A 72,089-nucleotide genomic window follows, 5' to 3' on the forward strand; every position below is an offset into this window, starting at 1 on the left:
TAATCTTATGGGGTGAGGTATGTTTCTGGCTTTTAGGCAATTTCTTATCCTAGCCCCACAGAATTAGTTAAGGTGATAGTTAAGTTATACAGTTGTTGGGGAATCAATCCCATTTTCCAGTTGTTTAGATAATTATGTGCCCATGTGGTTATTATCCCCATATAATAATCAGCAGAAGATTATCTATATATGAGTTACTGTGGTAATTTCTCTTAAGTTTACCTCTAGTTGTCTAGCTTAGGTGAACAACAAGCATTTAAAGACAACCAAATCTAGAACTTAACATCCACAAAGGTGTGTTACTGAAACATAATTTTTCTTTCTAAAATAACCCTCATTTCCAGAGATAGCCAAATTAGGACTAATTTATTTGAAAAACAAGTCCAGTTTAAACAGATTTGGCCTAATTATTTACATAAGATCAGCAAGAACAGTGAGTGATCACACAGATCTTTTAGAATCTGCTTTGCTGGAACTTCTTTTTTTTTTTTTTTTTTTAAGATTTTATTTATTTATTTGAGATCGAGACAGTGAGAGAGAGCATGAGCGAAGAGAAGGTCAGAGGGAGAAGCAGACTCCCCATGGAGCTGGGAGCCCGATGTGGGACTCGATCCCGGGACCCCGGGATCATGACCTGAGCCGAAGCCAGTCGTCCAACCAACTGAGCCACCCAGGCGTCCCTTTGCTGGAACTTCTTATAAGGAATCTCGGTTGAACTTTCAGTAGCCTTTCCAGGACAGAAACCAAGCCAAGTACTTGCCATCAGACATGCCTGCAACACCTGTAGATTTGGGTAGATTCTTCTTCCTGAGGTCCCCAAAGTATCCTGAAGTTCCTGTACCTGCCAGGAAGTGACATTCTTTACTCACCTGGTGAGGCTGCTGGGAACTCTATAAGCAAGGTATCAGGCCAACAGTTCCAAGGGGCTTTAGGGCTCCAGGTTTCATAAAGTCAACCTTAGTTCCTTAAAGCTGTCTGGTCATATCTGAGTCTATGTATGTCTTTCTCAAATATGACATTCCAGTCAAAGCCTTAGTAAAATAACCAATGTTTCCAATAGTGTCCTGTTAACACGGAGAACAGATTCTTATTGAACTTATGCAAATGACTAATTGCCATGGAAGAAGGAATACTTACTGAGACCTTTTGAGTTTCAGAGGGTTCAGAAAGAGAGAAAAGTTGAATGCTTTGATTTGTTTACAAATGAATATTTTTACATTTCTGTAAATCACAGGTAACTTAAGTAAAATTTTTCGTAGTCTGGAAGGGCAAACATTAGAGAATGAACAATGTCTAAAATAAGAGGCATAACGCTATAATCTTTTTAGTTCATTTACTCCCATGTTACTAATTCTGGTTTAGTTTGAATGTAGCTTTAGTTAGTTCTGGAAGTTCTTTCCCATTTCAGTTTTAGGATTTCCAATATATTGGATATCTGTATTTATCCTGAAAATCCTTTATATGAAACTCCTTTAAGGTGAAACTCATTTTACAAGATAATTAAAACAATTGTAAATGACAAAAACTCAGAATAGGTATGGTTAAAGAGCTGATGAGAGTTTACAATTTAGCTGGTAAGGAAATCAGGTTATTTCTGTAACACGTAACACTTCAATAATTAAATATCAAGTGATGACTTATCAAAACATTGAAACTTTGGGAAATGTATAGAACCTCTAGAATCATTATAGCATTTACCCAAATGTAACCCAAGGTTGATCATTTGTTTAACAGTACTTCCTGAGTAACTTAGCATACCAAGGAAAAGCCTAATGAGTTAAAGAGATTTCATTTACAATTTAAATCTTGTCAACATTTTCTAAAATCTTAGAAAGTTTTAAAGCACATGCCTAAATATAATTAGGGATGTTAAACACCTGATAGGGGCAAAATGTGGAAAATGGTTTTTCTGGACAGGCAAAGAGGAAACAACTATTTACGTTTTCTTCCTGACAGCAGATCAATTATAATACCTAAGAAAAGTTTGTCCTTTTGAACAGAGAGAAAACCAGCTTTCTATACCAGTGTCTTTTTAAAAATTCATTTCAATCTTAGTCCATCGTGACCATACTTAAAATTATTTTTCTGAAGATTTCCCTTCACAAACCTTCTACAACTTTCCTTTGCATTTAGGTTTTTTCCCAAGCCTTTTTCCTTCCAAAAAATCATCTCATTCAGGATAAAATTACCTTCTTTTCCTTCAACAAAATGCATTCCCATTCCTTCTATCTTTCTTACATATCTCCTACTTTTCCACATAGAGTTGTTTCCCTTATTTCCATCAGTCATAGTTACAGTTAGCATAATTTTGTACTCTTAGAAACACCTTAATAGCTAGCAATGGCTAAGTATTAACCCTTTGTGAACTGTTACAACAGAATTCTTTAGATGGCAAATTTATGAATCAGTTAAGCACAAGACATGTTTACCAACAGATTTTTTTTGTTTTTTATTTTTTTTAAAGATTGTATTTATTTATTTGACACACAGAGAGAGAAAGAGATCACAAGTAGGCAGAAGAGGCAGGCAGAGGGGGAAGGGAAAGCAGGCTCCCCGCTGAGCAGAGAACCCTATGTTGGACTTGATCCCAGGACCCTGAGACCATGACCTGAGCCGAAGACAGAGGCTTAACCCACTGAGACACCCAGGAGCCCCTTACCAACAATTTTAAATATTCTTCGTTTCTTTGCAGTAAGTCAAAAGCACAAACCTATGTCCAGTAATTAAAAACTTAGCATTTTATCCTATTTGAAAGACCTAGATGTTCAACGAATTTCATTCCATTTGTCATTCAACCAAAACTTTCAAGTTTCAGGTTACCAAAGACTTCAAAAGCTGTATCAACAATTACCATGAAAACTTTGAGACAATTAACCATCAGTTTAGTCATTATTTTGGTAACACATTTCAACAGAGACAACGAGCTTATTTGACCTTCAGTAAACCTTGATAGAATAAAAATTTCACGTTTGCCACTGATAACTTAAAGGACACATCTGTCTGAACTAAACCAACAAGCTTAGTTTAAATGCTGAAATATGTTCCACCAGGATCTTCCCCATGGTCAATTTTCACCTGAGATGTGGGGAAATCTGGAGTGGGTGGTGTTAGTTCCTAGGGTTGCTCTTCTTGCTCCTTGACAGTGGTGCCTAAGGCACTAAGGATGGTCTAGAAGCCAGTAATGCAGGCCGCACCCAAGGTGGTGCAAAAACAGGAAAAAGAAAGATGGGGAGGCAGAAGAGACAAAGTGCTGCCACCAGAGGGCAGGGAAAAGGTTCCTGATTCAGGAGATCATCAGCTCCAGAGGAGCAGATGCCACGTTTTCACACCAACAAGGGCGGGGATAGACAATCCATATTAGGCCAGAGAAGACAGGGAATTCCCTAAAACAAAGGAGGTTTGGCAGCTGCTTGGAAATATTCTTAAAGTCCCTATCCTGAAGAACACCTGGGATCATGACCTGAGAGGAAGGCAGACGGTTTAACCCCCTGAGCCACCCAGGCGCCCCTCCCACTTTCTTTTAAAGGTAAATATGAGAGCTGTTATTTTTCATTCTGTTTCTGTCTGGATCAAGTTTCCTGTGGGCTATCGAGCTGCTAAATCGGGTATTTCCCCACACATGCCACTTACCAGAAGCAGGAGCACTGTCTTCCTGCAGCTCACCTTTAGGCCCCAGGTCAGTGGAGGACTGTGGTCCCCACACTTTCTGACGGGTTCATCCTTGTCCAGAGCTCATCGCCATTGTTGCTCCTGATGCCCACTGGCCAGGGCCTCCCTGATAGGCTTTGCTTCCTTACAGACTCTGGGCTCTTTTACTCGGGTTACAAATGTCCTACTTTGGTCTTTCCTATTAGCACAGAATCGGACCCATGGGGGCAGAGTTTGGGCTATCTGAAGCCAAGAATCAATATATGGGAATTGGCCAGGGTGTCTGGGAGTCCTGACCATAATTTTGTAAATGACCTGGACAGTGGGTAAGTCTTAGGGCCCCTCAGAGGGCCATTTGACCCCAAAGGTGGCGCATTCCAATTCACATAATGTGCCTAATTTCCTAGATGTTTTGATCCCATAGTCTCCTGAGAATCGCTTATAATTTTGAGCATACAGTCTAAGACCATAGGTTTTGAATCAGTCATCATGCTCACCATGATGAGCAGGGAGGCTCCCTTGGCCACCATGTGTGTTCCCTCCCTGTGTCATTGGCATGAAGACAAACGAAGGGTGGGTGTCCCTTCAAAGGACAGACCAGTCAGATGCCCACCTGTCCACCATCCCAGAGGACACCTGGGTGCCTCTTAGCCTTAGCGAGTCCATAATGAACCCCAGACTGGCACCCTAAAGGGGTTCACCTTAGACCCTATGAGGTCACCAGGGAAGCAGATTAGGGCCATTCGGACTCCATAGGCTTCTGGGGACCCTAAGGTTCCCCATCTGTGGATGGACCCACAGAATCCATATGCCTGACAAGCCAGGTCAAACTACACATTCACTGACACTTTCACAATAAGTTATTACAGTTCCTTCCCTCCAGAAGGCCCTGATCTGTGGAATTCCTTCTGGAAATTCCTTTCTGGGATTCCTGACCTGAAGGACCTCCCCGCAGGAAGGCCCTACCTGTGAGACTTCTAAGAGGTCTCTGGGAGGTGATCAGTCTCTGCTTCCACCCTCAGGGGTGGGCCTGACTGGGTCCTAGGGCCCCAGATCTTACCAGAATCCAAAGTCAGGACCAGGTCCTCAGCTGCCAAGTCTCCTTTGAGTCTGGGTGGGAACAGCAGGGCGGGCCAGCCTGAGGCAACCGGGCAGGAGACTGCCAAAAATCAGGCAGGGCATACCTTCTCCCTTAGGATCCCTCATTCCGGCACTGCCCCACCATTGCCCCAAACCAATGGGCCAGTGCAGTTGGGTTTCCTGGTCAGGGAACCAAATGTTGCAGAACCTGGACTGGATCCTGGTGAAAGAACCAAGCAGCAGTCGGAGACCTTGAAGCATCGGAGGTTTATTTAACACTGGCGAGCTCAGACGAGGTTGTTCTCCAAAGGTCTGAGACCCTAGCGCAAGCAGGGAGGGGCATTTATACCTTTCTACTTCCGCATACTTGGTATTTGGTGCACGTGGGAGATGGGGTAGGAAGGAAGAACCTGGAAAGGCTTTGAGACAGGAACTGGAATTCCCTTGCTGGTTTGGTCAGCCATCTTAGTGTATAGTTTTTCCCAATCAGTGTGTCCTAAGGTATCAGCAAATCCTAAGAGAGTTTGCTTTTTTGAGTCTGGGAGCCCTCAAAGGAATTTTCTATATACATCAATGGCAATTGCTCCTCCTCTTTATGGCTGTTTTGGCTCATGAAAGGTTTCATAGGAATGTTTGGCTTTTGGATAGTGGAGGTGAGGTGAGGGGAGGAGGGGGATCTGTGCTTCCCAGCGAGCTGATTTAACATGGTTATCACTGGAGTGGGCAGGATTGTCATCTTCACCGAAGTCAGTGATGACTTTGTGCATGTTGTTTTGCAATTTTTAAACATAACTACTTCTGTTAAGCAGGAAGCTAGGCATGAGCAGGACGATGGATGTCCTGCTGTCCTTAGATGGCCTGCTGGAGAGCCCCAGTCCAGGATTGCAGAGGGGACCACCACATTCCACCCATCTCACGGTCAGTTTGTGGTTACAGCATCTGGGCAGAGACAGTTAAATTTGTTGCATTTGTTACACTTGTGCAGAAAGCAGCTGCTTGGTTTTTACTATGTGACCTGTGTCCCTAGAATAGAAATAATGTTGCAATTTCCTACCCCATGCAGGTATTTTAAATACATTTTAGGAAAAGACAGGCAGAGTTGGCTAATTCTTAGGTAATTCAGGCAGGCCACTCAAATGTTGGGACCCTAGGACCCACCCACAAGAAAAAAACAAGCCCACACCTCAGAGTTCCCCAGACCTTTGTGTCTCTTGACTGGCCGGCTCCTCCCTTGGAGTGTACTTTATCTTTTTTTTTCTTTAAAGATTTTATTTATTTGAGAGAGAGAGAGCAAGAGAGAAAGAGAGAGAGAGTATGAACAGGGGCAGAGGGAGAGGGAGAAGCAAACTCACTGCTGAGGGGATCCCAGGACCCTGGGATCATGCCCTGAGGCAAAGGTGCCCTTTTGGAGTGTACTTTAATAAAACTTTCTTCTGCCTCCCTTTCGTTTCCTCTTCCTCTAATTCTTTACTGTGGCACCGAAAAGAACCGAAGCTTCTTTCCTTTTCCATCTCACTCTCTGTAACACTGATAAATCTAAATATTTCATCCACCTCAATACTGGAAGATATTTTGAGAGGCATACTAAGTCTTAATCTCAAAGCCAGAACTCTGTGAAAGAAACAATATCCCACAGCTGTGAGATGCAGAGGCAAAGCAAGAGAAAGGGCAGGTGAGCAGGACAGGTCCAGGTCATCAGGGAAGAGTAAAAATATTTTGAATTTTTAAAATAATGTAAAATGTTCAGGGCCTTTTTCTTTTCCTTCTGGGCGGCCCAATACTAATAAGATTAATAAACACAAAAGAAAAATGGTGAGAGGATAATAATGCCTAAAATAAAACACCATCTTTTTACTTGTTAACCTTAAAAATAAAACAGCCAGTTATTTTACCACAAAATGGGTTTGTTAGGACTATCAGAGAATTGTAGTTCAGGACTTGGAAGCTACAAACTCAGGACTTGGAAACCACAAACATGTCCAACAAACAAAGGAGAAAAATGTTAGTGTACGGAGAAGAAGGAGGAAATTGGGAGGGGCTGTTTTGAGTAAAAGTCAACTGGAGAAAAGTGAGGGTTCAGGGTGAAGACTATTCCCCATTGACTGACTTCCAGGGTATTCCATTTCTTGTAAAAGATGCAACTTACATCTCGTCCTGTTGAGGATTCTTCTGTTCTAGTCTGTAATTGACAATTCTTCCTGTAACTGACATTGAGTGGTAGGCCTCCCCCTGCAAGCCACCTGACTCTACCTCAGTGAGGTTTCCCTTTATTGATTTTCATACACTTATTGGGGTATTTATGTATTTCTCATAAATAAACTTTTAAAATTTTCAGGAGGCTTTGCCTATTTTTAAAAATTATTTATTCTTACTGTAGGGACATTGTCTTGCTCTCATATTTGTTCTGGTACACTGGTTTTTGGTAATATTCGTAGCTGTCTGGCTTTATGTGGGATGGACAGTCCTCAGAGGATAACACTAGTGAAAGGGAGCCCAGAGATCAGGAGCTCCTGAAGCAAGAGACTTACAAGTGACCCTTGGACAATTAAGACATCAGGGGCACCAACCCCCTGCATAGTCAAAAACCTGAGTGTACCTTTCAACTCCCCGGAAACTAATTAATAGCCTACTGCTGACCAGAAGCCTTGCCAATAACATAAACAATTGATTAACACATATTCTATATATTATATATTGTATTCTTAAAGTAAGCTAAAGAAAAGAAATTGTTATTAAGAAATAATAAGGGAGAGAAAATATATTTACAGTACCATATTGTAAAAATTCTGGGCATAAGTGGACCCACAGAGTTCTAACTTGTTTTGTTTAAGGGTCAACTGCATTTCTTTAGAGTCACTGATGCAGAAGGCAAAGCTGGTTTAAGTCCAGACAGTGTGGTTTATACAGAACACATTGTCTGACAGCATGAGACTCTTAGTCTAGGTGATCTAAGTTGCTTCATGCAGAAGTCTTCTTGTTATCTGTGGGGGGAACCTACTCCTGTATATCTTCTTGGCTACTCCAATAGCTGGCCTTGGAAAGTTCTATGGTCTTACACTTGGGACTCTCAGATCCTAACATGCTCTGTAGACTTCTTGGCCTTCTTCTTGATCCCTGTCCTAGAGATAGTGTATGCCTTCATCTCTGTGCCAACAGTAGGTTTTTTACTTGGCATACAACTTCCTGACTTTCGCTTAAGGGCACTGTGATCTAGACCACCAATTCTGGGATTCAGAATTCTTTTTGTTGTTGTTATATAAATTAACCCATTTCTTATAGGCTAGCAGTGTTTCAAATGGTGGAGCTTCTGCTGGTCTTTCAACTCTTTCAGTGTTCTTTTTTTTTTTTTTTAAAGATTTTATTTATTTATTTGGCAGAGATCACAAGTAGGCAGGGAGACAGGGAGAGAGAGAGAGAAGAGGAAGCAGGCACCCTGCTGAGCAGAGAGCCCGATGCGGGGCTCGATGCGGGGCTCGATGCGGGGCTCGATCCCAGGACCCTGAGATCATGACCTGAGCCGAAGGCAGAGGTTTAACCCACTGAGCCACCCAGGCGCCCCTCTTTCAGTGTTCTGATGGCAGACTTCATGGACAGCAAAAGTGGTATTGTAGGTCCAGCCACCACTGGCTACTATTTTCATGCAGGAACCATGATGCCAGATCCCCACAGCTCATCTTTTCATCTTGGTTTTGCCACAGAAGCAGCAAGTATACTTAACATGCTGGATTATTTAAATCTTCACCATTTTCCTGAAGGAGGCACCATAACCAGTCCCATAGTCACCAAGGATTCTGACCTTCTTGGTGTGTTTAGCCATGTTGCTAAAAACTAGGTCTGAACCCAGAGAGTGAAATTCAGAATTGTTAACTCTCAACGTTCATTCATATTTCTTTCAGAAAGTTTCCTCTAATTTGCATGTTATCTATGGAAGGCAATTTATATTCTAAAATATTTTTATTAAATTCTTTGTCCACTATTGGGTAGGGTATGTGCTATGGTGAGTGCTGTGAAGTGTGTAAACCTGGCGATTCACAGACCTGTACCCCTTGGGAAAAAAATATATTATATGTTTATAAAAAAAAAAAAAGTTTGTGGGGCACTTGCTGGCTCAGTTGGTGGAGCTTGTGACTCTCGATCTTGGGGTTGTGAGTTTGAGCCCCATGTTGGGTATAGAGATTACTTAAAAATAAAATCTTAAAAAAAAAAAGAAAAAAAATTCCTTGTCCACTTAGTGAGACCCCAAGACCCCCACAATCACACAATGTAAATTTAAGAACTGAAAAGGATGTCTCAGAAATAAAAAGCTTTTTAAAAAAACTTCTTTCCAGGAGGAGACAGTTTCCCAAGGCAGACTAGAGGAGAGACACTGGAGGCAGAAAGAATTAGGCACACATTCCAGCTCTGCTACTTAGAAAAGCTAAGAACTTGGACAAATTACTCAGGCTATAATCTCAGCATTCCTGTCTGGAATCACAAGGTAATGGCTGAGTTTTTTCTAGGTTTAAGAGAGATCGTCTATATAAAGACCTTAGCACACTGCTTGCCTGTTAGATGTTAGCTGTCATTGCAAAATGAATCCCAGGTATTATGGCCCTTATCTTGGATTCAGTAAAACCAGTCTCTCGAGGAGTACTTAAGACCCTGGCTCTGCTGGCGCTGTGAGAGTGGGAATCCAGGTTCGTCCACTTGTTGGCTTTATGCTCTCAGGAAAGATGCTTGACCTCTCTTTTCAGTGGACCACACAGACACACACGTACACACACACACACAGAGGACACTCAAAAATCTTCAGAGAATGCTTTAGAGAGATAAACATAATCCAACTCATAAGAGTGGTAGGGATTAGAAGTCAAATCTGTCCTTTGGTTAATTTGCCCCATGAATGCTCTACAAATGTGTTTGTCCCCTTCCAGTGTCCCCCAGAAAGCATTCATCTGAGATTTTCCCCTCATCCTTACCCTCTGTGGCCAGTGCTTTAAATTACTTCTCTCCAGTACATTCTCTGTTTCATCCTTGCTAACAGATGCTACTTTTTGTGGCAGAGAACAGATAAAGGCCTCACCCCAAGGAATGGTTCATGATTCATCTAATAATTGTGATAATGTTGCTCTTTGTTGCCTCCAGCTTCCTTAAAGCTAGAGTGTGGTCATATAACCCAGTTCTAGCCAAGAGTTCTGAAGAAGAGAATAAAAGCCAACACCTTAATCCTGGCAAAAAGGGCCTGGTGCTTCATTACTACGAACACTGGGAATAATGAACACAGATTTCTTTGCAGTTTTTTATTTGTTGTTGTTTCTTAGAGTATTTCCCACTAGGACTATATTTGTCAAATACTATGTTTTAAAATCAGATTATATGATTTTTCCCTGGGTCATTAAACCACCAATTTCATATACAGCTAGGGTCATTTGTTTATTTATGTTTTTAATTTTTAGGGATCCCACCCCCGATTTTTATTTCATTTTCTATTTACCTTTACACTGTTCCAAAGCCAAAAGCACAAAACCAGGGACAGTGTAAGCAACCCAAGTTCCACCTCTGATTCAATCAATTCTATCTCTCCAAACAAGGAACAATTTTTATTAGCTTTTAAGAATTGCATTTTGAAAAAAACACAAGCCAGAATGTATTCTATTTCTTAGATATAAAGAAACATACTACCCAGACTGTGGTGCAACTTGCCTTTTCATTTAGTAGTGCATATTGGAGATTACTCCATAGGACAGTCTTCCTCATTCCTTTGAGGACTAATACCTCATTTTGTGACTATTTGATAGCGTGATATCACGTGGATATACTATACCGTCTTCACCCAGTATTCTGAGGATGCATATTAAGATTGTCTCCAGTATTTTACAGATAATCTAACAAGAACAAGAAAAAACCACACACTAAATACATCTTTTCATATTTTTGTTCAGGTATCTTTTGCTTGTTTTTCTTGTTTCAAGTTTTTATTTAAATTTCATTTAGTTAAAATATTGTGCAATAGTTTTGGGAGTAGAATTTAGTGATTCATCACTTACATATAACACCCCAGGCTCATCACAACAAGTGCCCTCCTCAATACCAATCACCCATTTAATCCCACCTCCCCTCCAGAACCCTCAGTTCGTTCTTTATTAGTTAAGAGTCTGTGTTATGGTTTGCTCCTTTTTTCTCCCCCTATGTTCATCTGTTATATTTTTTTTTAAATTTCACATATAAGTGAAATCATATGGTATTTGTCTTTCTCTGACTGACATATTTTGCTTAGCATAATACACTTTATGTACCTATAATGACACTCTATCCATGTCATTGCAAATGACAAGGTTTCATTCTTTTTGATGGCTGAGTAATATATATGTGTGTCTACACACACACACACACACACACACCCCACATCTTCTTTGAGATATAATATGTATACATATATATATCTATATATGATATATATCACATATATATCATATATATAGATATCGCATATATATATATATATGATATATGATATAGATATATTATCACATCTTCTTTTTCCATTCATCTGTTGATGGGTATCTGGGCTCTTTCCATAGTTTGGCTATTATTGACAATGCTGCTTATAAACATCGGGGTGCATGTATCCCTTTAAATCTGTGTTTTTGTATACTTTGGTAAATACCTAGTAGTGCAATTGCTAGGTTGTAGGGTAGTTCTATTTTTAACTTTTTGAGGAACCTCCATACTGTTTTCCAGAGTGGCTGCACTAGTTTGCATTCCTATCAACACTGTAAGAGGGTTCCCCTTTCTCTGCATCCTCACCAACATCTGTCATTTCCTAACTTGTTAATTTTAGCCATTCTGACTGGTGTGAGGTGGTATCTCATTGTGGTTGTGATTTGTATTTCCCTGACGATGAGTGATTTTGAGCATTTTTTCATGCATCTGTTAGCCATCTGAATATTTTCTTTGGAAAATTGTCTATTTATGTCTTCTGCTCATTTCTTAACCAGATTATTTATTTTTAGGGTACTGAGTTTGAGAAGTTCTTTATAGATTTTGAATACTAACCCTTTATCAGATATGTCATTTGTAGATATCTTTCCCATTTCATAAGTTGCTTTCTAGTTTTGTTGATTGTTTCCTTCCCTGTGCAGAAGCTTTTCATCTTGATGAAGTCCTATATTTATTTTTGCTTTTGTTTCCCTTGCCTTGGGAGACATATCTAGGAAGAAGTTGCTATGGCTGATGTCGGTGAGGTTACTGTCTGTGTTCTTTTCTAGGATTTTGATGGTTTCCTATCTCACATTTAGGTTTTCCATACATTTTGAATTTATTTTTGTGTATGGTGTAAGACAGTGGCCTAGTTCCATTCTTTTACATGTTGCTGTCTGGTTTTCTCAAAACTGTTCATTGATGAGACTGTCTTTTTCCACTAATAATCTTTCCTGCTTTGTTGAAGAATAGTTGACCATAGAGTTGTGTGTTCATTTCTGGGTTTTCTAATCTGTTCCATTGATCTGTGTGTCTGTTTTTGTGACAGCATGATAACAACTTGAAGTCCATAATTGTGATGCCTTCTGCTTTGTTTTGCCTTTTCAAGATTTCTTTGGCTGTTTGGGGTCTTTTGTGGTTCCATACAAGTTTTAGGATTTTTTATTCCAGCTCTGTGAAAAAATGCTGGTAGTAGTTTGAAAGGGATTGTGTTAATGTGTAGATTGCTTTGGGTGATATAGACATTTTAACAATATTTGTTCTTCCAATCCATGAACATGGAATGTTTTTCCATTTCTGTGTCTTCCTCAGTTTCTTTCATGAGTGTTCTATAGTTTTCTGAGTACAGATCCTTTGCCTCTTTGGTTAGGTTTATTCCCAGGTATCTTATGGTTCTGGATGCAATTATAAATGGGATCAACTCCTTAACTTCTCTTTCTTCTGTCTCGTTAAGTGTATGGAAATGCAACTGATTTCCGTGCATAGGTTTTATATCCTGCCACATTGCTGAATTGCTGTATGAGTTCTAGCAATTTTGGGGTGGAATCTTTTGGGTTTTCAACATACAGTATCATGTCATCTGCGAAGAGAAGTTTGACTTCTTTGTTGATTTGAATGCCTTTTTTTCCTTTTTGTTGTCTGATTGTTGAGTCTAGGATTTCTAATACTACGTTGAATAGCAGTGGTGATAGTGGACATCCCTGCTGTGTTCCTGACCTTAGGAGAAAAGATCTCAGTTTTTCCCCATTGAGAATTATCACATGCTTTAATGTAATATGTTTTAGTATGAGAGTGTATTTTTCATGCTATGGAGTAATTTCTAGACATATGGCTAACTTCCTAATCACCTCTCATTCTCTTCAAGATTTCTTTTTTGGCTTTTATTGCTTGTTATAATCAACTTATCTTGCTTTAGAAAATATGAGAATATTTTTGTAGTGAATGCATTACATTTATAAATTAATTTAGAAAGAAATGACATATTTATAATTTGAGCCTTCCTGTCTCAAACAAGGATGTATCATTTCATTTGCTCAAGTCTATTTTTGTGTATTTCAGGATTCTTTAAGAATTTTCTTCATATAGCTATTAAACATGTACTGTTAAGTTATGCCTAGGTATTCTGTTATTACTATTATTATTTTTACTACTGTAAATGAAGTCTCTGCTTCCATTTTGTTGTTAGAAAATTATCATATGTATAAAGACTAATATTTTTCTATGTTCATTGAATTCTATTATTTTTGTAGTTTTTTAACATGATTTTTTTAGGTTTTCCATATATTTAATAACTTCATTTCTGTAAATACAGATGGTTATATCTCTTCCTTTCTAATTCTTATGCCTGTAACTACTTCATACTGACTAATTATGTTGATAAGGACCTTCAAAACAATTATAGAGAATAGTGGGGATCCTTTACTTCTTTTTTATTTCGGAGGGAACTCTCTTTATAGTTTACCATTAAGAAAGGTGGAACACAGCTATTGTTATTCTTAACTACACTAAAAGAGCACCCACCCTTCCCAGCCTAAAATGCTTAACAAGACCCTATTCTTATCTGAGCCTTGAGGGTGACTCATCTCCAGGTTTAGGAAGATGGGTGTGGAGAGAAGTGTCCACCTCACTATCTATACTGCTAGAGAGGTTGTAGCTGAGAATTGCAAACATGACTCTCAGCCACCATCACCTGCTGGGGAGAAATAGCACCGCCCCCTTCATTCTTTAGCAGAAACGCAAGCATTTAACTGTCCCTTTATGCCGGACCCTTCCCACATAGCTCTTCAGAAGCCAAATATTTCGAAAGAACAGGTTAGATGGATCTCTTCTAGTACTCTTCTGCTTCACTCTTCTTAAATTGAATTGGGCCTGGTCACACAAAAGATCAATGTCAAATTCTTAATGTTCCTCTCTCAATTCATTCTGTCTATCCTTTCAGTCTGACCAGAAAGCAAGGGACAGAGGAAACACACAAGGGAAAGCAATGAAAATAGGCCTCTGACCTCAGTTTCCCCGGGAACAGAAATACCTCAGTGGGAAGAAATCCCAAGTTTCAATGATGAGTAATACATAATTCGATTTCAATAGTAGCATGAAATTTAGAAGTAAATAAATATGCCTTAGGTGACTTCTTATTGAAGCTTGTTGCAGAGTTTTTAATTATCTAGCAGAAAGTTATTTTCTTCTTTGTTAAAAAGAGATTAGATTAGAAAGACGGTTCAGTAACCTAAATCAGAATAAATACCTAACACTTATGTCTGCGATACATGATTGACACTCTACAGATATTTGTTGATTGACCAAATGCCTGAGTACATATATGTATTTCCAAGTGAGGTGTTTAAAGTCAATGATGGCATTTCAAATAGCATTTTCACTTTTACGCCAGTTTTCAAACAATCCCTACAAGGTCTCTCAGCTATTAATTCCCTGATTTCCAATAGAATGCTTTTTCTACTATGTCAGCTTCCACCAAAGTATGTTTTGTGGTTTGGTTAGTTTGCTCTACTGTGAACTAAACTGAGAAGCTTTGGTGGGAATGTTTTATTCTGTTATTGCTTATTGTACTATGATTATTATTTTTAATGAAGGGAGAGTGCAGTTTAAGTCAGTGCTATTACAAAATTTAACCAGATAAGATTTTTTCATTGCATAAAATAAAGCATTAATGATGGTATAAAGGGCTGACTGGGTGGCTCAGTGGGTTAAAGCCTCCACCTTCAGCTCAGGTCATGATCCTAGGGTCCTGGGATCAAGCACCACATCGGGCTCTCTGCTTAGCAGGGAGCCTGCTTCCTCCTCTCTCTCTCTGCCTACCTCTCCACCTACTTGTGATCTCTGTCTGTCAAATAAATAAATAAAATCTTTAAAAAATGGTATAGAAACGTGTTTTTTGGAAATGAAAAAGAAACATAGGATCTATGTGTAGAAATTTGGACCAAAAAAAGAAATTAGTGCATTAGTTTGGAGGAATTTCATTTTACATGAAGTAGCAGCTTCCATCAGAGAAATACTTTTAGACTGAAGTTCGAAGAAAAGTACTCAGGATGGTCCCAGGCTGGCTCATGACCTGCCTGCCTTCTTAGTGGTGGGGAAGTCATTAAACTAGTCTATATTCCTTAGGTGACCTTAAATTACAAAAATTAGGACATTTTTCCTGATTTTTCAGAATCTTTGTTCATAAGCTGCTTGGACACCAGGGGAGATTTTTTTAAAAGTACTTGTGAGGAGAGGGACACCTGGGTGGCTCAGTTGGTTAAGCTGCCTTTGGCTGAGCCTTTGGCTCAGGTCATGATCCCAGGACCCTGGGATAGAGTCCCACATCAGGCTTCCTGCTCAGTGGGGTATCTGCTTCTCTCTCTCCTTCTGCCTGCTGCTCTGCCTACTTGTGCTCTCTATCTCTTTGTCAAATAAACAAATAAAATCTTTTTTAAAAAAGTGCTTTTGAGAAGCATATTGAGGTTTAACTACAGAAACATTTGTGCTGCCATTAGCATTAGTTGGACCTGCTTATGCATTATGGGAGCCCAGGCATGGCATGTCTGTGGCCATTACATTTCACCTACAGCAGCAACAACCTGGTTGGTGCAAAAAGTGTAGGAACTAGTGACCTAGGAGTTTACAGGTTGAGCTCAGATGGACATGAGATGAGAATAATGTAGTTTGAGGACATGTCTGAGGCAGCTATGAAAGAGGTAAAGGAACTTGGGTGCTCAAGTAGTTAACGCATTTGCATTCCATGGACTTTCACTTCCACTCTGGACTTTATTGGCCTTGAATGTATATCTTCAGTCTGCTTAATGACTGCTTCTAATTCCAAGAAAGGTTGTGAGGACTATGACAGCAGCCTTGAACTCACAGAGTGTGTGAGTTGGGGAGTCTGCAATTCCACGAAAATAAAGGTAATGAACACACAATGATTTGAAATGGTCCATCTGTTTGGCTAGGAATTTAAGACAGAATCATTTAAAACCCTTGTGCCAAATAATTGTACTATTACTCTATTGCATTAGAGCACCTTGTATTTATCTAAACAATTATATGGTAATATACCATTTGAGAGGCATGGAAACTTGGCAAAGCACTTAATCTCCCTATGTTAATATTTTTGCTTTGTAAAGTAAGACTACTACCCACATAGCACTTCTTGTGGGATTTAAATGACGAAATACACTTTAGAAGAGCCAGCACTACACTGGAGTGGATATGTGTATGTGTGTGTGTGTTCAAGAAATACACAGCATGTGTTTGAGAGCAGAGTGGGAGATGCACAAAGTAGCAGAATGAGAAGGCAGAGATCAAAAGTCAGATACACTTGTATTTTTGTTATTAATAAGAAACCATGAATATTGATAGGTCTGTAAAGCCCAAGAAACTCTATAGTGATAGCTGTATTATTATAGGTAGGAAATGAACAATATAAGAGATAGTAGCTTTGTTATATTTCATAGTGCTCAAACAATGTCTGGAGTTCTGTATTAAAATCTCAGTATCATATTAGACTAGTCTCTTAATAAGTTTCAATGTACATTTTAAATAAATCTTAATGTACGTTAAGTAAATCTTTTACATTTTAAGTAAATCTTAATGTACATTAAGTAAATCTTTCCCCACAAATCCATCGGTTATGGAGATTCACTTAGCAGTCATTCCCAGGCTGGAGAAAGGGCATTTTTCCTCAGGAAGCATCAGAAGAATCCCCCACTGCCCCAACAGGAAGACTCTCAGGCAGAGGGAACGATATGGGGAAAACCCTATTCTCCTCTCTGGTAAAATCCAGGTCTCCAAATGAGAATCATTTGTTCTTAATTCTTAAAGAATTTGAGTCCTATCTTAAATTTGAGTGAACGAGAAGCTGCTCAAGTCCAGATGAGAAAAGTTTCTTTACGGAGGCAAATGATAGTTAATTCTATGAATTACTTGACATCGTATTAATTTATCATTATGCCATCTTGGTCTTGTTTAAGGGTCATTGACTTATATTCATAATTTGGCCTTAAAATGACCCAAATAACCTTTACTGAAAGCTCATCATCCTACTTCATGAACCACATAAAGAGCTCATGAGCTCCCAATCGACTTGAATGAGCACAAACTTCATGTGTTAAACCCCTGAGGTTTCTGTAGATTTGTTATTATGGATTCTTCGAGAAAGATCCTTTCATTGAAAATGTGAGCATGATTTCCTAAAACCCTTAATAAAAAAGTGAGGCTTATTTTATTGGTCAGTCTAGAAAATTCTTTCTGCAACTGCAGGTCCTGCATTCACCACCTCCTATTGCCAAATACACACTCTCATTCAACTTCATTAATGTGAACACTTACCATTCAAATGAACTCTCTTTAGTTCCTCTAACCATAGTATATAATATAGGATATAATACAGTCAGAGGAGTGAAATTATCTTTTTGTGTATTGTCACATTTTTACCCATACTTGTTTTCCTCCTAAAAGGTCCTTGAGTGTTTTGCTGCATAGTGAAAGGCTTCCTGTCTAAGCAGTTAGGCTATTGCATCTACTCCAAAGGTTGCTGAGGGATGATATGGGAATTCTTTTTTCTCTTCCTTTTTATCTTGAGGGCTCAGAAGGATTTACAGACTCTGCAGTAAAGTCAAAAGATAGAATTTCAGGGAACTTTGTATGCCTTATTAGGGCTTCCATAGTCTATGGACATAAACCATGTAAATCTCATGGTTGTCAACATTTCAACCCCGACCAGATGACTTACTCCATCTTCAGTGGGGATGTCTCCCACCTCCTCAACCTGTTTTTAGGGTGGGGAGTGCTCTACAACCAAGACAAATTGTGCTTACTTCATATTAGGCACAAGTTAGGGAATGTGAGTGGAAAAAAACGGCATAATATCACATTACACGGGAGCTCTGTTGGGGAAATGTATAAGCATATACGCAGTCCCACAAAGTACTCATCAAGCTGTGGAGAGGATACAGGGACTTGGGCACAGCTGGATGCACACTGGGCCATAAGAACCTGACAACAGGGCCTGGGAAGTGATTAGCATAGTCCCTTAATGGCAGAATTCCTTATTCCACACCTTCCAAATTAGTCCCCCCACTTCCAGCTGAATATCTTCATTCAAAGAGTGCTGCCTTGATCAGAGCTATCTAAACTGGAAGAGTATGAAAGTGGGGGAAAAAGACATTACAGATAATCATACCTGAACAACAGGCATAAATCAGGACTATCGTGGGCTAACTGATGCATATGGTAATTGCATATGGTCCATTTCATATTCTCCAGGTAGTTTTAACATTGGTTAATGTTCATCCTGTTACACCAAAGGGCATTGTCAGGTTTTTTTTTATGGCTGGGCATTCACTTGGATGCTTGGAGAGCATGCTATATCAGAGCATGCTAAATATTTCAATGTCATCACCATTTAGAATGTGCTTTCTTTTATGAAACCAAAATCTATAACTTAACCCATTGATTCTAATGCTCTCTCTTGGAGCCATGCAAAGCCAGTTTAATTCTACCACTCACATTCTGCACACATAACATCCCTTTAAATATTTGAAGATAGCTATTTGAGAAATCAATGTCAAACTTGAAATAAAGCTTTAGACAATCTGGGACTTCTGAAATACTGTTATAGTTTCATTAAGGAATTAAATGTAAAAAAAAAGCAACTCTAAAAAAGTTAGGAGAAATATCAATGTATATTTATTCACACTCTAAATTGGAAAGAAATTTCTTATGTTAAACAACATTAGAGAAAAATAGATGAGGTTAAATTTTTTGAATACATTAAGGTTTACAACTGCTATAGACAAACTAATGAATGATAGCAAAGTCAAAGAAACTAAAGAAAATAAACTTGACAGATGTGCTAAAATATCAACATAATTATATCACACAAGTCAATAAGGAAAACACTAATTAGTTGGTCAAATAAGGTAAAAAAAAATTCACAAATGCAGAAATATAAGTGATTAATAAACTTGGAAAATTGTTTAATCTCACTAATAACTAAAGGAATGCAGAGTTTTAAAAAGTTGTGAATTTTCTCTAAGAGAAAACATTTTTAAGTAATTCCAAACACTAAAGAAGGGTTGATGAAACATGCATTCTTAGCCATTTACCAGTGGGAGAAAAATATTGAAAGACAATTTAGCATACATATGAAGAGATTTTATGCAAGTAGACAGTACTTTGATGAGTAGGAAAAAGGCTTCTGCACAAAAACGTGCATCCCAATGATATTTATAACAGTGAAAAATTAGGAGCAATCTAAATCCTGAGCAGTGAGTGGCTGTGATATATCTTCCCAGTGAAACAGTATGTGTTTTTAGGAAATGGTGTTTTTGAAGACTCCAAAAACATAAAGCAAATGCTTACTCTCCTAAATGATAAAAACATGCAAAAATGCAAAAAATACATAAAATGCAAGAGTATCTTAAAAGATTATGCATGGAAAATAGTCTGGAAGGAACTATATAAAAATTATGTTAACAGAGTTTGTCTCTAGGTGGTGGGAATATGGATAACATTCCACCCCCTACCCTGTGAGTTTATTATCAGAAAAAGCTTAGCTTGTATAAAATATTCTTGTAAAGACAATTATAGCCTCTCCATTGATCCTTCTTTGCTCTTCCATCTGAATCATCCCACTTCTTTCAGCTTGTTTTCCTATGGTTTGGTTCTGTGACCCACCTTATCCTTTTGCACGCGTGATGGAACCTGAACGAAATACTTCATGTTTGAGACAAGCAGTGAAGAGCAAGGAAGAACACCGCTCTCATTCTGGGCACTACTGATATCAGTGAGCTTTACTGCTTCTTTGCAGTCATTTCCAGTATTGATTTTTACTGAATAAAACTCTCTGAGTGAATGAATCTGAACAGTTTTTTTTTTTTTTTTTTTTCTCTGCACCTCACCTGAGTAATGTAACCTCGTGCACATTAATGGCTGTGAGTTACTCAAGGTGAGAGGGCGGGGCAGGGAAAGGAGTGGGTCCATCAGAAGATTATGATGAGAATGAATGGTGGGCAGCTGTGCATTCCTGTGAAATGCTGGGGTGAAAAGGCTGAGCCTTTGCCATATTCTCTTGTTCCTGACTTCCTAACGCATAGAGTTCCCAGAATTCCTTAATATTAGATGGTCCTGTTAACTGAGTTCTAACCCATGGAATAAGAGAAAGGGAGTGATGCCTGCCATTTCAGAGCTATACCATTATCTCCTATACAGAATCCTGCATTGGTCCTTCTCCCTCTGACCCACTGAAATAGAAAGGGATATTAGATTGAACTGGATTTTGCAAGCTAGGGATATTGGAACCCACATACTGAAGATGGCAGGGCTCTGTCAGCCTGGATTCCTGAAGGTTTGTATGGCCGAGGGCCACTCTGCTTCATCTGCTCACCTTCCCAGCATTGTTACATAAGGAATACATAGTCTCTTCTTGTGTGTTAACAATTCCATAATTTGGGATCTACTTATTAAAGCACGTAGCCAACATTAAGTACTATAATATCCAATGAGGCCCTCCAGATGACCTTGGTACTTCCTTGTTCCTTTCTTTGTTTGTTTTCATCTTCTCTGAACCAAAGGAGAGAATTTGCCCAAAATGTTTATCCTCAAATGCCTCAGACAAGACCCAAGAAACTATATGTATGCTGTAGATATTATGGACCATGATGTAAGACTCCATATTTAATATGTTAATGAATTTCAACTTGTTGAATGTGTCTTATCATTTGGGCTTTTCAAACATCTATTTCATTTAATTACATCATTCCTAATTTCCTGCCCTCTTCACACTTAATAAGCATCCCTTCTATATTATCATGAAAGTTTTTTACTAAAAATTATGAACTAGTTACATTAGTGCAAAGGTAAGCAGTTTATTAAGAGTATAATTTAGAATATGGCTGTGTATTTACGTTCAAGTATTTTACCTGGAGAAAATGCTATTGTTTTTACCAGTGAGCTTTTGTTGTATTACAAGCCATGCCAAAACTTAGCAGCATAAAATAAAACACTTATTATTTCCCATTATTCTCTATCTTGGCTGGAGAGGGCCTTTGCCTGGGCCAGCTCAGGTGCAGCTGGAGAATCCAGGATGACTTCAAATCTGGGTCCTCACCTGAAATGGCGGGAAAATCTGGAAGGCTGGAACCTCTCCCTCCACTGAGGCTAGCTCAGGCTTCTTCACATAGGAGGAAAGGGTTTTCAGGATTAAAAGAAATGGAAAGCTCCTTAGCATCAGTGTGGGAGGCGCACATAGATCTGTCCACAGAGGGAAATCACAGTGGGCACTTGGCAAACAATAACCACGGTGCTCTTATTTGTTTATTTAAATGTATTTGCAATTTATATCTACACCCCAAGTTATGGAATTGTAGCATGTAGAAGTACAGATCCAATATACGACTCGAGTAATGCAGTGTTGGGGTTTAAAGGACTATGTATACCAGAACACCTGGGTCCATGGAAGCTACTACAACTGAACACAGAGTGTAGCTTTGAGTTTGTCATTAGGCAGGAGAGGCAGGGATAGAGTTCCTGATGAATCCCAGCTTCACAAATTCAGGCCTAGTATACGACAGCACGCAGCATCTGTAGTAGCATGTCATATCTTAAGTCTTCCCTTCCCGTTTTCCCTTCTTTCCTTCTGATCTTCTCTCCTTGTGCTCATACTGTATGGCAGCAAGGTGGGAAATTGGCAAGAGAAGGCAGTGAGAGAAGCAGAAGGGGACTGGGAAGAAAAATATAGCAACATGGAGGGGTAACAGGGAAAGAGGCAGTGAACAGGGTAGGCATGGGGTCCTTGAGAATATTCATATAGAAAATTAATTTTCAGATGAAACTCAAGCTAGTTGCCAGGTCTTTATTTATGCAGTTCCTACCTCCTGGAATGCTGTTCGTGTGGACCATAGCCTGGTTCTGTTTCCATGTCACTGAGACCTCTGCTCTGACCTCACCTCGTCCTAGAGGCCTTCCCTGGCCTCTCTTCCCTAAAGCTCTTCTCATTCTCTAGTTCCTTATGTTGAGGCTTCTTTTCTTCCTGGCCATACTCAGTCTCTGAATTCATTAACTTGTTCGCTTGTTTCTCTTGTAACTGACTCATGCACTAAAACTTGAAAATGGTGAAGGTCTTGAGCTGGAGCAACTAGGTTCCAAATCTCAGATCCAAATCTTCCTATTTAACTTTTTCTCAATGTCTTCATCTGAAAAGCAATAATGCTGCTACGACTGAGTTGTGGGTTTGAAATGCGTCATTGCATAGCGTGCACTTGGCACAGTGCCTGACACGTGGTCACACCTCGGTAACTTTCTGCAATTATTGACTCATTCATCAATGTGTCTTTATTTTTTTTTTAAGCTTTTATTTATTTATGTGAGAGTGAGCTCGAGCAAGCGAGAGAGCATAAGCAGGGAGGAGATGCAGGGGGAGAGGGAGGAAACAGATTCCCTGCTGAGCAGGGAGCAGGGCTCCATCCCAGGACCCTGAGATCATGACCTGAGCCAAAGGCAAATGCTTAACTGACTAAGCCACCCAGGGGTGCCCATCGCTGTCTCTTTTGCCCATGGAAGAATGCCTGCCATGCACCAAAATGATCAGCCAATATTTTTAAGATAAATAAATGTTAGTTAAATACTGAATAAATATAATAATCACCATTAACGCTTACTGAGTGCTACTCTTTGCTAGGCATCCCACCATGTGACAAAACTATGAAAAAACAATTGTTCTCCTTCCTCTTTTATATCTGAGGAAACGGAGCCTTGGGTTAACTATCCAAGGTCATAAAATTGGTGTATAGCAAAGCCAGGGCACAACAAATCCAGGTTTCCTGTGATGCAAACCACATATTCCATACCATTTTTTTAGTGGTGCTTTTAATTTACTGCACTTTAACGGAGAAAATAGTAAAGGTGTTTTATTCTTGAATGCATATAATTAAAAAATACCTTCCTGATATATCTTATTATTTGTTTATCGCAAACATTAGTTTTGGTCTGACCTTTTAACCTGAACTTCGACGAAAGCAACACAGAAATAATAGACCTGGAAGTGTAAGCTAATTCCTTTGACAGGACATTTTGGTCCAGTATAGCCCTTTATCCTTAGTGAGAGTTCCCTGACCAGTGTTGCCCATGGGCGTATATCCCGTCTCCATTTCACAGTCTGTAGTGGCAAGGTTACTATGGTGGTAGTTAGGGTTACTCACATTTCACAGCAGTGAAATAACTAGTCTTTTTGTAGAGGCAAGAAAGAACCTGTTGAATGATTCTTTCTCTAGGATAAAGACCAAAATATTCAAACGTCTGCTCCGTTGTAGTCTTTGTTGTAGTTCTCTGCCTGGTTGCTGTCAAGTTGCAACAGTTAAAACAAAACTGAGATACTTGAATAGAGAGAAGCGTAGGGAAAAAATTCTATGATGTCTGCCTGAAATACGAGAGCAGTGTGACGGCTGCGCCAGCTTTATTTGAAATGCGCTTCTGGGTTGATTTTTTGTTTGTTTGGTTTGGTTTGGTTTGGTTTTTGTTTGTTTTGCTGTCAGTGAACACCTGCGAAACTCAAGGGGAATTTACCAGTTCTCTTGGGGTGATAAAATGGTCAAGCGGTGGAGTTGGGGCTGGCAGGAAAAGGAGATTTGAACTCTTCTTTTCCCATCGCCAGGACGTGAAGATACATGCAAGTTACTCGTTCAGTAAAGCCCAACAGCAATGCTTGAAGACCACTGAACACAACCTCCACTCAGATCTTCAGGGAAAGAGGTACGTAATGATGGCCAGTGTGGCCCTTGCCATAAAGGGATACCTTTAAAATCATAGCATTCTGGAATATGCTATCTGAATTTGTTAAGGAATTGCTATCATCTTCAAAGACATTAATATTTCCTTTAAAATAACCAAAGATCCTCTACTACTAACACAATGTTTTGGTCCTTCAGTCTTGGGTAGGGAATTTATGACCCAGAGTTGAGACTGACCCAGTCCATATTTTCACAGGACTTACAATTAATTAAAATGCAGAATTTTAGCAGCACTCTTCATGTATTCATCCTAGCACATGCTTACAGTACTGCTTTGTCATTGCTGTTTATTGGACTATGTTGATTCTCAGGTGAGTAGATAATATTGTTGCTATTGGGATGGTGTCCAGAAATTAGTTTTCAAACATAAAGCATGATCTGTGACAGGTATCTTCATAGTTTACATGATGGTGATGATGATGATGATTTTACTGTGTATCATTTGCCCACTGAAGGGAAAATGATTCTTATTCCTGGTTTTGGCCAAGTGATAAATGATTTCTTACTATGTAGAGATTAAAAGGAGCAGAAGGGCTATGGGAGAACTTGGAGGTCCTCCTATATGTAGAGGTATGACCACTAATCAGGCTACTACCACAAGTTGCACATAGACACACACACACACACACACACACATTCATACACACATACACTCACACACACCTATGAACACAGGCATACACACACACATACACCTCACACGCACCATATACATCTTTTAATGAGTACCTTTTTAGAATTAAATAATCTGCCAATAGTTGGTAAAATAAATATTGCTTCTTTTTTTTTAATATTTTTTATTTGTTTATTTTGAGAGAGAGAGAGCAGAGTGAGAGAGAGCATGAGAGGGGAGGTCAGAGGAGAAGCAGACTCCCCATGGAGCTGGGAGCCCGATGTGGGACTCGATCCCAGGGCTCTGGGACCATGACCTGAGCCGAAGGCAGTTGCTTAACCAACTGAGCCACCCAGGCGCCCATAAATATTGCTTCTTTCATTTGGTTATTGTCAGTGGTTTATTCAGTAAGACTAATCACTCAGTAAGACTAAATAAGATTTAGTCAAGAATAAACACACACACACAAACAGAATAAACACTAAAAAAAAGACCATGCTGCCCCTAAATTTTTTTCGTTCACAGCATATTTTTTATTGAAGTGATTGCTTTAACTGGTCACAACAAAATGCCAAGTGACTCAGTGACAATGAAACTTTTCCATGAAATCTAATTCCTAACACCCAGTAGGATGAATTTTTTCTTATAATATATAAAAACCAATTTATCATTTTAAAGCAAATTAAAATAGGTAGCTATATGATGACTGAGAATTCATTATTATTCCCCATTTTTGTATTTTGTATGTTCTATTTCCTTTAGGAAAATGTGAAGCCTGGAATTCTAAGAAGTTGGGCAGTTATCATGGCTCTTCATCTTAGGGAGGCATAATCCACTGTTCATTTGTCTTCATAGTCATTCGAAAGCGATTTGGAAGTCTTTGATGAAGAGGCTAGATTAGTTGCCTATTCCCCTCCCTCGCTCCTGGGTCTGCATTTGGGTGAAAATGCAGCAACTTTTCCCTTAGAGGGCTGTAATGAAATGACCTCTGGTAGGTCATGGAACTAAAAGGTCAGGAGAAGAAAAATGGTCGATTAGAAATGTCTCTGGTTTCACAATTTTAGAAGACATACTTCCATCTTTAAAGCTTGACATTTAGTTCCCATTTACATGTTAAGAACGTTGTTTCTCCTCCAGGAAAAATCCCATATATTTCTTCTTCTTTTTTTTCATCCCATATATTTCAAAATCACTCGTTGGGGGTGTATGAGATGGAAGGTGAAGGGGTGGGAGAAATAGTAATTTAAAATATCACAATGATAAATTGGATGAGCACCCCAGATTAGCAGCAACCATCTACTACCTGTGAAAGACATGGGAGGAACCTGAGAAATCACTTACAAGGTCACTGAGGCTGAGGTAGTTGTTGGCTCGGTCAAGATATCACTGATGTGTATAGCTAGGTATTGAAGGCCCCCAGCTACTCTTTTTAAGCAGATCGGCACACAACTACACAATGGAGCCTGTTTGGGTTTGTTTTTTCCTTTTTTAATGGACTTTGGTTGCTTTGTCAATGTAAATAATAAAGCAATTAAAATTTATTAATATTGCATTGGTTTTGAATTGAATTGAATTCAATTCATTGAATTGAATATTGACTGTTCCCTAACTACCAGTTTTGCATGCTTATCTTTATTTTAAAAAGCAAACAGGATTTATAGTCTTTAAAAATTAACCCACTTGGTCAGAGATTTGACGAATGATACTACGGAGTACAGTCAGCGAGTTCACCATTCTGATCAATAATGACCCTTTAAAACCTTTGGAGGGAATATAGTTGGGGGGAGGTGTATGATACCATGGGTCAGGGGTCCTCCGTTCTGTCTCCTCACTGACATTGTTCATGACCTGGAAGAGTCTTTTTTTTTTTTTTTTTTTTTTTTTTTTGGTCTTTGAAAATGTCAATGTCCCTGCTTGGATGAAATTATGAAGTTAATGTGAATTTCAGTTTCCTTTTTTCCTTTCACTCAGCTCTCCTTCGAGCAGAAGGAGCAGGAAGGAGGCTGAGGGAACAAAGCCTGTGTCTGCCCAAGGCTGGAGGTCCTCAGGATTGTCCCCTTGCCACCTTCCTTCTCCACTTACCCCCCTCCTTCCTCCTGGCTCCTTTTGAGCCAGGGTGCCCAGGGCTCTTAGCACCTTCTCCCTCTTCACTTGCAGACACCCACCAACATTTATAGATGTGCCTGCCCCACCACACTGGGTGGCACTGATTCTTGGCCTGTGTTAGGTGGTTTGTGGAAAAAAACATGGACTTTTGGAGTCAGACAGACCTGGGTCTCCTCTGCTTTACCTCCTGCCATCTTGGCTTAGGTCAAGTGCCCTAGGACCCAGAGATCAGGTCCTTCATGATACCAGGTTAATAATGACTACCATACTGGGTGGTTGTCAATATTAGAAAAGGTTACACAGTAGGGCCTCTGATAGAACTCAGCTGTAAATCCATATTTTCCTTTCCCTTGTCTGTGATCTTTTACTCCACATCAGACTTTACTGTCCTGTATTTCACATCCTCTATGTCAGACTCTTCCTATACACAGCCTCATTTAATCCTCCCCAAACCCTTTTAAGTCATGATATAACTATGAAGGATAATTTTCAAAATGGTAAAATCATGACTTTTTTGTAAAATGAACATACACTGAAGATTTTATGTAATTCATTAATTAAGAAGGGAACTGCTGAAAGGTAAAAACTAGTTCAAATTCAGATTAATGTATAAAGATGTATATTCTCAACCAGACAGAATTGATTTGTGTTGCCCTTAATAAGATTAAATCATCTGTCTATAAGCACTCTAAGTCTTCTGTAGACTCACTTCTATCTCTACCAAATTGTAAAATAGCCTCATTGGAGACCATCAAAGACACACACTCCCATGGAATCCAATAATCCCTGAACATCCATGGAGCAATGCCCAACATGCCATAGAAAGGACACTCAGGGATCTCTTAGGCCCATTCCAAAGTCTTCCAATTTCCCTGGGCTTGAGCATTCCCACTTGATAGACAAGTAAACTAAAGATAGAACTGTTAGATAATGTGCCCGAGGTCTTTACATAGTAGGTCTGGATGAGGCTCCAGGTTGGCCTGGCTCCTTACCAGGTGACTCTCTCCCTGGACCACACGAAGCCTGCTTTGTTCTCCATGTTGGCTCCTCATCCAACTCTGGCAGGGGATGCGGACAAAGAAAGGAAAGGAATTCTCAAAGAGGGTCTGGCAGAGGGGCCAGGCTCTGTGCTTGGCTTCCCGAGGAGCCATGTTCCTCATGTCCGTGGGCCCCTGGAGTAGGGGACTCAGGACCCTCTCTCATCTCGCCCTTCAGTCTCTCTAGCATGAAGTTCTAAAAGAAGTGGACATGGGGATCCCTGTTCCCGTGTGCAGGGACTTGTGTCCAGATGTTCCTGAGATTGCCTGAAGGTAGGTTACTCATCTCATCTGGCCTCTGGAGAATGATAAGTATCCAGAATAAGAAGAGTCACAAGCCATTGTATTTTTAAAGTATTATAATCTGTCTTTCCCTTACTCCCACTGTACTTTCTGTGGGTAGTAGACCCTCCTCCTCCCAGGCTCCCAGCATCAGACTGAGCCTGCAGGCTCCCCAGCTCACACTTTCCTGGGAATGTGTGATGAGGGCAAACATAGGATGAGGCCCATAAGTGGAGAGAACAAATATATCTCAATCTGGTGTATTCCCAAGTGGGTTACCAGGTCTCAGAGATCTCTTCAGGGATGCTGAGACTACTGCTTTTCCAAGCAGTCTATGATGGGGGATGGGCACAGGAAAGGGGAAGAGTTTACCCAGAGGCTTCCATCTGCTACTGGCCTCATTTACTGGCACTTAGTCCCTTGGGAGTTACCAGAAAGCTGGATCATAAAACCACAGCAGTGATAGCCAAGGCTTGGCCACAGTGGGTCAGGCTGGGGCACACCCTGCCAAGAGCAAACCCAAGGGAGGGCCTAAGCGAGAAGGGAGAGCTGTGGTGTAGGAGGTGAGGACACAGGAAAGGTGCTGAAAAGATGTGCTTGCCAGCCCAGGAGGTGCGGGGACTGAAGCCATAGCAGGTTGGCAGGAGGAGGGTATGGTGGCCTTACACTGGCCATGGGGCTCAGCAGACGCATCCTAATCTGGAGTTCACAAAATGCTCGAAGGAATGGAGTTGGCACCAACTCATCCTTCTAGCATCTGGAGGGTCATCTCTAACATGGACCAGAAAAACGGTCTGAGGGAGTCCAGGGAGGCCCATAGCCCATGGCTGGCACTCCAGGCATGGAAGCTGCTGGCGGTGTCTTTGCTGGTACCTCTGTCACAGGCTAGTTCTAGAAGGAGCACCTGTGTCTGTTCCATTTACCCCAGAAACCCAAGGTATTTGCATGTGATGTTTTTTAATTCTCTGACTTTCTGATGGGTGGGATTTAAGGCAGGTAAAAGAGGTACTCGTTGGCCACTAGGCTTTCCAACTTACTTTCCTTTTTTTTAACCTCAGGGACTTTACTATAAGGGCTTATCTGTGATGGGGAAAGTCAAATGACAGCAAGGGAGGCCCTTGGCAGCCTTTCCCCACAAGGAAGTTGTGGGCTGATTCTGCTTCCTTTTTTCCAATCATTTTCCCCTCTGACTGGAAACAGTTGCTTCTTCCCACCACCCCTGCTCTAAAGGGTCTTGTCTTCAGTCACTGGGGGCTGGCTGGGTGGGAATGGCTCCCTGTCTCCTCTGGTTACAGATTTGGAATTCTCATTTCCTTCCTCACTTTCCCTTTCCCAATGGGTCCTGGAAATTCAGACTACTTCATACAACATTGGCCTCAGTGCCCGCCTTGTAGTTTGTTCTTCTGGGAATCCAGGTAAGAATGGGGGTCAGTGTGAGCCTCTCAACTATCCAACATTTGTCAAGTACCGATCTTACAGCAAACATTGGGGCAGGGGCTGAAGAATCTGACAGCAAACCAAGGTCCTTGTCCTTTAAGGACTGGAGTTTACTAGAAGGAATTTGGCATGCAAATTTAAAAGTTCACCAATCTCAGTGAAAGATTTCTGTATATATGGTACCTGAGCACTCAAAGGAGAGCGTGCCCAATTCCCCTTGGGCAGTGGGGTGAAGTGCGGGGGAGACTCCTGAACTGAGCATGGGGACATGAGAAGGTGTTTTTCAAGAAGAGGAAAAGGAAGAAGCAGTGGGCTGGGGAGGATCTTCCTGACAGAAGGCACAGCATGTGAAAAAATGGTGGGTCCTTGATGCTCCCTAGGGTAACTGGAATTCCTTTGTGGATAACTGTTCACCAGTCTCCCCTCAGCCGTCTGCCAAAGAGAGAGGTGCCCAGCTCTGAGACGTGTGGCATCCCTCACATTAGACCTAAACTTTTCTATTAATATCTACTGTCTCTCTAAAATACTGCATATTTTATATAAGTTAATATTTTACTGTCCTATTTTTCAAACTAATGTGAAGTTCTTCCTTTATAGTGCACAGCACTGACTCCTGACTCTGTCTCCAGCTTCTGGAGCATAATTTGGCCTCAAGGAGGGCTCTGAAGTGCTTGTTGGTAGTGTCCCGTCTTTGAGACTTCCAAGGTGGAGGCCCTTCCCCAGCTCCAGCATGGCTGCCGGGCTCTGTTTCAACCCTCAAAAAAGTCTCAGCTCTTAGGAGTTTGAACAGCTGATGGATCAAACACTAATCTCAATTTGTGAAGTGTAGGAGCTTCATGGAGGCTGACCACAGCTGACGCTGTCTGCAATGTGTGCTCCAGCTGTACGCGACTCCCACCAAGATGGGACAGTTGCTCTCTGTTATCACAAACTCCGTGTGCCTTTGAGGTGACAGTGTAAGGATTTCCAAGGCTCCTCCAGTCTAAGTCGACTTCCCTATAGTGAGGGATGGCACATGGACAATCGTGAGGATACCTGGCTGGTGACCAGGTCAATGATGTGATCGCAGGTGTGATCCAAGTCTCCCAGACAAAATCTGCCTAGCATGACCAGATGTTGGCTTTCCCATCAGCGGCCACTATTCTCACCCATACTACCCTCCAAGCATGCGGCACTCTCCAGCACCTGCACTGATAGCTCTCCAAGTCCGCCCTTGTGGGACACACTCTATTAGACATACCTCCATATCTGACAGTCCTTCAGCTTCTACCTTTACACTCTAAGCACTGAGGAAACAAAGACCCCTCCAATTACCAGGACCATGAATTATAAAGAATGTTCTGGTCACACAAGCTCCTCCCATGGCCCTGGACTCACCAGCCAGGCCGACTGCTCTCAGGCAGCCGAGGGTCTGTGCTCGCTCAAAGTGCTGCTCCATGGGCCTCCATTGATCCCCAAGGGCTCATTCAAAATGGGGTCAATCCCCTTTTCCCAAAGCTTGTTCTTGTTCTTGCTTTAACTTTCCTTTGCCAGTGACATAACAGGCACACTGGCCCCCAGGCCAGACACCAGGGTTCATCACAGACACCTCTTTCTCCTTCACTTCTAACTTCCAATTAGTCACTCACCTCATTAAATCTGTTTCTATCATATCTCTTCTGTGCCCACCCCTCCATTTCTTCTGCCCCCTCCATTTCTTCTGTTCAAGCAGACATTAATCCTTTTTTTAAAAAATTATTTATTTATTTGGCAGAGAGAGACAGAGAGAGAGGGAATACAAGCAGAGGGAGTGGGGGAGGGAGAAGCAGATTTCCCGCTAGAGCAGGGAGCCTGATGCGGGACTTGATCCCAGGACCCCAGGATCATGATCTGAGCCGAAGACAGATGCTTAATGACTGAGCCACCTAGGAACCCCAAGCAGGCATTAGTTCTTGCTTGTGTTATTGTGTTAGCTTTTGAGCTGGGCTCCTTATCAAAAGCACCCCCCCTCTTTCATCAAGTGAATAGCCATGAGCAAGTGTCCTACTTAGTAGATCACAAGCTTTGTGGAAATGGGGATTGTCCCTGCTCTTGTCCAGATTTTATCAAGGTAGGGAGTGCAGTGCTCAGAGTAAGCCTGCAGTCTCTGTGGGCACTGCCTGAGCATCAAGATGAGTTCCTAGCTGTGTGGCTGTGGATAAGCCACTTTATATGTTCTGTCTTTATTTTCACATCTGTAAGATAGGGATAATATTAGGATTTACTCCATATGCTTGTTTTAATATATGTAAAAGGCTTAGATTAGTACCTGTTTTATAATGAACACTAAGTAAATGTTAGTGTTTATGTTAAGCATTTAATATTAATTTGTGTGAATGAATGAATTATTCCTAATTTAACTAATCTAACAGCTTATTTTATATTCTTTCCTAGAATATTCTTCCTTGTTGTAGGCCAAGTAGTTCTTGATCACTTCTAAGTTCCTTGAATCTAGAGACCATAGACTTTTCACCCTCCATAGTACCTAGGCGAGTGAGGAACACAAAGTGTTCATTCAATACATACTTACTGAACAGCTTAATGTTCTGGAGCGATTATGTGAAATTCTACGATGTACTGGGAGACCATTCACAATGGGTCTCTTGGCTTGGCATGTCTTATGAGCAGAGGCATTGACAATTTTTGTTCTAGATTCCCTTTTCAAGGATGATTATATAATGAATGGCTTAGGAAAATAGAGATAGTGACCCGCCCCCTCACTGGAACGGAGAGCAGGTTGGTTTGTTGCCCGGTGTAATAAAGATTATGTCTCCCTCCAGGGTAAAAGTTGGGTGAGCTTGCTTGCAGCCGATTATGAAAGACTGGGTGATGTTTGAGCAGCTGTGGTGTACACCTGCTGAGTCCTCAGCATCCACTCATGCCGGTCCACCCTGTCCTGGGGGGACCCAAGAGGCAAGTGGAAACACAGGAACATGAAGCCTGGGCTACTTGCTGTGCCTGGTGTCATAAGCTCCTTTGTCTCTGACCCAGGCATCTCATGGCATCTGGCAGCCTCTGCAACACTGTGGCAGGTTTGCTTGCTAGTGTGCAAGTAGGATAAAACTTCAGACTCTTTGCCATGCTGTTGAAATGAATGTTGAAAAGCATATCCATTTAGTTGTATGGTGAACTGAGTCAACAGGACACCCAGGTTTAAATTCTCCAGGTCAGCACCCTGCCATCCCAATTTCTCACGCTGCCTTCTGGTATGGTTGGTATGTGATTCCAACGTGCAGAACAGAACCCAGGGAAGAGATCAAATAATTTTGCTTTGAAATGTGCTCCCAAGGGTACCTGGATGGCTCAGTCAGTTGGGCATCTGCCTTTAGCTCAGGTCATGATCTCAGGGTCCTGGGATGGAACCCTACATTGGGCTCCTTGTTCAGCGGGAGTCTGCTTCTCCCTTTCCCTCTGCTCCCTGTGCTTGTGCTCTCTCTCTCTCTCTGTTAAGTAAATAGGTAAAATCTTAAAAAAAAGAAAAGAAAAGAAATGTGCTCTCAAACATAGGAGTGGGCTGGAGAACATATTTAGAATACTTCGCTCTAGCTACACAGGGTGGTAAATGTACATGGTTGTGCCTTTGTCAGAGGGCAGAGTCCAGAGCAGGTGAGCTATTTTACAAAGAAAGGGGCTATATGGTACCTGAAGCACAATAGGATGTGTGGCCAGGATGCTGAAGGCCCCACCTGTCCTGTAGTGTGGTGAAAAGTGGAAGGGACTGGAGAAGTTAATGCAGGAGCAGTGTAGATGATCTCATGAAATATTCAAAGATTGGTCAAAGGTGAGGGGTATCAGATTGGGCTCTGGAGTGTGGAACTTGGTCCAAAGAATGTAGGCACCAAAGAAATCCTTTCCACTTCAGTCAAAGAAATAGTCTCAAATGGAAATTGGTTGCTTCAAAGGTTGGTGCTTTCCTTAACATGGGGAAGGGCAGAAGGGCTTAATAAACCAGGTGGTTGAGCTGGATAAATCTTTTAAGATTTCCTAGGAGTTTAAGAGAGCTTAATGGAAAACGATTGTTTTCCTAGACTTAAGTTAATACCTCTGATATTTCTGTCCATATAATTGATATATTTTAGCCACTGCCTTGATAAACAGAAGAGACTCTATTGGAATGTGCTTACTCCACTGACAGATGGTTTTATTGATGATAACTGTCATTTGTCTCTGGCCCTATTTCTACAAGTTACAACCATGCAGCTGCGGTGTTTGGTACAACAAAGTGGAAGACTCTCATTGCTCCATCCATGCCCCAGGGAGACAACAACAATCCTTAATCATAGACAGTATTATTGACCATATTCTAAATGCCAGCCATTGAGCTAGGGACTTTCCAGGCTGTGTCCCATTTAATTCCCACAATATCCTGTGGAGTGGGTGTTGTATGAGCCCCATGATGTGGTTGACTCAAAGTCACACAATAAAAGTACCAGAGGGGAATTTGGGTCCTGGGGTGTCTGAGTTCCAAACCAGGACTCTCACCGACTACACATTTAAAAAAAGCAAAATCAGATGTGGAGAGCAAAAATCTCACAAGTTGTTAAAAAGGCATAAAATGTGGTAGTTTTCCTAAGGTGTTAGTGGAAAAGATTCACGTGCTTTTCCCTGGATATCAAAATAACCCAAGTGCTACTTGTTCATTTCTGTAAATTGTGATATTAATGCTGAACCTTTGCAGGTTATTCTAAAAAGATGAAGTATCTCAGAACACGGACAGTATGGGATCTTTTTTTTCTTTTTAAAGAAAAGTTTGGTTTTTGCTGACGTTCTTTCAAACTTGACTGCTCAATGGGGGAGCAAGTAAGTTTAAGCTGAAGATTTCTAAATACAGTTAAAAACTTGTACACTTTATGCCTGGGGAAAATCTTTTTCATGGTGCTTAAAGGTTTCCAGTCATATAACACAATTATGCTACAGTTATGTAATATTTTAGGACTCTTCAAAGCAGGATGTGTTGCAGTTCTCTTTCCAGACCAGGGACTCCAGGGTCAATGCTGATGGATTTCAGGGACAATTCCATTATCCCTTCAGGCTCAGGAATGGGATTGTTAATTCTCAGATGACTGCTCTTGTGACAAGTAGCTGAAAAAGGTCTATTAAAAGTGGATCTTTAGAAAAATAGCAATGCTATTTTTCCAGTGTGAAAAAGCCATTAAATAAAGTTGGCTTTAAGAGGGGCAGAGCCTTCCACGAACCTAACAATATTTTCAAAACCACTGAAAACTATTAGGCCCAGATGGTTTATACTTGGGGTTGGCACACTGGGGACAGATAGTGAATAATTCTGGCTTTGTGTTTAGGCAGACAGCCTTTGTTGCAACTGTTTAACTCTGTCATTGTAGTGTGAAAGCAGCCACAGACAATGCATAAACAAATGAGTATGGTTGTGTTCTGACAAAACTTTATTTATGGACAATGGAAATAGAATTTCGTACATTTTCCAGTGCCACAAAATAGCCTTCTTTCCTTCGATTTTTTTCCCACCCATTATGTACAACTCGTCCTTAGCCCCCAGGCTACATACCCAGGCAGAGCACTGGGTGTGCTGTGCTGGCTGTGGTTTGCCGATCCCGGCTTCACCGGGCTTCAGCCTGGCTGTAGCTTGTAGAATGAGAATGGCTCTTGAAACCAGCAGGTAGGTTGGTCTTGATGCATTTCTACCCCTTCTTTCTATACCCACTTTCCATCCCTGTACCTCCCAAAGATTACTTGCCTCCAGTCAGGAGAGTTTAATACATGCAGCATGTGTCAACTGCTTTAATGATTATAACTACCAGTAAACCCTTATTGGTACTGTTACAAGTGTCACCACCTTAGCTTTAACTCTCTCAGTTGTCTTCATAGGAAGTGAGTCAGAGATTGCTACTGAGGTTTCCTTAAGCCAGACTTAGTTCAACCTGCAAGGCTTTGATAGCAAAACCAAAATGTTCTGTTTTTCCATCTGTTCACAGATGCTGTTCACTATTGACACAAAGCCTAGCCAGATAAATGTTCCATTACCTCTTCTGGGAAGACTGAATTTCCTAACCTCCCTTGCAATTAGAGAGGGAATATGTGACTGATTTTTGCCAATAGAATGTAGACAAAAGCAATGTATGCCGTATGCATGTCCAACTCTTAAAACACCCAGAGCTACCTTTCATATCCTCTCCTTTCCTCTTCAACTTCTTTTTGTCTTTGATGAGTTTATTGACAATCACTTGTAGTGCAACAATTGCACCTTTGTGACTCATAATTATAACAGTAAGGAAATTGTTATAAATGTTCACAAAATGCAGCAATCATATTCCTGAGAATTTATCTCAGAAAATAATCATTTATATTCAGACAAACACCTGTATAGGGTTGTTCATAAGTAGTTTTATTTGTAGTAGTCCCAAATTGGAAACAACTGACATGTCCTTCAATACATGAATGGTTAAAAGAAATGACACTTCCATATCATGGAAAGCTACTCAGAAATAAAAAGAAACAAACTATTGGTAAAGACCTAACTGTGAGACCCAAAACCACAGAACTCCTAAAAGGAAGCACAGGCAGTTATCTCTTAGAAATTGGCCTTAGCAACATATAGATATGTCTCTTCAGGCAAGGAAAACAAAAGTAAAAATAAACTATTGGGACTACACCAAAATAAAAAGCCTTTACAGAGAAGGAAACTGCCAACAAAATGAAGAAGCAAACTACTGAATGGGAGAGGATATTTGCAAATGATATATCCAGTAAGGGGTTAAAATCCAAATATATAAAGAACTTATACAACTCAATACCAAAAAAAAAAAAAAAACCAAAAATCTAATTTAAAAATAGACATTTTTCCAAAGACATCCAGATCGCCAACAGACATATGAAAAGTTGTTCAATGTCATTCATCATCAAGGAATTGCAAATCAAAAGCACAATGCGATCTCACATCACACCTGCCAGAATGGCTAGAATCAAAAAGACAAGAAATAAGAGGTGTTGGTGAGGATGTGGAGAAAAGGAAGTCCTCAGGCGCTGATGGTAGGAATGAAAATTGGTGCAATCACTGTGGAAAAGAGTATGGAGTTTCCTCAAAAAATTAAAAATAGAAATACCATAAAAGGGGCACCTGGGTGGCTCAGAGGGTTAAGCCTCTGCCTTCGGCTCAGGTCATGGGCTCAGGGTCCTGGGATCGAGCCCCGCATCAGGCTCTCTGCTCAGTGGAAAGCCTGCTTCCTCCTCTCTCTCTGCCTGCCTCTCCGCCTACTTGTGATCTCTCTCTGTCAAATAAATAAATAATCTTTAAAAAAAAAAATCCAGTAATTCCATTACTGTGTATTTACCCAAAGAAAATAAAAACACTGATTCAAAGAGATATATGCACCCCTTATGTTCATTACAGCACTATTTATAATAGCTAAGATATGGAAGCACTCCACATGTCCATCTACAGATGACTAGATAGAGAAAATGTGAGATATATATATATATATATAGATATAGATATAGATACAGCCATATATATATATAGATATAGATATAGATATAGATATAGATATAGATATAGATATATCTATATATGGCTATTACTAGCCATAAAAAAGAATGAGATCTTGCCATTTGCAAAAGGATGGATGGACCTAGAGGATATTATACTAAGTGAAGTAAGTCAGAGAAAGACAAACACTTTGTGATTTCACTTATATGTGGAATCTAAGAAACAAAACAGATGAGCAAGCAAATAGAACAGATACAAACACAAACACAGAAACAAATTTGTGGTTGGCAAAGGGGAGTGGTAGGGGAATGGGCAAAATATGTGAAGGGGATTAAGAGGTACAAACTTCCAGTTATAAGTAATTAAGTCATGGAGATGAAAGGTACAACATAAAGAATACAGTCAATAATTTTGTAATAACATTGCACGGTGAGAGCCCCCTAACATGGGGCTCAATTCCAGGACCTGGGATCATGCCTTAGCTGAAGGCAGACACATAACTGACTAAGCCACCCATGTGCCCCTGAGGTGGGTAGTTTTATCCTTGTTTTACAGATGTGGACACCAAGGAATGAAAAGATGAAATACTAAAGTAAAACTCACACAACTAGACAGTAATGGAACCAGGAGACAAGTTAGTTTATCTGCATCCACACACTCTGTTCCTCGCACCTACCTGTATATCTATTCTGTATTTTCTCAAGAATAATGCCCTATTGCTTTAGTACCACTTGGTAACTGGCCATTATTTTGATAAGAAAGCAAAAAGCAAGACCTGGAACTTGAAATATTTTTTATGTCAGGTAGCAGCACTAGATGACACACTTCAGTCTATGAAAATGAGTGGCTAAACAGTGTTGGATCCAGAATGTCTCCATGGCTAAATGTTCCAAAATGAAAACCAAACACAATTGCTTATCCAGCTCTAATAATGTTTGTTAATTAATCATGGCTCAAATTTCCTTATCAGGTGTATAAACTCTGAATTTCTTATCCTGGTATGGTGATTTTATTTTTGCTTTACTTTTCTGGTTACATTTTATATCCAGGAAAGCATATAAATCCATGTTCCCCATAACTTTAAATAGAAAAATTCTGGGACCTCAAAACAATTCCCCCCATATATATTTTTTTTTCTTTTTGAATTCAGAGGAATGTGCTTGAAAATATAAAATGGGCTGTGGGAATTGCGTGTTTATGAGCACCTGAGAAATGCTGCCCACTGGCCCACTTGATTATCTAGACTGGACTTGGAGTTTGTAATGGCACGTGCACATGGCATTAGACATGTGGTGGGTTCCAGCACTGCCATTTAGAGAACTTTGTGGGTTGTTGAGACAGCGAAATGGACTTGTGGCCAAGAGTTCCACGGGGAGAGTGATGGCTGATTTTCACTGTTTGCCTGGAGCGGCTATGCTGCCTCTGACAACAATGAGTAGTTATAAGGCACAGAATGAAAATCGGTGGTAACCAAGAAGTGGTGGGGTTTAATTTTAGGAGAATGGATGAGAAAAATATCTCAACAATAAAATCCAAACTCCTAGCCAGGGCCTGTGAAGCCCTTCAACATCTGCCCACTGCTTCTCCAAACTCCTCACCTGCCAGCCTTGCCTTGAGTCCTTGGCTTTCAGCATGCTGACCTTGCAGTTTCTCAAGCATGCTGCACTCAGTATTGCCACAGGATCTTTGCACTTTCTGTTCTCTTTGGAGCAGTCTTCCATGAGATCATCACATAGCAATTTCCCTGGTTTTAATATGGCCCCTCCTCAAATTTCTTTTTCCCAAAGAAGTTGTACTCATTTTTTTCTTTATTTTTTATTTTTTTTTTTAGCACTTAAACGCTACTTGAAATTATGCTCTGCAGTATTTGTCACTTGTTTATTACCTTTCTTGATAAAATATAAATTCCACATTAGCAGAGGATCTTCTGTTTTCATTCACTGCTGTATCCTCAGCACCTAGAATATTGTCTGGCACATCATAAGTTCTGTGTTCTGTATCTGAATTAAAAAAAAAAAAAGAATAAATAAGTGTTGTGCCCACCAGAACTTGTCTTTTGATCCCAGACAAGGGATTATACTTGATTTTTACCTGCCAGCCCCAGGCTCATTGTGTTCCAGATTTGGTTATCATCTTTATAAGAAGCCTGTGTAGACCTCTGAGCTAGATATGGTTTGTTTTCAAGGTCTCCTTCTTTGTTAGTGTCCTGTATAATTCCTGAGTCATCCCATGGGTTCTTGTTTCCTTGTTTCAGTCTTTTCTGCCTATTCTGTTTCTCCAGGTTCTAGGCCCCTTGCTGCTAATTCTGACCCTTCAAGCCTGGCTGATGACTGGTGTCCGGACCGCGGGCTGACCATGATCTTTTGGACCAGAAGAGGCCCCTTCTCTACACTGTGTATCTGTTGACACTCCAGTGGGGGCCTGTCCCCCTGCTCTTGATTATTAGTCATCCTGAACCCTTAGCTTTCAGTCAAATGTTCAGTCCAACTTTTCTTTTTTCCTTTTTTTAAGATTTTATTTATTTGTCAGGGAGAGAGAGAGAGAGAACAAGCAGGGGAAGTGGCAAGCCAGAGGTTCCTCACTGAGCAAGGACCCTAATGCAGTGTTCAATCCCAGAACCCCCGGATCATGACCTGAGTCAAAAGTAGACGCTTAACTGACTGAGCCACCCAGGCACCCCTCAGTCCAGCTTTTCCTTCTTTGTCTGTGCCACCATCCCCCAGGAGTATTCCACCCCCCCATCTTAACACAGCCCCTTCCTGGAGGAAAACATTCAGAGAGTCTTTATTGAAATTTAATCTGGGCTATAAGCCAGAAAACCTAGTACCGGAAATACTGCACACAAAGATGACTTTATCATATTCTATCACTTTCTATCAAATTTCCTTTTGCTATTTGGAGGTAAACGTGTTACCCCAGGCCTGGAAAGACAATTAGCTGATGTAGGTTGTCAAATTTCATCGTTAAAAGTACCGGAGAGGGGAAAAATAGTTGAGGGATACTTAAATGACCATATCTAGATCTGAACACGAGCCCCAACCTTCAAGCTTACTCTGCTCACCAGCCTTCACAATTCATTGCCTTGAAATAAAAAATCTTGAGCTTTCCCAGCCCAGATTTCTTACACTGGAATTTTCCCTGAAAAGCTCCCGGTATTCTGAGGCTTCCTTCTCAGGGTGCACCTGTGACTATAAGCACCATGACAGACTGGAGAACTGGTATTATCTGTACCTCAGACAACCTTAGAGAATTATAATTATGGGAAATATAAATAAAATTATGAAAATAAAATAGAGGCACCTGGGTGGCTCAGTGGGTTAAGTGTCTGCCTTTGACTCAGGTTATGATCTCTGGGTCCTGGGATTGAGTCCCACCTCGGGCTCCCTGCTCAGAGGGGAGTCTTCTTCTCCCTCTGCCCCTCCCCCACTCAAGCTCGCGCCCTCTCTCACACCCTCTCTCAAATAAATAAAAATAAAATATTTTTTAAAATTATGAAAATAAAGTAAAAATACAATGATAGCAATATGGACTATCCTCTTTTCATTATACAAAAGAAGAAAGTGCAAAATATGCCAGACACACATTTTCTCCAGCTCTCCAGAGCTCCTTCCAGGGCTTGCCAGACCTCACTGACAAATTCCTCTTTGGTAAAACACTTCAGATCTTGATAACAAGAGTAAACCACAATGTGGTTATTCTTCCTGTTGGAATGTTCTGCCAGTGGTCCCCCTGGAAAGTATAAAAGTTGAAGCTGTCACAGTGAAATAAAGAAACACAAAAATGACTGTGTGGAATTATTATGAAAGAGGTAGTTTGGGAAGTGCGTGGATATCAGCTTGTTTGACAGGAGTTGGGCTTTTAAAATTTGAAGCAGTGACAGCTTAAGATATTCCACCATTAACTAGGTAATTAAAAGTTATGTAATGTTGCCTGCTCATGAACTTTAAATCATAAATTTCTATGAACTTTTAGAATTTTGAGTTTCAGCTCTTATATCTATATTCAGATAGGATTAAATCAATGATATCTCAACAAATAAGTATCTGCTTACTAAAAAAAATGAGGGAAAGACCTTTACCATTTTTTCTACTTTTCTTTACATCTACTAGAGGATTTTATCTGACATGTCCACTCCTGGTATCAAGGGAAAAAAAATCACAGGAAAATGGCAGTTCTATTGTCTTTGTAATTTCTATTTTTTTAAAGGTGATTTCCATTTCATGTTCTAATACATTAATTAATTAAGTAAGTAAGTAAGTTAGTTAGTTAATTACCTTAATCTGTTTGGTGAATATGAAGAAATGAGTAGGTGAAAGATATAAGAAGTAGAAGTCTTTATGTCATAAGTTAGGTGTTCATGAGGAGTAAGAGATGAATCAAAACACAAGTTTTTATTAAGTAATAGTGAATGGCCAAAGCAACAGAATGTGAAGAAGGAAAAAATAAGTGCAACTTCTACTTCCACTTCCAGGAAAATGGAGTAGATGTATTTTTCCTTGTTCTCCCTCTAATAATAACTGAGCCCTGTGGACATTAGAAATAAAATAAGTGTGCTCATATTCTGAAATGTGGAAAGCAGACAGCAGATCAAGTAGGGTCCTCAGGACTGAAGAACCACGTGGGGGTGAGTCCCTGTATTTGCTTCGTGATGTTATATATCCCTGACTGAGAACAGAATATGGAACTTAGTATCACCAACAGGCAAACAGAAAAAGTCCTCAGAATAGCCTGCTCTTTCTAGCCAAAGGAGGAGGAAAGGAGTAGGCTAGCAAGACAGAAAAATTTTAGAGGATAACAAGACCACTTAACCCAAATCCTTTGACCTCCCCCCACCCCTGAAACAGACTGAGTGTGGAGTATAAACCTCTACCCAGTAGAAGGCACATAGCCCCTCCATCAGTGTGATGTCAGAGAAGGAACCAAGGAACAAGGAGCCCTCCCACTGTGGTCTCAGTGAGTCCTCCCCTCTGGGGAACCCGGTCTTCCAACGCCATTGCAGTAATAAGCCCAAAAGACCATCCTTCACCCTTGCACCCCACACACAGTGTCAGTGGGGCTGCCCCTCCTCCTTTCAGCAAAGGAAAATTAGTAGGGACACCAAGTGGGGAGCCAGAACTCCCTCTCAGCTCAGCGTTAATGTGACTTGCCATCACCACCATAATAGATGTCCAGTGGAGAAACTGGACTTTCACCTGTACTTGGCTCTAATGAGGTAGAGTGGTGTCAGAGGAGGCCTGATAGAACACAAAATCTAGATGAGATCCATAGCCTTATAACATAATATCCCAAATGACCATGTTTCTATTAAAAAATAAGTCCCTTGTTATACCAAGAACCAGGATGATGTCAATCTGAGTAAGACAAGACCATCAATAAATGCTAACAAACAGATGATACAGAATGGCTAAACAAATTTCTCCAAACAAAAAGGAAATGGTCCATAATAGCCAAATGATGGAAAGACTCAGATGTCCATCGACAAACGCGTGGATAAAGAAGATGTGGTATAGGGGAGCCTGGGTGGCTCAGTGGGTTAAAGCCTCTGCCTTCGGCTCAGGTCATGGTCCCAGGGTCCTGGGATCGAGCCCCACATCGGGCTCTCTGCTTGGCAGGGAGCCTGCTTCCTCCTCTCACTCTGCCTGCCTCTCTGCCTACTTGTGATCTTTGTCTGTCAAATAAATAAATAAAATATTAAAAAAAAAAGAAGATGTGGTATATATGTACAACGGAATAGTACTCAGCTGTCAAAAAAAATGAGATCTTGTCTTTTACCAATGACGTGGATGGAACTAGAAGGTATTATGCTAAGCAAAATAAGTCAATCAGAGAAAGACAATTATCATATGATCTTACTCATGTGTAGAATTTAAGAAACAAAACAGGTTCATAGGGAAAAGGAGTGAAAAATAAAACAAGACAAAATCAGAGAAGGAGTCAAACATAAGAGACTCTTAATCGTAGGAAATAAACTGAGGGTTGCTGGAGGGGTGAAGGGTGTGGGATAAGAGGGCGATGAACACTGAGCAGGGCAAGTGATGTAATGAGCACTGAGAATTATATGAGAATGATGAATCATTGAACTCTACCTCTGAAACTAATAATACATTATATGTTAATTAATTGAATTTAAATTAAAAAACCCACAAAAAACAAAACGGTGATCTATGACCTTAATGGGAGAGTTTATCCCATCAATAATTTTTTATTACTGATTCTGTAACAAAATATGAACTTCAAATATGGAAAACAAAAAACCCCAAAAACAAAGAAATAAAAAAAAAGGAAATGATTAAAAAAAAGACTCTTGAAATATTAGGAAGGAACAGAACACAAAAATATAAAAATATGGGTAAATACAAATAGACTCTGCTTCTTATGAGTTTCTTAATTATGTTTGATAGTTGAAGCAAAAACTACAACCACAAATATGGTTCTTTATGTATGTAGTGGAAATGTTCAAGACAGTTGTAAATGGGTAAAGGAATATAAATGAGGTAAGGTTTCTACACTCCACTTAAATGGGTATAATGCCTATACCGCTAGACCTTAATAAACTATACGCGTTTAACACAGACCTGGAACAACCCCTAAAAAGTCTAAACAAAGAAATACACTTGAAAACAATGTAGATAAATCTAACTGGCATTCTAAAAAATGTCCAATTATCCCAAAGAAGGTAGGTAAAAGAAAACAAGCAAACAAAAATCAGGGAGAACAAGCAAAACAAAAAATAAAATGGAAGACTTAAGCTTTAACATATCAATAATTAATAACAGTTAATGGTCTAAATGTACCCCTTACAAAAACAGGGATTGGCAGAATGGATAAAAATATGACCCAGCTACCTGCTGTCTACAAGAACTTCACTTCAAATGTAATGATACGGGTATGTTTGAATTAAAAGGATGAAAAAAGATATACAGTGCAAACGTTTAATCAAAAGAAAGCAGGAGTAGTCATACAAACATTAGCTAAAACAGACTTCTGAGCAATGCCCAGGACAGAATGAGACATGACATGATAAAACGATCCATCCACCAGAAAGATAAGGGTGATTGTAATTTGAATAACTAAAAACAGAGCTGCAACTTACATGAAGGAAAATCTCATAGCACTGAAAAGAGAAACAATCTACAATTATGATTGGAGATCTCAACATCTCTCTCTCAACAACTGGCAAACAAGCAGACAGAAAATCACCAAGGATATGGAAGAACTTAGCAATACCATCAAAGAACAAGATCTAATAAACGTTTATACAATGCTCTACCTAACAACAGCAGAACACACATTCTTTTCAAGGGTGCAGAGACCACAAACCAAGATAATCTATACCCTATGCCATAAAGCAAACTTCGGCAAGTTTAAAAAGCATTGAAGCCATACAGAGTATGTTCTCTGTCAACACTGAAATCAAATTAGAAATTAATAATGGAGAGAGTCAAGATGGCGGAGAAGTAGCAGGCTGAGACTACTTCAGGTTGCGGGAGATCAGCTAGATAGCTTATCTAAAGATTACAAACACCTACAAAACCAACAGGAGACCAAAGAGAAGAAGAACAGCAATTCTAGAAACAGAAAATCAACCACTTTCTGAAAGGTAGGATTGGCGGAGAAGTGAATCCAAAGGGACGGGAAGATAGACCGCGGGGGGAGGGGCCGGCTCCCGGCAAGTGGCGGAGCAACGGAGCACAAAATCAGGACTTTTAAAAGTCTGTTCCACTGAGGGACATCGCTCCAGAGGCTTAACTGGGGTGAAGCCCACGCGGGGCCAGTGTGGCCTCAGGTCCCGCAGGGTCACAGAAGGATCGGGGTGTCTGAGTGTCGCAGAGCTTGCAGGTATTAGAACGGGGAAGCCGGCTACAGAGACGGAGCCGAGGAGTGAGCTCACAGCTCGGGCTTACCTTGAACCGGTAGCAGGCTCGGTTGGCTCGGAGCGCGGCCGGAGGCCAGGCAGACGGGAGTAATTGGGCGCTGTTCTCTGAGGGCGCACTGAGGAGTGGGGCCCCGAGCTCTCAGCTCCTCTGGGCCGGAGACTGGGAGGCCGCCATCTTCCTTCCCGTCCTCCGGAACTCTACGGAGAGCGCTCAGGGAACAAAAGCTCCCGAAAGCAAACCCGAGCGGATTACTCAGCCCGGCCCCTGGTAAGGGCGGTGCAACTCCGCCTGGAGCAAAGACACTTGAGAATCACTACAACAGGCCCCTCCCCCAGAAGATCAACAAGAAACCCAGCCAGGACCAAGTTCACTTACGAGGAGTACAGTTTCAATACCAAGGAGAGCCGCGGAATTCCAGAGGAGGAGAAAGCAAAGCACGGAACTCATGGCTTTCTCCCCATGATTTTTTAGTCTTGCAGTTAATTTAAACTTTTTTTTCTTTTTCAATTTTTTTTCTCTTCTTCTGCTAAATTTTTTTTTAACTTTTACCCTTTTCTTTTTTAAAGTTTTTTAACTAGTTTATCTAATATATATATATATATATATATATATATATATATATTTCCTTTTTATATTTTTTTCATTATTGGTTTTCTTTTTTTATTTGTTTCTTTTTTCTTTTTTCTTTTCTTTTTTTTTTTTTTTCTTTCTGAACCTCTTTTTATCCCCTTCCCCCGCCCCCTCAAGATTTGGGATCTCTTTTGATTTGGCTAAAGCATATTTTCCTGGGGTTGTTGCCACCCTTTTAGTATTTTATTTACCCCTTCATATACTCTTATCTGGACAAAATGACAAGGCGGAAAAATTCACCACAAAAAAAAGAACAAGAGGCAGTACCAAAGGCTAGGGACCTAATCAATACAGACATTGGTAATATGTCAGATCGAGAGTTCAGAATGACGATTCTCAAGATTCTAGCTGGGCTCGAAAAAGGCATGGAAGATATTAGAGAAACCCTCTCGGGAGATATAAACGCCCTTTCTGGAGAAATAAAAGAACTAATATCTAATCAAGTTGAAATCAAAAAAGCTATTAAGGAGGTGCAATCAAAAATGGAGGCTCTCACTGCTAGGACAAATGAGGCAGAAGAAAGAATTAGCGATATAGAAGACCAAATGACAGAGAATAAAGAAGCTGAGCAAAAGAGGGACAAACAGCTACTGGACCACGAGGGCAGAATTCGAGAGATAAGTGACACCATAAGACGAAACAACATTAGAATAATTGGGATTCCAGAAGAAGAAGAAAGAGAGAGGGGAGCAGAAGGTATATTGGAGAGAATTATTGGTGAGAATTTCCCCAATATGGCAAAGGGAACAAGCATCAAAATCCAGGAGGTTCAGAGAACCCCCCTCAAAATCAATAAGAATAGGTCCACACCCCGTCACCTAATAGTAAAATTTACAAGTCTTAGTGACAAAGAGAAAATCCTGAAAGCAGCCCGGGAGAAGAAGTCTATAACATACAATGGTAAAAATATTAGATTGGCAGCAGACTTATCCACAGAGACCTGGCAGGCCAGAAAGAGCTGGCATGATATATTCAGAGTACTAAACGAGAAAAACATGCAGCCAAGAATACTATATCCAGCTAGGCTATCATTGAAAATAGAAGGAGAGATTAAAAGCTTCCAGGACAAACAAAAACTGAAAGAATTTGCAAACACCAAACCAGCTCTACAGGAAATATTGAAAGGGGTCCTCTAAGCAAAGAGAGAGCCTAAAAGTAGTAGATCAGAAAGGAACAGAAACAATATACAATAACAGTCACCTTACAGGCAATACAATGGCACTAAATTCATATCTCTCAATAGTTACCCTGAATGTTAATGGGCTAAATGCCCCAATCAAAAGACACAGGGTATCAGAATGGATAAAAAAACAAAACCCATCTATATGTTGCCTACAAGAAACTCATTTTAAACCCAAAGACACCTTCAGATTTAAAGTGAGGGGGTGGAAAAGAATTTACCATGCTAATGGACATCAGAAGAAAGCAGGAGTGGCAATCCTTATATTAGACCAATTAGATTTTAAGCCAAAGACTACAATAAGAGATGAGGAAGGACACTATATCATACTCAAAGGATCTGTCCAACAAGAAGATCTAACAATTTTAAATATCTATGCCCCTAACGTGGGAGCAGCCAACTATATAAACCAATTAATAACAAAATCAAAGAAACACATCGACGATAATACAATAATAGTAGGGGACTTTAACACTCCCCTCACTGAAATGGACAAATCATCCAAGCCAAAGATCAACAAGGAAATAAAGGCCTTAAATGACACACTGGACCAGATGGACATCACAGATATATTCAGAACATTTCATCCCAAAGCAACAGAATACACATTCTTCTCTAGTGCACATGGAACATTCTCCAGAATAGATCACATCCTTGGTTCTAAATCAGGTCTCAACCGGTATCAAAAGATTGGAATCATTCCCTGCATATTTTCAGACCACAATGCCCTGAAGCTAGAACTCAATCACAAGAGGAAATTTGGAAAGAACCCAAATACATGGCGACTAAACAGCATCCTTCTAAAGAATGAATAGGTCAACCAGGAAATTAAAGAAGAATTGAAAAAATTCATGGAAACAAATGATAATGAAAATACAACAGTTCAAAATCTGTGGGACACAACAAAGGCAGTCCTGAGAGGAAAATATATAGCGGTACAAGCCTTTCTCAAGAAACAAGAAAGGTCTCAGGTACACAACCTAACCCTACACCTAAAGGAGCTGGAGAAAGAACAAGAAAGAAACCCTAAACCCAGCAGGAGAAGAGAAATCATAAAGATCAGAGCAGAAATCAATGAAATAGAAACCAAAAAAACAATAGAACAAATCAACGAAACTAGGAGCTGGTTCTTTGAAAGAATTAATAAGATTGATAAACCCCTGGCCAGACTTATCAAAAAGAAAAGAGAAAGGACCCAAATAAATAAAATCATGAATGAAAGAGGAGAGATCACAACTAACACCAAAGAAATACAGACAATTATAAGAACATAATATGAGTAACTCTATGCCAACAAATTTGACAATGTGGAGAAATGGATGCATTCCTAGAGACATATAAACTACCACAACTGAACCAGGAAGAAATAGAAAGCCTGAACAGACCCATAACCAGTAAGGAGATTGAAACAGTCATCAAAAATCTCCAAACAAACAAAAGCCCAGGGCCAGACGGCTTCCCAGGGGAATTCTACCAAACATTTAAAGAAGAATTAATTCCTATTCTCCTGAGACTGTTCCAAAAAATAGAAATGGAAGGAAAACTTCCAAACTCATTTTATGAGGCCAGCATCACCTTGATCCCAAAACCAGACAAGGATCCCACCAAAAAAGAGAACTACAGACCAATATCCTTGATGAACACAGATGCAAAAATTCTCACCAAAATACTAGCCAATAGGATTCAACAGTACATTAAAAGGATTATTCACCACGACCAAGTGGGATTTATTCCAGGGCTGCAAGGTTGCTTCAACATCCACAAATCAATCAATGTGATACAACACATTAATAAAAGAAAGAACAAGAACCATATGATACTCTCCATAGATGCTGAAAAAGCATTTGACAAAGTACAGCATCCCTTCCTGATCAAAACTCTTCAAAGTGTAGGGATAGAGGGCACATGCCTCAATATTATCAAAGCCATCTATGAAAAACCCATCGCAAATATCATTCTCAATGGAGAAAAACTGAAAGCTTTTCCTCTAAGGTCAGGAACACGGCAGGGATGTCCGTTATCACCACTGCTATTCAACATAGTACTAGAAGTCCTAGCCTCAGCAATCAGACAACAAAAAGAAATTAAAGGCATCCAAATCGGCAAAGAAGAAGTCAAACTATCACTCTTTGCAGATGATATGATACTCTATGTGGAAAACCCAAAAGACTCCACTCCAAAACTGCTAGAACTTGTACAGGAATTCAGTAAAGTGTCAGGATATAAAATCAATGCACAGAAATCAGTCGCATTTCTCTACACCAACAACAAGACAGAAGAAAGAGAAATTAAGGAGTCCATCCCATTTACAATTGCACCCAAAACTATAAGATACCTGGGAATAAACCTAACCAAAGAGACTAAGAATCTATACTCAGAAAACTATAAAGTACTCATGAAAGAAATTGAGGAAGACACAAAGAAATGGAAAAATGTTCCATGCTCCTGGATTGGAAGAATAAATATTGTGAAAATGTCTATGCTACCTAAAGCAATCTACACATTTAATGCAATTCCTATCAAAGTACCATCCATTTTTTTCAAAGAAATGGAACAAATAATCCTAAAATTTATATGGAACCAGAAAAGACCGCGAATAGCCAAAGGAATATTGAAAAAGAAAGCCAAAGTTGGTGGCATCACAATTCCGGACTTCAAGCTCTATTACAAAGCTGTCATCATCAAGACAGCATGGTACTGGCACAAAAACAGACACATAGATCAATGGAACAGAATAGAAAGCCCAGAAATAGACCCTCAACTCTATGGTCAACTAATCTTCGACAAAGCAGGAAAGAATGTCCAATGGAAAAAAGACAGCCTCTTCAATAAATGGTGTTGGGAAAATTGGACAGCCACATGTAGAAAAATGAAATTGGATCATTTCCTTACACCACACACGAAAATAGACTCCAAATGGATGAAGGACCTCAATGTGAGAAAGGAATCCATCAACATCCTTGAGGAGAACACTGGCAGCAACCTCTTTGACCTCAACTGCAGCAACATCTTCCTAGGAACATCGCCAAAGGCAAGGGAAGCAAGGGCAAAAATGAACTATTGGGATTTCATCAAGATCAAAAGCTTTTGCACAGCAAAGGAAACAGTTCACAAAACCAAAAGACAACTGACAGAATGGGAGACGATATTTGCAAACGACATATCAGATAAAGGGCTAGTGTCCAGAATCTATAAAGAACTTAGCAAACTCAACACCCAAAGAACAAATAATCCAATCAAGAAATGGGCAGAAGACATGAACAGACATTTCTGCAAAGAAGACATCCAGATGGCCACCAGACACATGAAAAAGTGCTCCATATCACTCGGCATCAGGGAAATACAAATCAAAACCACAATGAGATACCACCTCACACCAGTCAGAATGGCTAAAATTAACAAGTCCGGAAATGACAGATGCTGGCGAGGATGCGGAGAAAGGGGAACCCTCCTACACTGTTGGTGGTAATGCAAGCTGGTGCAACCACTCTGGAAAACAGCATGGAGGTTCCTCAAAATGTTGAAAATAGAACTACCCTATGACCCAGTGATTGCACTGCTGGGTATTTACCCTAAAGATACAAACGTAGTGATCCAAAGGGGCACGTGCACCCGAATGTTTATAGCAGCAATGTCTACAATAGCCAAACTATGGAAAGAACCTAGATGTCCATCAACAGACGAATGGATAAAGACGATGTGGTATATATACACAATGGAATACTATGCGGCCATCAAAAGAAATGAAATCTTGCCATTTGCGACGACGTGGATGGAACTAGAGGGTATCATGCTTAGCGAAATAAGTCAATCAGAGAAAGACAACTATCATATGATCTGCCTGATATGAGGGAGAGGAGATGCAACATGGGGGGTTAATGGGGTAGGAGAAGAGTAAATGAAACAAGTTGGGATTGGGAGGGAGACAAACCATAAGTGACTCTTAATCTCACAAAACAAACTGAGGGTTGCTGGGGGGAGGGGGGTTGGGAGAGGGGGGTGGGGTTATGGACATTGGGGAGGGTATGTGCTATGGTGAGTGCTGTGAAGTGTGTAAACCTGGAGATTCACAGACCTGTACCCCTGGGGAAAAAAATATATATGTTTATTAAAAAAAAAAAACACAAAGAAATTAATAATGGAAATATAAGATAGACATCTCCAAACACTTGGAAACCAAATAATACACCTCTAAATGTCCATGGGTCAAAGAAAGTGTATCAGGAAAAAATAAACCAAGAAACAAACATGCACACAGACATTGAAATAAATAAGATGAAAATAGAATATTTAAAACTTGTGGGATGCAACTAAAACATTACTAGGGAAAATTTATGACACTAAATGCTTATATTAGGAAAGAGGAAAATTCTCACATCAATAATATAAGCTCTCACCTTCAAGAAACTAGAAAAAAGGAGAAGAATTTATCCAAAGATGAAGGAAGGAGATAATCAACAAAAGAGCAAAAACCAATGAAATTGAAAAGAGAAAAACAGTGAAGAAAAATGTTGGTTCTTTGAAAAGTTTGAGAAAATTGACAAAGTTCTGACAAAACTGACCAAAGAGAGAAGAAACAAATCATTAATCTCAGTGGGATCATGAATGTAACAGGAGATATCACCGTAAACCCCACCGAAATGAAGATATGTAAGGGAATAATACTATAAACAATTTTACAACCATAAATTTTACAACCTAGATAAAATGGAGCCACTTCCTCAAAACTCATCATCTGTAACTCACCTAACATGAAACAGATCATTTGATTATTCTGTTAAGGAAACTGAATTTATAATTAGAAACCTTCCAAAAGAGAATTCTTCAGTACCATAAGGTTTTACTGCAGAGTTCTTCAAATGTTTAAGGAGCGTATATCAATCTCACAGAATCTCTTGCAGAAAACAGAAGAGGAGAAAACAATTCCCCTCATTCTTGGATTAAAAATAAAAAAACAACAACATACGGACATAGTATAAAGCAAGAAAAACAAAATGAAAACCAAAAACCAAAACCATTCACTCATGAATACAGATGCAAAAATTAACAAATTGGGGCGCCTGGGTGGCTCAGTGGGTTAAGCTGCTGCCTTCAGCTCGGGTCAAGATCTCAGGGTCCTGGGATCGAGCCCGGAATTGGGCTTTTTCCTCAGCAGGAAGCCTGCTTCTCTCTCTCTCTCTCTGCCTGCCTCTCTGCCTACTTGTGATCTTTCTCTGTCAAATAAATAAAATCTTTAAAAAAAAATTCTTAACAAATTATTAGCAAACAAAATTAAGCAATATATAAAAGGAATGATGCACCATGACCCAGTGGAATTTATTACATGGATGCAAGATTGGCTCAATTTTAAAAAATCAATATTACCCACCTTTTATCAGGCTAAAGAAGATAGATATATGACTCTATCAATTGAAGTAGAAAAAGAATTTGACAAAATTCAACATCAGTTATTAATTACAGCTCTCAGAAAAATAAGAATAGAGGGGAACATCCTCAACTTGATAAAGAACATTTATTTAAAAACTTACAGCTAACGTCATATTTAATGGTGAAAGACTAAATGCTTTCCATCTGAGATAGGAAATAAGACAAGGATGTTTGCTCTCACCATTGCTATTCAACATTGTAATCGAAGTTTGAGCAAGCATCATAAGATAAGAAAAAAATAATAAAAGTCTTATAGGTTAGGAAGGAGGAAATAAAGCTGTAACTACAGATGAGATGATAGTTTATGTAGGAAATCTCAAGGGGCCTTTAACAAGACTCAAAATAGTAAGTTAATTCAGCAAAGTCACAGAATATAAGGTCAACATACAAAAATTCACTATATTCCCAGATACTAGCAATAAATACGTGGAAACCGAAATGAATGATCCAATACCATTTACAACTGCTCAAAATAAATGAAAAGCTTGTGTGTAAATTAACAAAATATGTATAGGACTTGTATGCTGAAAGCTAAAAAATGCTGGTGAGAGAAATCAAAGATCTAAATAGATGGAAAGATTCTGTGTTCATGGATTAGAAAACCCAACATAGTAAAATATGTTAGTTCTCCCCAAACAATTCCTATAAAAATATCAGCAAGGATTTTTTTTTTATAAAAAATCTCTTTTTTTTTGATATGGATAAGATTATTCCAAAATATATATAGAAAAGCAAAGGAACTAGAATAGCTAAAAGAACTTCAGAAAAGAAAAAAGAAAAGAAGTGGGAAGACTCATTCTCTCTGATTTTAAGATGTGCAGTAATCAGAACTATATGGTATTCATGGAGACAGACTTAGATCCATGGAACAGAGTAGAGAACCCAGAAATAGCCACACACAAGTATAAGCAACTGCTGTTTTTGTTTTTTACAATGGTGCAAAAGCAATTCAACAGAAGAATAGTCTTTTCAACAAACTGTGTGAGAGCAATCGTACAGGCATATCCAAAAATAAATCCATAACTAAAAAAACTAACTCCAACCTATACTTCACATATTGTACAAGGATTAATGTCAAATTGATTGTAGATTCTCATTGCCCCACCGTGGGCATGCTAAGAGCACTTAAAGAAGGAGCCTTTTCTCAAACAACAAAATGCCCCCTCAGACTTATTTTCTTGTCTCCTTTCACATCCTAGTGGACCTGTTCCAACAAGCTGTACTTAGGCCAGAAGGAACATGAGGTTATATAATAATATCTTATAAGTTGAGTCTTGTTAAGAGAGAGCTGCTGTGACTACGGATGATGTGTGATCTGATATACCAAAAGAATCAAAGTACCTATAGCTGATGCCCCAATGAGGAGGGGAATTTTGTTCATGTCCTAACTCTCTGCTAAGGACTATCTCCTGCCAAAGAGCAGGCAGGGGTATGACCCAGAACAGCCCAGGGATAGACAAACCTTACAAATACTGAGACACTGTCCTTAAGGGACAAGGGGCTTGTATATTTCATCAAACACTGAAGGAGCACATCTTTTGAAATTCTAGCTCTTCAAAATTGGACAGTATTTTGAGATTAAAAAAATTTGGTTGAAAAGCCCAGTCCTTAAAGTCTAAACTCTGAGTAATTTTAAACTGAAAGACAAAAAAAAAAAAAAAAATTACTTGAACTTAGTAACAGACATAGGTCATAATTAGAACTAACATTTACTGAGCACTCTACCAAAAACATGACGGAATCAGTACAAGTATTATTGTTATTTTATGGATAAAACTGAATGACATGCCCTAGGACAAAGGGAGAGTACGTGGAGAAACAGGATTTGAACTTAGGGCCACTTCTGTTTCTCACCACTGATGGTCAGAAGCCACACTTCGCCATGCAGAACTACATGATAAGTGAATGGGGAGAGACGCAGAAACACTTAGAACTGTATTTCCCAGATTCTGTATTTCATACATCAACATTATTTTTTTAAAAAAAGATAAAAGAAAAAGAAGAGGAAACCAATATAGAGTTGTCAGTATTTACTGTGCCAAGAAAAACATATTTTTAAAAACTGCCATTTATTCTCACCATGAATTCATAAAAGAAAGGATATTTTAACATCAAAATGTGTTAGAAAGATATAACTTTAGAATGAAAGTCCTTTAAATTGAATAAACTTAGTTTTATGAAAACTGTGCTGCAGCAATTTTAATTTTTCCCCCTTTATATATTTGACTACAAATCAGTAAAAATGTTGTCACACCTCAGCCTAGGTTTACAGACCAGTATTTAGAAAACAGTAGTTCAAAGATGATGGCAAAATGTGCATGAAAGATAAAAAGAATCTGATCAAGACAAGGGCAGAAACAAGTCAGCAGTTTCGCCTGGTAAAGAGCTGACCCAGTTCTACTGTTTGGAGTCATAGGAATTAATATCTCTCCAGCCCTGTAGAACCTTTTTACATGAGCCCTTGAAGCATATTATCTGTGGCCATTGGAAATACTCTGGGAGCAGGAAACCAAGAAATGTTTCATTTTATTCTTGTTTGTGGATTTAATTCTGAACTGGATGCTTTACTTTTTTTAAACAAATTCATCTTGCTCTTTATTTTCACAGTCTCTAATTCCTGTGCACTTTCTTGTTTCATGTTGTATGGCGGGTCTTTCCATTGAGGGCCTTGGCACCCCCTCCAGCATAATTCAGACTTCCCTACAGGCTCAAATGTTGTAGATTGCTTTGGGTAAACCATCCCTTCCAGCTCTACCATTCTAGGAATCCGTACCCTTGGCAGACAGCTTGTCCACCTGTTTTACTTCTGCTTCACAGGAAGGAAATAGGCAAACAGAAAATTATCTACCTCTTATACAAATACTAGGTAATTTATAGTTTATCATAAAAATTCGTGTAGAGGACATCTATTGTTTTTACTTGTAAAGCATTCCTTACTCCTTCTTTTGATAGCAGCACTCCCAGTTTACTTTGAGGGATAATCTTCATTGCCTTGGAAATATTCTTTTTTTTAAAAAAAGCAGATTTAAAAAAAAATTATTTATTTGAGAGAATGAGAGAAAAGGAGTGAAGTGAGTGGCAGGAGAGGGAGAAGCAGACTCCTGACTGAATAGGGAGCCCGGCCAATGCGAGGCTTGATCCTAGGATCCTGGGATCATGATCTGAGTAGAGGGCAGGCGCTTAACTGACTGAGCCGCCCACTTGTCCCCCTTGAAAATTTTCTTGGAGGAACTGTCAGTCAAGATGCTGCATGCAGTCCTGCTACCCCCAACCCACATACTGAGGGGTTGGCACAAAACCCATGTTAAGCTAATCAGATTGTCTACCAGGAACTTAGAATTCAAATATCTAACCTAGTAGCACAGGGCAGAAAAGTCATTACAGCTGAATCATTCTAATCATGGCACCTTGAAGAGATTGTATTTTATTTACAAAATGTTGGTTCTCAGAGTTGCACTGCTTCCTTTGTTTCTTGATTTAGTCTTTTTTTTTTTCTATTCTCTACAGTTTTATAATCCAATCATGCCATCTCCTTCTCCTTTGGCCCTTTCTCTTTCTTAAGTTAATCGCAATCTTATAATCAGATGCTAACAATCAAATACTATAGCAGATATACTTTGCTTATTATTCATAATATTCATAATATGAATTGCTAAGGTTTATTGAGGCCTTACTATACTAGGATTGTGTTACTATAGTAGGATTCTGTATGCTTCCTGATCTCTACAATGACCTCAGGAGATGACAATATCCTGATATCCTTGACATTTTACTGGTGAATAAATTAAGGTATAGACAGAGAAAGTAGGTTGCCTAAAATTACAACACTATCAGGTAGAGGAGACAGGGTTGAACCAAGGTGTGTCTGACCTCTCACACTGCCTCTAGTCACAACAAGTTAAGTGTGATTTGTTTTGATTCTGTGGCACAAGCGAGATCTTCTCAATAAAATGTATAAAGCTTGGAATTAACACCCTTTTCTGATAGCATCCTGAATATTTGAACTCTCAACATTCAAGACTCATCCTGAGAAAATGAAGTATGGAGTCTTTCTTTTAGCATTGCCTTGTTATTAAAGCTGTTTTCCCCTCTTTTTGCAAGATATGACATACATTGCATAAAGAACACATCTAGACATCTGGAACATGTTGCAATACTGCATGGTAGGCCAGTAGAAGGGAAAAGGTACATGGCAGGGTTCTGATTCTACTGAATCAACAGATGTTAATTTAGCACTCATTGGGGTGCCTGGGTGACTCAGTCATTAAGTGTCTGCCTTCAGCTCAGCTCATCATTCCAGCGTCCTGGGATCAAGCCCCACATCAGGCTCCCTTCTCAGCAGGAGGCCTGCTTCTCCCTCTCCTGCTTCCTCTGCTTGTATTCCCTCTCTCACTGTCTCTCTCTGTGTCAAATAAATAAAATCTTAAAAAAAAAATTAGCACTTATTCTATACTATATACACTACTAGGCAGTGGAAGTCTGGAGCAGAAAAATACCTATCTCTACAGCCCAAAGAGCATATGGGCAAGTGGGTTAAGAGATAAATAAACTAGAAAAATGATTCAATTATATGACAGTTAAAATAATATTTCAATTTAATCACAAATTTTGATTTATATAGGTATACAGTACCTAATGCTCCACATATAAAATATTCAAATAAACACATTACAATGTTCCATCAATGACTAGGAGAACACTGCTTACACTGAAATAAACCTTTGACAATGGCTAGAAATGGACAATATGCCCATTATTATGCCATAATAATAATGTCTTCCATGTTGCAGTAGTTAAAAAAATAGTTTGACCGAAACAATAAAGTCATATTAAAGGAAAAGTATTTAACACAGTATCTAGCATCAGTTTTAAAATATAAATTTAAACTAACTACAATTAACTAAAATTAAAAATTTATTTCCCCAGTTGCATTAACCCTATTTCAAGTGCGCATTAACCCTATTTCAATTGCACATTAACCACAAAAGAATGTTTACTATAGAGTTGGATAATTCAATGTGATGGGGTGCTAAGGTGGCTCAATTGGTGCTTACCTGCCTTAGGCTCAGGTCATGATCCCAGGGTCCTGGGATAGAGTCCCAGTCCGGTTTCCTGCTCTGCTTCTCCCTCTGCCTCTGCCCCCTCCCCTCTGCTTGTGCTATCTCTCTCTGTCAAATGAATACATAAAATCTTTAAAAATTTTTTCAGCATGATTTACATTTTCTCACTGATATCACACTGTGTATGAATGAGCCAAATTTGAAGCCCCAAGAAGGGAAATGCTTATTCATGACCTAGCTATGCAGATATGAGAATTTATGCTGAAATGGAAACTTTCTATAATACAAATCAAAATGATTTTACAGAACTTTTTATCATGACTCAATGTGCAAAAGATTTTAATTATAATTCACAGAGTTCTATAATTTGACTAAAAGAACACAGGGAAAATTTGAAGACTGCTTTGTTAATATTGGCAAATGTAGAGCTACTTTTTAAATTTATGTAATTCTCTTTAGAATTTGCTGTTATTACTAGGTTGACATAGGAAGGAATTTGTTAAACTTGGAGAGTTATGCTTTTGCCTCAAAGTCAAATCCATTCTGCAGACATCATGAACCTGTTTTGTCAATGTGTATGGAAATATGAATCAATGATTTTTGCTACTCAATTTTATTGGAAAACTTAAGTATGTTTCAAACATTTTGAGTATCTAAAGCTACTTTCTTAACTGTAAATTTTATTGTTTATAGACATAAAATATTTTAATGAAATTTAGCATGTGAATTGAGATATGTTGTGTAAAAGATCATGGTATTGATTTATAATAAAAAATCTATATTTGATTTTCCCCCATAGCTCCTGCACAAGGCTCCTAAAATCTTTGCAATGTCCTTAGTGATGAGAACTATCGGGACATCTTTTGTATCTAGTTGCCAAAATAGTACTAAAGGGGAAAAAGGTGAAATTGTTTTTCATAAGAAGCTCTTTTCCACCACACCCAAGTTTATGTTAATGCGGTGACTTTTGGAAAGGCCCCAAGAATGGGAGCTGGTTGTCAAAGAAACCAACCATGACTAGAGGGTTGGAGTTTTCAGTCCTCCAGTAGGAAAAAAGACTCAAGGAAAGGAAGATGAATGTCATGTCAGGGAGGGTATTTAAAGCTGAGGTCTGAGAGAGGGACTGGAGGTTGGCTGATCACCAGTGGCCAATGATGTAATCAATCACAGCTGCATAATGGAGACTCCATAAAAACTCAAAAGGACAGATTTCAGAGGGGTTCCAGGCTGATAAACACATGGAGGTGCTGGGAGAGTAGAACTCCTAGAGAATGTGGGAGCTCTACACCCCTTCCCCCATACCTTACCATATGTATCTCTTCCATCCAAGTATCCCTGAGTTATATCCTTTTATAATAAACTGGCAATTTAGTAACTAAATGTTTTCCTGAGTTCAGTGAGCTGCTCTAGTAAATTAATCAAACCCGAGGAGGGGATTGTGAAAACCTCTGATTTATAGTTAGTCAGTCAGAAGCACAGGAGACAATCTGGATTTGGGATTGCCATCTGAAGTAGGAAAGGGCAGTCCTATGGGACTGAGCCCTTAACCTATGGAATCTGACTCTATCTCTAGGTAGAATGTCAAAATTGAGTTAAATTACAGGGCACCCAGCTGGTATAGCAGGATTGTTGGAGGTGTGGGAAACTCACACATCTGCTATCAGAAGTGAAATAGTATTGTAGCAGAGTATTGAGAGTAGACTCTTAGGAGGGGTGTTTTTTTTTCCTTTACAAATACATACTAGATTCTGAAGATTTTATTTAAAAACCTAAAAGATAGTCATTAATAATTTTTATTTTGATTATGTGATGCATTATAATACTTTAGACATAGTAGATTAAATAATATGTATTACTAAAATTAATTTTATCAATTTTTACTTTTTATAACATGGCTACCGGAAAATTTAAAATTACATGGGGTGCCTGGATGGCTCAGTGGGTTGAAGCCTCTGCCTTCGGTTCAGGTCGTGATCCCAGGGTCCTGGGATCGAGCCCCGCATCGGGCTCTCTGCTCGGCGGGGAGCCTGCTTCCTCCTCTCTCTCTGCCTGCCTCTCTGCCTACTTGTGATCTCTGTCTGTCAAATAAATAAATAAAATCTTTAAAAAAAAAAATAAAAATAAAATTACATATGTCATTTGCATTATTTTTCTATTTGGCAAAGCTACTCTAGAGCATGGGGCAAGGTTAGAAACAGCTTTTTAAAAAATGTGCCAAGCAGGGAGCCTGATTGGCTCAGTTGGTTAAGCAACTGCCTTTGGCTTAGGTCATGATCCTGGGTTCCTAGGATCGAGTCCCACATTTGTCTCCTCCTGCTCTGTGGGGAGCCTGCTTCTCTCTCTCCCTGCTACCCGCACCCGCCCCCCCGCTTGTGCTCTCTCTCTCTCTCTCTCTGTCAAATAAATAAATAAAATCTTTAAAAAGTGTTCAGAACAATAAGAGCTTACAAAATGGAAAAATAGATAAGGAAAGAGGATGGAAGTAAGAAGGGACAGGGATCAGTGAGGAAAACATTTCAGGGAGGAAGTAGTGAAAATATCAAATACCACAGAGAGGTTAATTAAGATGTAATGGAGGGGGAGAAAAAAGAATATCCCCAATTATTAGAAGGAGGACTTGATTTCGATAAATGGACATTTACTAGTTCTTCTAGGCTTGCTAAGCTTAATTAGGTGGGCCCAGTGTAATGTTTGGGAGAAGGACCAGAGATGGATGAATTACTTCACCTAACAGCAGGGAAAGAGTTGATGGCTCTGTGGGGGAGGAAGGTAGGGCCAGGAGAAATGTAGGGAAGGAGTAAAGGGGACAGATCCAAGGGGAAGGAAGAGAGAAGAGCCAGTGAGAAGTCTTGACACTAAATACCAGTGGGATGGAGGAGGCATGTACTAGTTCAGTGATGAGGAGGCTGAAGAACTCCTCAAAAGAAGGATGACTAACATTATACTTGAAGTCGTTTGCTTTGGCTCAGTGTAGTCTATCTCCTATGTTTTTGTCAAGCTATCAACACATTCTATGGTCCACATTCAGACCTGTATGAATGCATTTTATATAAATAAAAGGGTTAAGTTGTAAGCATGGATTGTTCTAATGTAAAACAACATACATGGGTTGTAAAATGCTCCATAGAACTAGTTGAATGTGGCCATCAATCCAGGATCACAGTGAGCCTGAAGAGATAGGGAGTGCTTTCTGTTCTGGAGAATGGAAATACTCAACTCTAGCCTGTTCTAGCCATCCTGTTCCATCTAAGGGAGGTTGAGGGGTGGGGGACAACTGAGAAACATTTGTGAACTTCCTAGTCCAGAGACATTGGTACTCTAAAACATTGAAACCCAAGCACAGGACTATAAACTGCTTCCTCAACTTCACACTTTAGCACCAAATTGCTAAAAAACTATTTATAGAAGTACCTCTTATATAGCACATCACATCTGGCTGCCAAGAAAAAATATATATACTTACCAAAAGGTCCAAAACACAATTTGAAAAGGCAGAGCAGGCATTAGAACCAGACATGGCAGGGATGTTTGAATTATCAGACTTGGAATTTGAAATGACTATGATTACTATGCTAAGGGACCTAATGGATAATGTGGACAGCATGCAGGAACAAACAGGCAATATAAGCAGAAAGATGGAAATCCCAAGAAAGAACCAAAAAGAAATACACAAGATAAAAACACTATAATAGACATGATGGGCTCATTAGTAGACTGAACATAGCTGAGGAAAGAAACTCTGAGCCAGAGGATGTATCAATAGAATTTCTGAAGGTAAAAAGTCAAGACAAAAAACAAAAAAACAAAAAACAAAAAACAAACAAACAAAAACAGAACATCCGAGGACTGTGGGACAGCTACAAAAGATGTAACACATGTGAAATGGGATGGCAGAAGGAGAAGAAAGCAAGAAAGGAACAGAAATATCTGAGACAGTAATGACTAAGAATTTCTCCAAATTAATGTCAGACACCAAATCACAGATTCAGGAATTTCAGAAAACATTAAGCAGGATAGATAGATACCCCAAACCTACACCTAAGGGTGTAGTTTTCAAATTATAGAAAATTAAAGGTAACACACAAGATAAAAATACTACAACCGAAATGATGAAAGAAGAGTGAAAAAAAGTCAGAGGAGCAAAATACCTTACCTACAGAGGAGCAAAGATAAGAATTACATCTGATTTCTCCTTAAAAACCATGCAAGCAAGAAGAGTAGAGTGTAATATTTAAAATGCTGAGAGGAAAACCCTACCAACCTAGAATCTTGTGCTCTGCAAAATGATCTTTCAAAAGTAAAGGAGAAATAAAAACTTTCCCAGACGAATAAAAACTGAGGGACCTTGCTGCCAGTAGGTGTGCCTTGCAGGAAATAAAATAAAGGAATTTCTTTAGAGAAAAGAAAAATAGCATAGGTCAGAAACTCAGAATCTCAGATCTCTATAAAGTAAGGAAGACCATCAAAGAAGGAATTAGAAAGGAAAATAAAAACTTATTTTTCTTATTTTCATTTATCTAACAGATAGCAGTTTGTGCAAAATAATTATGTCCACAATGTATTCGATTATGTATGCTTATATATATGTGCTTATATATGCATGCTTATGTAGATGGAATGAATGACTGCGAGGAATTAGGATTATTTCGTTATTATAAGGTGCTCAAACTATCTGTGAAGCAGTACAGTGTTATTTCAAAGTGAAACTAGATTAGCTGTAAATATATTACAAACTCTAGAGCGACGACTAAAAAAAGTAAAAAAAAAAAAAAGAGTATAAACAGTAAATATACTAAGACTGGAGAGAAAATGGAATGCTCAGTTAAAACCATGAAAGGCAGAAAAAGGACGGAAGACAAAAAAACCAGAAACAAAGAACAAGGCCAACAAATAGAAAACAGTAATAAATAGGACAGATACTGAGCCAACAGTGTACGTAATCTCTTTGAATGTTAATGGTTTTAAGCACTGGTTAAAAGGCAGAGGTTGTGAGCGGGTCAAAAATTCCAGCAGTAGAAAGTAAGTTTCGTCATCCCTGTTGGGTGCTGGCGGAAATTGTGTTAGTCAGCAAACTAAGTGTGGTTAGCTGTGGACTGGACTATCACATAACTTAGCTTCTGCTCAGAACTAACATACATGGGCATGGAGATGGTTGTGAGTTACAAGCTGACACTGAGACAACTGGTAGAACTGAGGGATCAATCTGTGCTTGGCAGGTCCTTACTAAAGTTTCTTAGACTTTGCTTAGTGTCTTTCAATTCATAAAGCAACTTTATTTTTATTACCTCATTTACTGAAAAACTGAAATTAGTGTCTAGGTATATGTTTTGTGACTTCAGAGGGCTGCATCAGGTTAGTAAGAAAGTCAGACTGGTGATTAATGTGATGAAAATTATTATAAGATGTATAAAGTAATGGAAGCTATTTAGCCTGGAAAAGATAATCAAGTGCAGTTCCTTCCTAAATACTGGATGGATGGATGGATGGATGGATGGACGGACAATGGGGTAATGGATGGTTGAAAAGAGCAACGATGGAGGAAATTTAACAGTGACCTTCAGGTTTGCAGAAACTCCTACACAAATTATTCACAGAATTTTTAATATCTCTTACAAGGAAATCTGCTGGCAATGAATTCTCTCCGTTTTTTTTAAACCAAGATCTCCTGAAAATTTTTTGAGCACAAGTCATAGGAGGATGAGATTTTGACCTGCAATTAAAAGTAAAAGCACTAAAACTAAGGATCCCTCCTTCATACACTGGCCCTGCCAAGATCCCTTCTCTGTATTTTCCAGTTGTCATTACCTGACAATCTTATACTTTGCTGAGAGCAGCAGGGCTGGTTCTCATTCCTAGATCATTTTCCATTGGTGAGGAGTTGCTTGACTTACAGAAGGGAGCATATGCCATTGGTGTTGATGGTAGAGTGCTGAGCATCTGTATAGTTAGAGGGTTTTAAGGAAACTGAGTTGAGCCTATTGAAGAGGACCTATCTTCCCAGACCCACCTGGTTTTTCCCGTCTTCACCAAAGGCAGAGTTAGAGGAGGCTTAGTTAGCCTATAGCATAAAGCTATGGATAAGACATGACACAAATCCTAGCATGTTATCGATTTTTTTATGGGGTTCTTCAAAATGTGTAGAAATGCCAACCTCTAAGATGTTTGAGTTGTGGACCTACAAGAATATTCACACCTTTTAGGTCTATTTCCCCTCCTCCCCCCCCCCATACATGTGATAAAACTACTTACTTGTTGTAGCATCTTTATCCCCTGCTCATGGCCTCTGAATCCCAAATGTGGTACTTTTAGCCTCCACCAAACAATTAGAGCAAGCGCAGGAGTTTAAATATGTTTGTCACTCTGGGATTGATGATTTCTCAACTTATTCCTAGTACAACATTTTAAAATAATTCTAGTTAATGAAAAGAATCAGCTCCATTCACTCTCTAACTCACCAACATAATCTCCTGACTATACCATCAATGTCCTTTCATGATTGTTCAATTATCTGATGGCTTTGTATAGATTCTTGGAATTAATCATATCTATTTTAGATTACAGCTTGTCCTAAATATAAACCTTCATGCAACTTATTAATTAAATTGACTTTATTGATCACTTTCTGTGTAATGGATAGAGAAACAAAGATACATAAGAAAGAAGGTAGATCAGTTGAACAATAACTGTGTAGTGAGTGCTGTTCTGGTGGTTCAAAGGTTATGTAAGTTCAGAGAAAGAGTATTTTTGCTTGGGTGATAGTGACCGGTTTCATTGAAGAAGTACAGGCCAAAAGGACCTTGAAATAAAGAGAACTTTATTAGATGGAAAAGAGGCTTTATGGATAGTAAAACAGTAGGAAAAAAGGCTTAAGAAAAGGAACATGGATGTCATGTCAGGGATGGTGTTTAAAGCTGGAGAATGGAGCACATTGCTGAGCTAGAGGCACTGATGGGAGATGAGGGGTTTGAAGGACTTAGAACGAAGTTTAGATATTATCTTACTTGCAATGGAAAGTCACCTGGGGCTTTGGAAAACTGACTTGGCCAGTGTGATTTATAATAAAAATATATATTTGGTCTTCATCTAATTTCTGGCACAGAGCTCAAAAAACTGTTGGAATTTCCTGTGATAAGAACTATAAAGATGCCTCTTGTTATGTTAATGAGGTGTCTTTGTGAAGCACTAAAGGATGGGAGCTAGTTGCCAGTTGAACCAGCTGTATGATTGGAGGGTGGGAACTTTCACTGCCACCCTCCTGACCTCTGGTTGTTAAATCAATCACCAATTACCAATGATTTAATCAGTCGTGCCTATGTAATGAAGCCTCCATGAAAACCCAAAAGGACAATGTTCAAGAGCTTCCAGGCTGGTGAATACGCAGAGATTCAAGGAGACTGGCACACCTGTAGAAAGAATGGAAGGTCCATGTCCCTTCCCCATACCTTGTCCTATGCACCTCTTCCATCTGACTATTCCTGAGTTACATTCTTTTGTAATAAGCATGTAATCTAGAAAATAAAATGATAAGTTAGGCTTATTGTAAACCTTAAACAACAGAAAATATAACAATTAATTATGGCTAATAAATCAATAGTGGGGATAAGTAATATTTATGAAAAAGAACTAAATTAATCCAAAAAGGCAGAAAGAGAAGAATAAAGAAACAAAACAGATGGGACCAAAAGAGAACAAGATGGTAGTCTTAAAACCAATCATATCAGTAATTCCATTGTATGAAAGTGGTCTAAAGACACTAATTAACAGGCAGAAATTTACAGATTGAATACAAAAACAAAACTTAACTGTATACTATCTATAAGAAATCTATTTTAAATATAAAGACATAGCTCAGTGGGGCGCCTGGTTAAGCCTCTGCCTTTTGTTCAGGTCATGATCTCAGGGTCCTGGGATCAAGCCCTGCATTGGACTCTCTTCTCAGCGGGGAGCCTGCTTCCTCCTCTCTCTCTACCTGCCTCTCTGCCTACTTGTGATCTCTCTCTGTGTGTCAAACAAATAAATAAAATCTTAAAAAAAAAAAAAAGAAAAAGACACAGCTCAGTTTAAGTATAGAAGATAGACCATGTAAATACTTATCATAAGAAAGCCTTAATATATTAATATTATACAACATGGAATTCAGGACAAGAAATATTATCCAGGGTAAAAAATAACTTTTATAAAGCTAGAACACTCAATTCCTCAAAAAGACACAATACTCTCAAATACAGAGGCACCTATTTCTATAGCACCAGTATGTTTTATAAAATTAAAACTGGAAGAATAGGAGAAATAGACAAAAGTATGAATGTGAAAGATTCCCGTACTCCTCTCTCTGTCATCATTACATAGACCAAAAAAAAAAAAAAAAAAAAAAGACAGGCACATAGAAAATTTAAACAATAAAACACTCCACCCAAAAGGCAGGTAACACATTCTTTTAAAGTGTACTTGGACCATTAACCAAGACAGACCATTTACTGGAGCATTAAAAAAGAATGTCAACAGATTTTAGAAGTTTGAAATCGCATGGAGCATATGCTCAGACCACAACAGAATTAAACTGGAAATATGTAAAAAAACATAATCTGAAAAATCTCCCAATAGGTGGGAATTAAACAATGTTTCTTTAAATAATCTATGGATCAAAAAGTAAACATAAGAGAAATTTAAAAATATCTTGAACTGAATGATAAAAAAGACTACAAGTCTAAAGTTATGTGATGTAACTAAGGCAGAATATAGCATTAAGTGATTATATTAGAAAAGACAAAAAGAGGGGCACCTGGGTAGCTCAGTAGGTTAAAGTCTCTGCCTTGGGCTCAGGTCATGATCCCAGGGTCCTGGGATCGAACCCCTCATCAGACTCTCTGCTCAGCAGGGAACCTGCTTCCCTTCCTTTCTCTCTGCCTACTTGTGATCTCTGTCAAGTAAATAAAATCTTAAAAAAAAAAAAGAAAAAAATACAAAAGATCTAAAATCAATGACCTAAGGTAGTGAGAAAAAGAACAATTTAAATCCAAAAAAAGGAGAAGGCAAGAAATAATGATGTCTAAAATCAGTGTAACAAAAAACAGATAAATGAGAGAAAACTAGTAAAACAAAAAGCCGGTTATTTTAAATGATAAATAAAATTGATACATTTCTAGTTAGACCAGTAAAGTAAGCCAGAAAGGAAACACAAATGAGCAATGTCAGAAATCTAAAGAAGGGGCATCTGGGTGGCTCATTCGTTAAGTGTCTGCCTTTGGCTCAGGTCATGATCCCAGGGTCCTGGGATCCAGCCCCACATCAGGCTCCCTGCTCAGTGGGAAGCCTGATTCTCCCTCTCCCACTCCCCCTGCTTCTGTTCCCTCTCTTGCTGTGTCTTTCTCTGTCAAATAAATAAATAAAATCTTTTAAAAAAAAATCTAAAGGAGATATCACTGCAAATCTTGTAAGTATTAGAAGAATAATATGGTATTATGAGCAATTATGTGCCAATAAATCCAATAGCTTAGATGAAATGAAGACATTCCCTAAAATACACTATCAAGATGCAAAGAAGAAGAAAAAGGAAATCTAAATAATCCTATATTTATGAAAAATTTGATTTCTTGGTTGAAAATATTCAAAGAACAACCCAGGCCCAGAAACAACCTTGGTTTCATTTGTGAATCATACTAATCCTACACAAAAACTGCTTCACATAAAAAAAGTTCTGAATACCTCTCTACTCATTTGTTGAGACCAAATTTATCTTAATAGCAAAACTAGACAAAGACACAGCCGTGTCTTTACATCTAAAGATGTAAAAATCTTAATTTTTTTTTTTTAAAGATTTTATTTATTTTTCAGCGACAGAGGGAGAGCGAGCGAGCACAGGCAGACAGAGGCAGAGGGAGAAGCAGGCTCCCCGCCGAGCAAGGAGCCCGATGTGGGACTCGATCCCAGGACGCTGGGATCATGACCTGAGCCGAAGGCAGCCGCTTAACCAACTGAGCCACCCAGGCGTCCCTAAAGATGTAAAAATCTTAAACAAAATGCTAACACATTGAATCCAGGAGTATCTAAAAAGGATAATAAATCATTAATAGAGTCTATCTCATGTATATAAAGTTGGCTTAATGTTTAAAAATAACCAATATAATTCATCATCTTAACAGAATAAAGGGGAGGAATATATGAATATTTTGGATGAAAATGAAAACACAGCAAAATACCAGTGTATCATCAATCAGAATTGTTATAATTAAAAACAAAATATTAAGTGTTAGCACGAATGTGGCACAACTGGCCATTACTTTATTGGAGGATACATACATGTTGCAATTTCTTTGGAAAACCATACAGTCATTTCTTACAAAATTAAACACATCTCAGCATACAAATGAGCGATTGTTCTCTTAGATGTTCATATTTATACAAGTGAAATGAAAACATACCCACATAAAATTTGTGTAGAAATGTTAATCATAGAGCTTCAAACTGGAAACAGCTGTTAGGTACATCAAATGTGAATTCATCACAGAAACTGTGAGTATCTGCCCAACAGAACACTACTCAGCAGTAAAACATGATTAACTTTCTGTGCATGCAACAATATTGATAAATTTCAAAAAATTAGTTGAATAAAAGAAATCAGACCCAAAAAACACATATTGTATGACTCCATTTACATTATTTTCGAATAGGCAAAGTGAAAGTCTAAGATAGAAAACCCATTAGAGGATGCTTGGGAGCCGTCCTGATGGAGGGGAGTTGAATGGAAAAGAGTAATGGGAAAATGTGGGGGGTAATATATCCTAAATCTTGAGTCTGACTGTGATTACGTGAGTATATATCGTACAGTTGTCAAACTCATTGTACTATGTGTTTGATACGAGTGTAATAAATCCATAAAATTGATTTAAAAATTTAAAGAAAGCCAATAGAAGACAGTAGCTGACAAATATAAAGAAGAAATCTTGTTCAGGAACTTTCTGAGGAAATGAGAGCTCAATTCACTTTTTGGTTTACCTCTGCTAACACAAATGTAAAATCAGAAATGTCCAGGGCTGATTTAAGAACTTAATAAATACAAATATCACAAGATCATCAACAGGTTTATTCTGTGTTTTCCTTCTACCTCATTTTTACTTTGTCAATCTCTTTTCCATTTGCAATATTAGAAGTTAATCTCACTTGAATTAGCGACCTATGTTGTTCCAAACCACAGGAGAAAGAAGTGCTATGTAAAATATTGGTATGGCAAAACTGCATTGTAAAATAGAGTTTTGGGGGCACCTGCATGGCTCAGTGTTTTAGGCGTCTGACTCTTGATTTCAGCTCAGGTCATGATCTCAGGGTCATGAGATCAAGCCCCGTGCTTGGCTCTGTGCTGGGTGTGGAGCCTGCTTAAGATTCTTTCTCCCTCTCATTCTGTCCTTCTCCCTGCTCTCTCCCTTTTCCAAAAATAAATAAATAAATAAATAAGTAAATAAACTATAGTGTATTTATAAAAGTAATATATATTATAAAAATTACAAAACAAAAAAGTCATTTATTTCATTTATAATTATGTATCTCACTAATCATATATATATGTGTATATAAATATTTACTGAATGACTACTATGTGTCAGGCGTTGTGCTAGCCGTAGTGAGGAAACCAAAGACTTTTCCCAGATGGGAGAGATCGCCATTAATCCAATAATACACAAACGTACATAGTATTTTATAGCATGTTGTAACCTCCTTTTGTACTTAACAATATATTGCAAATCTATTTCCATGTCATTTATATGTTTTTCATAACTTTTAATGTCTGCATAGTATCCAACTTTATGGTTCTACCTTTTTTTTTAGCCAAATTTCATTTTATTAGCTATTTAGGAATCCTCCTTCAACCTTCTATTTTTGCTGTTCTTAATGATAATACCAGTGTAGCAAAATCTATGTACCTATCATAAGTATTTTCCAAGGGTGACAATTCTAAGAAATGAACTTAGTTAAAAAATATAGATTCTAAATAATTTGACATGTATTGCTACATCTGTGATTTTATGTTAGACATTTTATGGACTTATATGTTTATGTGGTCAGGTTGCATGTGATCTTGCATCATCAATGGAAAAGAAACACATTTAATTGTGTCCACTGAGACTTTGCCTCCCCTGAACTGAATCCCTATAAAATGTTGCTGTCTAGGGAAATGAGGTACAGAAACTACTGGTTGTTCTAGTTTTGAATGGTCACAATTCAACCTTTAAAACTTCCATGTTTCTGCTAATTAGCCACACGAACAGATACTACACAAATAGTATTATGAAAAAATAATTTTAACATGAGTTCCTCTATTGTTGCCACCAATCACGTTCTCCAAAATTTAATCTGGGAAATACAAACGCAGAAAAAAAAAACCAGTCTGGACTAAGGTTAGTACTGATTGTCCAGAATTTCTTGTTGATTTTTCTTGGCGGATATTTTTAGGCTAACTCTATTTCTTAGAAAACACATAGACGTGTTCCCTTCTCATTCAGTTGATGTAAATCTTTTTGACATTAATGGGATACTACCTGAAGACCAAGTACACAAAATATCAGCTAATAAGCTGATAGCAGTAGAAACAATTCACACAACTAGAATTTACATAAATTCTGCCCTGTTTCCAACGGATAGAGCTAAAAAACACTTATTTGCAGACACACTCTAACTCATTACACAAAATAAGGGCGCTGTGTTCTTCTCCACCTCTTTAGGTAATTTCTTTTGAGATTGAAAGGAACTTTATAAGACTTTCAAGGAAGGAAGCCTTTCCTTTTAAAAGGTGTTTATCTTTAAATGAAATGAATAAGACTTTTTTTTTTTTTTGTAAAAGGCATTCTAAAGATCACAACAGGTTCAGAATTACAATGTTCTGCTCATCATCAGAAACTTAGGAATGCTAAGAGATGGTAGTCAAGTGTGCTAGAAAACCCATCATACCAGTTCAGGTTTTCTTTGTGATAAATTTCCTAATCCCCATCCCCACAAACCATATCACTTTTTTTTTTTTTAACAAACCTAAAATGAAAGGCTTATAGGCATAGACAAATACTGATCTGTAAAATCCACAAAGATCCCTATATTCTGACAATGGCAACCTACTCACAGCAGAAGAATAGGGAAGGATTATAGAAAAATACAGTTTTTCTTTAATGGCACTCAACATTGTCATTATATTCCTCCAAATTTAGATCTTCTTAAGCTTAGTGGTTGCTGATAATAATAATTTCAACAACAATAATAAACATTTCTTCATTAAAATTGTGAAAATTTAAGGTATTTTAGACTGGTGTCTACCTTAGACATGGATCTCTCCTCTACTCAAATCATGACTTTAAGCTATAGTTTGTACACATTTATAAGCTGAGTGAATTTAGGCTATGTTTATATTAGACCTTGTGTGATATACTGTGAAACTTAAAGATAAAATCCTAACGCTTCCCCTAACAGGGTGTGTTAGACTTCCTAGTCACATAATACAGTAGAATTCAAAGTATTTAAACCATTTGATTTACTCTCTTATCACTTAAAAACGCATATAATTGTGAGTTTGGTCTATTGAATATTCTGAGTGTCCTTGGCTGTGGCATCATTCCCTAACTGTATCTACGTTCAAATTTGTAGCAGTTGGGATGCCTTGGTTTCAAGAAAAAGAATTCTGAATTATAAGTGACTTCAATAACAGAGGTCATTAGGGTGCCTGGGGTAGCTCAGATGTTAAGTGTCTGCCTTTGGCTCAGGTCATGATCCTAGAATCCTAGGATCCTGGGATCCAGCATCCCTGTGGGGCAGGTGGGCTCCTTCCTCAGCAGGGAGGCTGCTTTTCCCTCCCCTTTACCCCTCCCCCGCTTATGATTGTGGGCAGATGCGCGCGCCCTCTCTCTCTCTCTCTCTGTCAAATAAATAAATAAAATCTTAAGACGACAACAACAACAGAGGTTCATTAATAAAACTAAAGCTGCAAAAATCCCAGGGTTGGGGCTTCAGCAGGTTTGCAAGGCAGAGGTGTCACCTGGCCTGAGGGTGCCTCTCTGATTCTGCTCACTTCACCATCCTAGGAGGTTGGGGGTCACAGCCATAGACCACACCTCCACTTATCAGAACCCTAGGCTTGCGAGACACCAGCAGAGTTTCTTTTGTGGGCATCTCACTCTTATCAAGGAAGAAAAAGTGTCAAAGAACGATCCTAGCTCCCAACCCACCAAATGGATCTCTCCTCAAGTCTCCTTGGCCAGAACAGGCTCATCAGCAAAGCCTCACCTGAAAAGGAAATCAGAAAACTAGTTTCTAGGATTTCAACCTTAGTAGTGCGGGAGGCAAGCTCAGGACTACTAGAGAGGAGCTGGAGAAAGGCTGTTGGCCAGGCAACTGTGGCAATTTCCGAGTAAAGGGAAAAAGATTATCTCACTTGTGACTCTTGAGTATTTTGGGGTGTTGATAGAGGCAGCGGAAAGAGAGAGGAAGGCATTTCCCATATCAATTTACTTTCTTACTTTGTGAGACAACTGTTTCACAACTTCCCTTCTCCTCACATTTCTAGAAGTCCCCTTCCCTACCATCATTCTCCAGTCTATGGACTTTGTCCTTGTTTTGGTTACAAACTAGAAGGATTCCAAAAAGGATTTCCTGGTGTCCTTGTCATTCAACCCACTACCCTACTGGGACCTGAACACAGGACTGACCGTCTGCATTTTTGATTTGGTCGATAGACTCTCTTTTGTTGCCAGTTTCCAAACATACCCACGGGATCTCATCTTTTCTCATCTTCAAGGTCTCGACTCCCCAGACACACTCATCTCTCCCCCGTACTATCAGTAATTCTGTTCTCAGCTGGAGTCATCTTGTCAATATACCAATATGCTGTAATTGCTTTCTTCTTAATAAAACAAAAGAAAAATCACCCTGGACTCTCAATATTCCTCTAGGAATCCCAGTGTTTTTACAGTCCATTTTTATAGTAAAACATTTGGAAAGGTTTGGCTCTACGAG

The sequence above is a fragment of the Lontra canadensis genome, unplaced genomic scaffold (genome assembly GCF_010015895.1).
Source record: "Lontra canadensis isolate GAN:19392208 unplaced genomic scaffold, GSC_riverotter_1.0 scaffold83, whole genome shotgun sequence".
NCBI lineage: Eukaryota > Metazoa > Chordata > Mammalia > Carnivora > Mustelidae > Lontra > Lontra canadensis.